Consider the following 72089-nt stretch of genomic DNA (forward strand, 5'->3'; position numbering starts at 1 on the left):
GCCCCCCAGCGCCTAGAGACCCTTACGGGTGATTGTGCGCTTTACAAATGTGGACTTTTTTAAAGCATTGACTCAAATGGAACTTATGGAGGGTTATTTGAACAATCCTGAATTTTATTACTTTAACAAAAAAACACCCTTGAATGCCTAGTATTTATACCCTCCCTAAAATACATAAAACACTTGAAAAACTGCCTTGCCGGCTCTTTGTGTCTGGGTGTGGATCTATTTTGGAGCCACTATGTAAATACACAGACCTGTTTTGGAAAATCTTGGTCAGTACTAAAAAAATCATACACCCACGACACAGTGATTGTAAGAAAATTGATTGTTAACTATCCTTTTATACCATCTGCACAGCTCCTGGTCACAATGGACATAAACTCAGTTTACACTAATATCCCTGCACAAGTTACACTGGAAGTAGTTAGACAAGTGCTTAATGTTAGAGAACAACCTACACAGGTCATCACGGAGTTCATAGTAGAAATACTTAACCTAGCTATGACTAAAATCTTTTTTGTATTCCAAGGAGAGTATTATTATCAAACCCCGGAAGTAGTGATGAGTGTTGGAGTCGACCGGACTTGTTAAATATCTTTATTGATAAGTATGAGTGAACTAATATTTACAGTGTTAATAATCAATTTGTGGAACACAATTTGTGGGGAAGGTATATTGATGGTGTTTTGATGATTTGGACCAGTGATATTGAATCAGTGCAACATTTCTTTCAGTGGTTTAACAAGAGGTCCACAGACATATAGATTACTATATCACACAGTATTCAAGAGATCAATTTTTTACCTATCACTATTGGAGAAGAAGATAGGAAATTATACCATATTACTCAGCAAGCCTGCGGAGTGCAACATGAAGTTGAGTTACACTAGTCACTACCCCAAAGGTTTGAGGGATAATCTTCCATACTGCCAGTTCCTAAGAATTAGAAGGCATACTTCACATGGGGCAGATTATTTCACTGAATCTGACATCCTCATTGACAGACTGATTGACAGAGGGTCCCCAAAGGACTATTTAAATGCTCCTTGATATTACTCACGGGAGACTGTTGGAACCCAGGGATAGAACAGGCATGAAAAGCAAAGGATGATATATGTGACCACCTTCTGCACCTGGAGCAATGATATTAGGAAAACCACCAATAAGCACTGGAGATTGGTTTGTAATGGACTTGGGTCCAGAAACAAACCATTATTTGCTTTCAAGAGAGCCAAACGTGTCAGGGAATATGTCGTAAGTGCTTTATTGAAAACATGCAGCCTACCTGATTTACTATCGCAGTGGTACCTTCCCCATATTTTGGTACATTTCAGATGCAGGAAACGTAAGTCATAAGACCGGACTGTTGAGACAAAAGAATGTGTGCATGATGATAAAAAGTACACTTTGAGGAACCATACTAATTGCAAAAGCACTGGTGTGACTTATGTAATTAAATGTCCTTGCAATTTAGCCTTTGTTGGTCAGATTAGGCAAAAACTAAAGGCCAGGATTTTGCAGCACTATAGCGGGATACGCTGAAAGACACAAAGGGCCCCTTTAGTAGGACATGTTATCAGGATTGCCCATTCAGCTAATAGCTTTGAAAGGTTGGTCCTGGAAAAAGTACTCAGTCATCCCAGAGGTAGAGATTTGTCCATGGTTTTGAATCTGAGGGAATATAAATGGATACACTTATTACACTGTGTGCAAGGGACTCAACGAGCTTGAGGAAATTACCAAACAGGTTGCTTTTTTCAACAGTGGCTGAGAACTGGTAATTGACAATATGGTTTCTCTATTATGCCCAGATGTAGTTTGTTTCACATGCTTTCCGGTGTATGCTGTAACCATTTTAGTATTGTGCCCGACCTCCCAACCATTGAATTCAACTGTCATTGTTACCAATGTGTATGCGAAGATTTACGTGTAAATATTGTAATGTGGATACTGAACTTAGGGGCTCATTATGATGGAGGATTTTCCGCATCCTCCGGGCCGGCGGAAGCCACCGCCGGCCCGGAGGATGCGGAAAATCCTCTGCGGACTCACCAAAGACCCACCGCCACATTAGGATGGCTGGTGGGTCCTGGTTTCCGTCCGCAGCTTTTCTGCCGCGGTTGGCTTACAACCGCGGCGGAGGGACCGCCGCAGCCCCTGCACTGGAGGGACCGCCGCAGCCCCTGCGGACAGTCCCTCCTCCTCTAGGGTGGCGGACGGACGCAAGTCCGTCCGCCATCCTAATGAGCCCCTAAGTTGGGTGATGACTTGTAAAGTATGCTGACATCAACATGATTTTTTAATCCATATGAACATTTTGTATTATGACGTAACCATAGGGTAATGGATCTCATACCACACTCAAACATTAGGAATAGTACAATGAACTCTATTTCGGGCAGCATATAATGGTAATGTGAGGTCACTATTTTGAACTGACCATTTCTGATGCAGTTCGGTTATGATGAGAAAGTTTTTCACACCCAGTGTGTCCTAACTTCTCTGTCTGGCCCACTACCCTCAGTACATCCATACTAATATTATAAAGAGAGAGCCCAAACCTTTGAGGCGGGTAATCTCAGTAACCACAGCACCAATCACAACACCCAATACAGCATTGGAAAGGGCAGTTGCAGCAGAAGGACATAGGCTATGCAGACGGCCACCATATACATTTAAAAGGTAAAAGAACAGTGCCAGCAAAGTAGTCACTTGTGGGCGTGTCTGTGTTGTGCTGTGGGCGTGGGCTGGGGCGTGACTAACGCTGGGGGCGTGTGGTACGGCCATCATATCGTAGGCTGTGGGCGTGTGCTGGGGGCGTGACAAACGCTGGGGGCGTGACAAACACTGGGTGAGTGTGTCCGCCCTTCATGCCATGTGAGTGGTACATACAAGCGCCAATTACGTTGCGGCGCAGCATCAAGGGGCACGCTGGGGGCGTGAGAAATGCTGGGGGCGTGTGCTACGGTCCTCCCTTCATGCCATGTGGGTCGTACATTAATCAGAAGATCGTCTGATGTGGCCGTGTGCTGGGGGCGTGACAAACGCGTTCAGCTGGAGGCGTGGTAAGTACCGTTACTGCAGCCTCTCCTGCGCACTGTTACTGAACTCTCTCATTCAACGAAATTACACGCGCCTGCTACCATCAACCTGGGCTCTACCCAGGCTCAGGCGGCGGATTAGTACATTAATTACACGCGCCTGATAACATCAACCAGGGCTGCAGCTGGGCCTCAAGCGGGGGAACACGCGCCTGCTAACATCAAAAAGGCCTGCATCTGGGCCTCAAGCGGGGGAACACGCAAATGAGCGTGTCTGCGGGGACAATTACTGCAACCTCTCCTACTCGCTGTCACTCAACTCTCTCATTAAACAGATTTACCCGAGGCGGATAACTCTCTCATTCAACGACATTACACGCGCCTGCTAACAGCAACCAAGGCTGTAGCCGGACTCAGGCGGCGGATCACTACACCAATTACACGCGCCTGCTAACATCAACCAGGGCTGCAGCTGGGCCTTCTCCGTCCCGATTCTAATGAAACAAAAAATGTTGTCTACCGCGAGATTTTAAAATAAATTGCCCTTGCCAAATACACACATTACACACATTCTATTTCATACCCGGACAACGTCGGGACGGGCTGTTAGTAACTGATAAAGAAAAAGATACAATTCAACCATCAAAACAGGCACATTTAGGGATACAGCAGGTGATTTTTCAAAGTTCTTTTTTGAAGGTTACTCTATGGGAGAGGAAAGACTCGAATGTATAAAATGTTCTCTCATTCAGAATATGGTGCTGCAAAGGTACCAGTGTTTCTTTTGAAGCCTAGGACACACACACAGATGTGGTCATCTGGGGGTACGCTTTTCTGCAAGCCATGAAGCATGCATGTACACGTTAAGGTGCCGCTGCTTCATTATGTTTTAGAGGATATTGCAAGATCGCTTTGAGCGGCTGCAGTTCTGTGGAACAAGGGTACTCATGGCTCCAATAACGTATATTCAGGCATATGCATCAAAGTAAATACCGGTCGCAAATGGGCAGATTCTCCGAATCTGCCCCTTTGCGACCGGTATTTCTGCATTTGGGATGCATCATCCCAAATGCAAAAATCGCAATTAACGGAATCTCTAATTTGTGATTCCTTAAATTGCGATTGCATTTAAGGAATCCCAAATTGAGATTCCTTAAATGCAATGCATGAAAGTCAAAAAAATAGCGAATTCGCTAATAGGAGTAGCAAATTACCATGAAGTTGAACTTCATGGTAATTTGCTAAAACACACACAAACCAACCAGAAGGATTGAGTTTTTTTTTTTAAATACTTTTCTACCCACCACATCACAGGGTTATATTCAATTTCTTTGACCAATTACATCACTTTATTATGCAAACAGAGGTTCTTTGATGGATATGATGGATGATCACTTTGTGCCGTCTGCAGTGACAGTTTGAGGAAATACCCCCTCATCGACACAGGTCAACTTTACTGAAATTAAGGTCAAATACAGACCTTCTCCGAATTGAGCTACTCTGTTTTCACAGTTTACTTTGGATTTTAGTAATCATTTATACATAGGGCCTAACATAACAAATTCAAACACACAGGTCGTTCAATGTACAGTCCTGACGAAAACCCGCTATGATGTAGAGAAAGCACATTCTTCCCAGAAGGGTTGAAACCACAACAGTTTTTACATTTAACCTGTACCAAACTATTTCTGGTCTTGGACAACTCGGCCCAGGCTTGAGAAGTTATAGATTGGAACAAGTTGGACAGGCTCATTGAAGTTATAAACTGTCTTTGTACAAATGTGTGAGCACCATTTTTTCTTGAGACACTGCACAAGTACTTTACTTCACCTATCACCTACCTGTGGAGCACCTTATTGCCAAATGTATGCAATTGATATTGCAAAAGCTATCAAAATATCTAATTTACAGTACTTTTGGTGTTTGAACTCCATGTTTTTTTCTATGTGAATTTTACATATGATTAATTGCAAATCTATCTGATAGAACCAATTGTTTGTCTGTACATTAACTTATCCTATCTCATTCATACATTTGGTGCTGTAATAATGTGTAAGAAATTGGAATATTATATGAGGTGGGCGACTGCCTACCTGAAAGCATATTCACAGCTCATGTCAGAGCGAACCCTTAAAGTCAATAAATTAACTTGACCTCAACCCTCTGGTAGCTATGGCACAGAGCAGGCAGGCTTAACTTAGGGCAATGTGTAAAGTATTTATGCAGTACTAAAACAGAAATAGAGTCAAAACTCCAAGCAATTAAAATTCCAAACTGAATTTGGAAAATAGATTAAATTGTAATAAACCAAACACCACCAAAATATTTTAAATCCAATAAGGGGAATAGGAGATATGAATTTTTTAAGTAGAAATAGTGGCGAAAAAGCATTAAGCACCAATGATAGTCTATGGTTGCAGTAGACCAGGCGCGATTTTAGGCTGACTGGAATGGAGCACAAGTCAGATACAGCAACCAGGTCCATCTGGGTCACAGATTTTACCTTGTGATTTTGGGGGCGAATTTAATACCTAGAGTATGGCCAGGCCAACAGAGCAAATTACTCAGTTGCCCTGGTGGAGGGACCGCCCGCCAAATCTATACCACCAAGCTGGCTGTTATTTATAAAGCATTGCCAGGAATCAACATGAAAGGGCCATGTACCAAACGGTTTTCTTCTTTTATTTTTAAAGAGAAAATCCTGAAATGGGATTTTCTTTTTGAATATGAAAAAGATAACGGTCCCCTAACCATAGAAGTCTTCTCCCATGGTGAGGGTAGAATGTAGCAGTTTTCAATGCCCCTTACAGCCAGTCTTTTCCTAGCAGTTATGGGCAGTAAAAACTTACTTCTAGTTTAACCCATTTAAATCAGGTGGGTGGAATTACAGGTCTGCCTCCGATGGTCCTTACTCCACAGGGGCGTCAGAAGGTTTTAATCACAGCATAGATGGACTAGTCTCCACCGTGATTGAACCCATGGCCCGCCAACATTTAAATGGAGTGGCCAGACCATTATCTTAGCAGTAAGCATACTTCATTTCCGTTGCGTTGGAGTATATGCATACCACCAAGATATAAATCAGGCCCTAAGTCTTTTCAATCCCAAATTTTCAGGATTTCCAGAGCAGATCATCTGGGTCACTACTAAAGTTGCCAGTACATCAGGAGCAGCACTTAGGCCCCAGGACTCTCTCCAGCAGAGGCCAGCATTAAGGTCCAGTCAATATCTAGTTCCCCCTGGTCAGCTGGGCACACCAGGCAAACATCCTCTTACAGTTATTTCTGTCCCCGTAGACACACAGGGGGACAGCCAACTGTTGATTGGAGTCCATTTCTTTGTCTTTGAGGGTGGCAGGTACAGCCTTTCAGATTTCCTCCTAGTTACCAGACAGCAGGTCCAGCCCTCTTTTTTTCCTTCACAGGTCCAGAAGGTCTTCTAATGGGGTGTCTTTATATGCACTAGCTAGAGGGTATACGTAACTCCTAGGATCTCCCTAACTAAGTGGGTAAATGTACCAAGGGGCACCCCTACCATGTTTCTGTTTGCCTTACTAAAGACAGACACAAAATACAATGGGGAATATTTACAAGGGCTTATCGCCACAGGAACGTCACTTTTTCTGATATTCCTCTCGCAATGTTAAGCCACTTTGTAAATAAGGCCCCCTTTCATGCTACACTAAACGTGAAAGGGGTGGACAATGGGTGTTGTGGTTGGCATTCCACGCAACACTAATTGATTTTGACGCTGTCCCTATTTACAAGGGTGGCATAAATATTTTGCTGTTTCTACATGTGCTGCATTGTGCACAAAGGTATACAGAGAGTTCTTCAATCTATAATCAGATGCTTAAAAAAACTTTGAATCCCTGGTAATGCCATGTGAATCTGTCTTGGTTCAGTACATTGACGACCTGCTAGTAGCACCAGATAACCAGAAAGCTTGTAAACAGTACACCATTGCATTGTTAAACTACTTGGCTGAGAATGGTCATAAACTGTCACTGAATAAGTTGCAGTATTGCCAAAGAGAAGTTCTGTATCTCAGACATCACTTGAGAAGGAGCGAGGAAGGTAGCAAACACAAGGAGTTGATGTACATCATTCTTTAGCTAACTTCACCACCCCAGTTCAGACCCAGTCATATACAAATCAGTCTTGTCCCTGTTCCTTATGTAAACAGTCCAACCCAAACTGCCAAGCCAGATCTTCCCTGGACCAGAAACAAGCATCCTGGGTAACACCCCTAATCAGCCTGGCTAGCTTGAATCCAGTGGCAAAGAGAGCAAGGGACCCTAGTCTGTGCATACTCTTCCAACTTAGGAGATCAAAGCAAACACAAGGAGATGATGGACGGAGCGCTGAAACTTTTCAGACACTCACCCCAATCACAGATCTGGGTGAAATCCATCATCGTTCTTCAGTTCACTTCGCCACCCCAGTTCAGACCCAGCCATATGCAAACCAGTCTTGTCAGCGAGGAAGGTGTCACAAAAAAGAATCTCAGTGATTCTGAAAATGAATCCGCCAACAACCCAAAGAGAAGTCAGGATTTTTCTGGAATGCGGACTATTCTTTAAATTGGATACCCAATGTTTCCCTAGTGGCCGAGTCCTTACAGAGGCTGACAAACAAGGAAGTGTTGCATCCGGTACCATGAGTTAACCATTGTTGTATTGCTTTCCTAGAGCTGATAGAAAGTCTCTGTGATGTCCCAGCACTAGAATGCCTGATTACTGATTATAATAAAGTTTTTACACTTTTCTGTAGTAAGAAGGAGGGCTTCCACAGATGCATGGGAATGCACTTAGACCTGTGGTTACATTTTCTGTTACCCTTGATTCCGAAGCCACAGGCCTGCCCCGATGCCTTAAAGCTGTAGCGGCAGTAGTTGTCAGCACTGAAAGATGTGAGAGTATTGTCATGGGACACCCTCTTACTGTAATGATGCCCCACTCAGTGGAGATCTTGTTGATACATATGTGCACTCAGCCCTTGACCAAGAGATGGTTGACTAATTATGAACAGATTATGCTTGCAGTGGAGAACATAACTCTGAAGTGATGTGCTTCCTTGAATCCTGCTGATTCTTCCTTGAATCCTGACCTGATTGCCCTTTCCTAAGAATGAGAATGATGATGGGGAAGTAGAGCATGACTGTCCCAAAGTCACAAAGCTATGCACCAATCCAAGACCAGATACAAAAGATGAGCTACTGTCGGAGTCCGCTTAAATACGGTATGAATGGGTCTTGCCTAAGAGATGATGAGGGAACCCTAAGAGCTGACTGAGCAGTTTGTACAGTCACATGGATAGTGGAAGCTTCCTAGGTCCGAGGCGTGTCTTCCGCACAAGTGGCTGAACTGATCGATCTTGAGAGTGAATATTTTTACTAACAGTCAGTATGACTTGGGTGCAGTTCATGATTTTGGACAGTAATTGTCACAGTGAGGATTCTTGATGTCATCATCATCCCCCATCCATAATGGGGAACATGTCATGAGATTGCTGGAGGCATTGCAGTTGCCTGCCAAAATTGCAGTAGTAAAACATGCCCACCACAGAAGCGGAGATGATTATGTAATGGTCGGCAACTGATATGCTGATGAGGTTGCAAGCTATTGTGCTCATGGGTCCCAAACATTTAATGGCGAATATGTAAATTAATCTGAAGTTGAGACCGATTGCAACCTTTTGTTAACAACAGCTGATACTTGAGAAGAAGCAAACAGGTTGCTGGAGGAAGTACCATAGGCAGAACAGCAGGGTTGGATCAGAGCAGGTTGTGTTAAAAGAGTGGACGACATCTGTGTTTCAGCGGATGGAAGACCGGTATTGCCGGATTGCTTGTTGTACCCAATGGCAGAGAGATATGTCTTGGTGATTCTGTGTATTTTCTTGTGTTGGGTTGAAACATACCCAACCAGGAGAAATGATAGCCCCACAGTAGCTAAGCTGTTGTTGAGGGAACTGATCCCCAAGTTCACTTTCTCAACTTTGCTGGAATCAGACCAAGGAACTCATTATAATAATGAGGTCCTGAAGATGTTGTGTGCAGAATTACAAGTGAATCAAATAGTAAATTGAAGTTATCGGCTGAAGACTTCAGGCATTGTGCAACACGTAAACTGCACATTGAAATCCAGGTTGGCTAAATTGCATGTATCAAAGCCTGTGAAGCGGCCTAATGCTTTGTCTCTTGTGTTAATGAGTCTTCGCAGCATTCCTGATCGAAGGACAAGACTGTCTCCATATGAAATCATTATAAGTCATCATTAGTCAAGCAATGAGACACCCTGCAGTGCTTGCAAATACACATGTAAAAATTGGAGATGACATGATTCTTGATTATTGCAAGGGACTAACTGATGTGGTGCATTCTGCATCCCACCAGGCTGGACCTGCTACAACCGCAACACATCAGACATATGACCTGAGCCCTGGTGACTGACTGGGTCTTGGTGAAGAAACACATTTGGATGATGTGTCTGGAACCTCAATTGAGGGATCCCTTCCAGGTGATCCTTACAACAAATACTACAATTAAAGGTGGGGGTCTCCCCAATTGGGTACATCCTGCTCCCTTGATGATGTGACAGTACTTCTCCGAAGTACTGGCAGCAACTGAAGGGCAAGCAGGAAGAGGTTGAATTAGCTACAGGAAATCGTAGAGCACCTTCGAGCTCGGTAGCAGTCTGAGACCATCCTTGGCCTGAGGGGAGTCTTGATGTGTCAATGTCTGGAGTCAAGACAGGAGGAGAGACTTGGCATATGGTGCTGATTGAGCCAGATTCAGACCCTGATGAAGGGCCTAGTGCTATGTCAAGCCAAGTGGAAGCTGGAGACGGCTGTCTGAAAAGGCAAGAGAAGGAGAGACAAAGGATGCCTTCAGAACATATACCATGTACTATCCCAGAAGATACTGAGGATTACAGCCTGAGTGGCAGTGAAGATGAACAATCTACGCTCATGAGATCCAAAAGAGACAGAGTGCCTTATCGTGGAGATACTCCAACCCTGAATGGACATGCTTTGTGGCAAATGAAAGCGACAGGGGATCTTCTGATTTGCAGGATAGTATTGAGATCCCAGGTCAACCTCCTTGAACCTAAGTTCAACACTGAGGGGCCGATTCCAATCTCGGTCGGAAGGGCACCAAATCGGGTTCGGCATTAGCGGATCCGATTCGGAGGCTGGATTTCCGTCCGAGTCGTACATGGGTCTGGACGTCGAAGTACGATGCCAACAAGCACAAAATCTCCATCCGAATCGTTTCCGGGCAGAACCGCTCTGAACGACTCAGTCACAAGCAAACCGTGGCGCGCAATGAAGACGTTTCGGGACCGAGCTAGTACGATGCTCTACTCGGACAGCCGGATTGAGTCGGAGCGTCCAACTCGCAATAGCTCTCGGAGTCGGACTTCGGGGGTCCGCGTCGGACCCCCGACTCAGACACAGGGGGAGACCCATGGGTCTCCCCAACACAGGCCAGTACGGTGCAGATGGCACCGACGCGTACCCACTGTAGGGGGCGCACTTGTCTGCGACATACCCGTCAGTCAATGGGAGCCCATGTATGTGTCGTACGACCGGCTCCCATTTACTTCTCTGGGAATCTGACCGAACCGAGTCCGACGGCATGCGGCCGCATCGTACTCACTCGGTCGGACTGCAGGAGTCCGGATCGGTCGGAAAACACCCTAGATCTGGCTCTGTCGGAGTGCTTTCCGACCCAGATCGGAAACGGCCCCTAAATGTTGCTTTGAACTTGCTTCTACCATTGAATGAACTGATTCAAGCGGCAATTGGGATGGTCTTTTGAACTGAAATCTGATCTTTTTCTTCATTGAAGACAATTAAATGTAATTTGTTAAAAAGAATTAAGAAGATTCCCTAGGCCAGAGGCTGCAGATGGAGCATAAGGGTGTCATTTAGAAGAAAACAGAGTAAAGTTAGGGAAGGCTCATGAAGACTTTGTAAATAACTTTATCATACAATTCATGGACTTGGTTTTGCCATATAAGTTTAAATGTACAGAGGAAATCCATTTGCTGCTACTTTCTACTTAAACGTCTGATTCTAGTGAGGTCATGGAAACTAGTAATTATAAAAGACATGGGTTTATATTAGCTGATATATTAGTAGCTGTTGTTGTAGAACTAATTGTTATGTTTTTAAGATTATATTTACCGTAACTTCCTAAAGGAACTAAACTTATATCTAAGACTACTCTTAGAACTCCAATTCCCACTGGCAGCCACATTAGGATCAACCGCCACTAAAGAATGACCGTGGCGGTAGCGGGCCACAACTGTTTGGTAGCCTGGTCCAACAGACACCATTAGCCACGAAGACACAAATGTGGGAAAGGATAGTCAAAAGGGTGAATGCAGTAGGGACCACCCCAAGATCCAGGAAGGAGATCATGAAGCGGTGGCATGATCTCAAGAGGGTTGTTAAGGAGAGGAGGTGTAAGAACTGGACGCTGGCGAACGTGACTGGCAGTGGCCCTCCCATCCCACCGAAAACATTCATACCATGGGAGAAGAAGGTGCTTGCCATACTGCTGCCTGAGAGTCTCACAGGAGTAGCCGGGGGAGCGGAGGCTGGTAAGTACAAACAAATGCCAAACAACACACTGCCAAGTACTTCCTTGCAATACCTTAACACCATTACACTGTCCACCCTCACCCAACAGGTAGCTAGCCTTCTTGCTCAGGAGGCCTGTATGGGGGAGGGAAGGAGGCCTGCACTACCACTCCCACCATGCCCCCTGGCCCACAGCTCAGCAGGATACAGGCCTCCCCCACCCAGGAGCAAGTGTCAGCCATTGCACTGTTAACAAACAAACTTACAGGTAGGTAGCCATCTTGTTTTAGAGTACTGTTTGGGGGAGGGAGGCCTGTATCACTACTCCCACCATGCCCCCTGGCACACAGCTCAGTAGGATACAGGCCTCCCCCACCCATGAGCAAGTGTCAGCCATTGCACTGTTAACAAACAAACTTACAGGTAGGTAGCCATCTTGTATTGGAGTACTGTTTGGGGGTGGGAGGCTTGTATCACTACTCCCAGCATGCCCCCTGGCCCACACTCTTGCAGTATGGAGGCCTCCCCCACCCAGGAGCAAGTGTCAGCCATTACACTGTTAACAAACAAACTTACAGGCAGGTAGCCATCTTGTATTGGAGGGTGTTTGGGGGAGGGAGGCCTGTATCACTACTCCCAGCATGCCTCCTGGCCCACACCCCTGCAGCATGGAGGCCTCCCCCACCCAGGAGCAAGTGTCAGCCATGGCACTGTTAACAAACAAACGTACAGGTAGGTAGCCATCTTGTATTGCAGGGTGTTTGGGGGAGGGAGGCCTGTATCACTACTCCCAGCATGCCCCCTGGCCCATACTCCTGAAGCAAGGAGGCCTCCCCCACCCAGGAGCAAGTGTCAGCCATTGCACTCCTCACCCTCACTTAACAGGTAGGTAGCTTTCTTAACTCTTTCTGATGTGTGTGTGAGAGACCTGCATCCCGAAACGCAGCAAAAATTGCATGCAATGCATTGACATCCAACATGTATCAGTAAATGATGTTCCTCTGCAATATGAAATTACACACACTGTTGCCATGAATTGTACTACTACTAGAATTCATATTTGTGTAGTGTACACACAGTCCACTACACCCAGCTGAGACAATACTTGCACAGTGGCCAACACTGACCATTCCCCATCTACTCCACAGGTGATGAAGAACTCACTGCTGAGGACCACACCAATGACCAGCAGAGCCAGTCTCCACCCTGGCACATGGACTCTCAGATGTGGAGACCCAGGACAGTTTGGACAATGAGCTCCAGGCCGGCCCATCTGGTGTGCCACAGACCCAGAGGTCCCAGGCCCCCATCCTCCCCACCACCACGTCTGCTGCAACAACAGCGCAGCAGACACCTGCTGTCACGGCCTCTGCCTCTACCGCAGCCACCACCACCACCACCACCGCCACTACCACTAGTACCACCAGTACCACCTGCAGCACCCTCCCTGTCCCAGGGGATGACCAGCCCACAGCAACGACTGTGGAGGGCTGGGAGAGAGTGGGTGGACCCGCAGTGGCGAAGCAAGAGGTCCGTGGCAGCAGAGCAGGTGGGAGGGCCAGGGTCACCACCAGACCTCGGGAGGAGTGGACACCAGCCGTGGACCACTTCACCAGAGTAGTGGAGGCATACCAAGAGGTCCAGGGACAAAGTGGCCGGTCGGATGTACTTTTAAGGGAGCTCATCCTGCTGATGAGGTCCATTGACAACCGCCTTGGACAGATGGTGGACCTCATGGGCCAGCAAGTGGCATTGCAGAGGGACAGGCCTGTGTCCCAACCACGACCTCAGCCCCCTCCTGTTGTGCCGCAGGATGACAGTGCACCATCCTCCCCTGCGCCAACAGAGAGGGACGAGTCCCCTCACGCCGCTGGCCATTCAGCAGGACCCCCACCACCAAAAAGATCTAGGGGGCATCCAAAGAAGAGCCTGGGAGTCTTCGGAGGCAAAGCACCTGCCACACGCCAGTCACGGAGCCAGCCGTGATGACAACCCTCTTCCCTACTGCATTGACGGTTTGGACTGTCTTTACTCACATTTCCTTGCCAATGGCACCTGTCTGTTGGACTGGGTCACCACATCCATGTGGACTCTACTCTTGCATCTCATTGAACAGGACTGTCAACTCACTGCTCATTCCCCACTGTCATGTAAATATTTCCGCACAAATCACATGTCCACTGTCAAAATAAAAAGCCTGATGCACCAGTTTGTGTGCTGTATCGTTTTTAGTGCAATATTTACAATATTGACAATGTCCATTATGTGTCCAAATGATGTACAGTATGTAGTGCAGGATTCGTCTGCAGCACCTAGGGAGACACAACAGAACAACAGGTACTGGTCTCATTGTGGTATCACAGGCAGAACAGTACACAAAACATACACAAGACACTACAGGCATACTAGACAATGGGCTGCAGGTGTGAACAAATAGGGTCCACCATACGTTCACATATGGAACGTCAATGTCACTTTTACCACACACAGTTGACGGAACGTGTTCCTGTCTGTTACATCCGCGCATAGCCCTTCACAACATCAGCAACCACACCAGACAATGTACACGTTGTACCTCGTCACCCACCTTCAAGTGAAGTAGCGTTCGATGAGCTGCTGGCGCAGGTCTACTCCTTCATCCTCTCCACTGTCCTCATCACTGGACTCAGGTCCATGAGCGGGTGGTGGCCTTGGTTCCTCACCATCATCCAGGAGCAGGGGGACCCTCTTGTGAATGGCCAGGTTGTGCAGCATACAGCATGCCACAACGATCTTGCACACCTTCCCAGGTGAGTATGCCAGTGCACTTCCGGTCCTGTCAAGGCAACGGAACCTTGACTTCAGCAGGCCAAAAGTGTGTTCGATTACCCGTCGGGTCCTGCCATCGGCGTCATTGTAGCGGATGTCAGCCGGTCTCCTGGGATTCCTGAGGGGGCTCAACAGCCATGGCCGACTGGGATATGCAGAGTCACCTGTGAATGACAAACACCCATTGCAATGTTGCACACTCAAGGTGCAGCAGGTAACACACAGCACACCATATCAGTAGGCATACTCACCCACAATCCAAGCATGCTCGGGATGCAGATTCTCCATCATCCGTGGCACCATGCTGTTCCTCATGATGAACGAATCATGCGCCGAGCCAGGATACTTTGCACACACATGAGAAATGGTCATGTCCACAAGGCACACCACCTGCACATTGATGGAATGGTAATGTTTGCGGTTCCTATATATGTGCTCCGTCGCCTGTGGTGCCACCAGACCTACATGGGTGCAATCGATGGCACCAACAACATGTGGGATGCGCCCAAGGGGATAGAAGTCACCCTTCACGGCAGCCAATTCTCCTCCCCGAGGGAAATGGATGTAGCGATTCCGATAGAGCATCATGGCTGCAAGAACATCCCTCAGCACCATGCTGAACATGGGCTGTGACATCCCTCCAGCGTTAGCCACCGTCTCCTGGAAGGAACCTGTTGCCAAAAAGTGGAGTGCTGCCATCACCTTGTATGTGGGTGTGAATACCGTTGGATAGTGACGGCGAGGCTGAAGTTCGGGCTCCAATAGATCACACAGGGTCTTCAGTGTTGGTCTATCCAGGCCGAATTCCCGTATTAATGCCTCATTCTCCATGTCCTCCAGCACTGTCAGGTGACGTAGGAGATTTGGCCTCCTCCTAGTACAGAAGTAAAATATAAAATGTCAGTGACAACCATCATGAGATGGCCACAGCACATACCATCAATGATGTAATGGGGAAAAAACGACTGCTTGAGAGATGCATGGCACAACAGGTGACATGGCTGGCCTTGTGATACACACAGAGGGCACACCTCTCCACTGTCAATACACAAGTGACTCAAACACATCGAAGAATGTGTATGCACACATACTGGAGAACACAATTCACATGTGCAGGCAAGGTGCAGCAACATCTGCGAAGGTTTTAGAAATTACCATGTCTGTATCATACCATTCTGCTGTACCTGTCACACCTCAATGCATCATGTAAACTCTGCACACATCCATCAACACAATGATCACAGTATCAGGAAAACGTTCAGTTGTGTGCATGAGCTGTTGTGAATGCACCAGTCTGATACGATACAATGCTGTGACACAAGCCTTGTGAAGGTCATCACTGACCCACAAATAACGGATTTGTACCACATCATAAACACAAGCTCAAGAGTGTCAAGCATCATCAGCCATTAAGTTCATAAGTAACATGGCAGGGAGCACAGACCAAAGTGTGTCACACATAACGTGCGTACAACTGTGGATGACATGGTAGTATGGCATTGTGTGTACAATGATGTGCCCTTTACCATGTTGCTGCTGTGTACTGATACACTCTTCAGGATTGACATAGCCATTAGTGGTAATGGAAATCGCCGGTACCTACCGCCTGTCCCCGGCGGTGTGACACCAGCACCACCCCCTTCACAAGTGTGGAAGCCATTTGCATATGGACAGTTGTACATGGCGGTGGGCAAGCTCCGCCGCATGAATCGCGGTACCTACCGCCTGTCCCCGGCGGTGTGACACCAGCACCACCCCCTTCACAAGTGCGGAAGCCATTGGCATATGGACAGTTGTACATGGCGGTGGGCAAGCTCCGCCGCATGAATCGCGGTACCTACCGCCTGTCCCCGGCGGTGTGACACCAGCACCACCCCCTTCACAAGTGCGGAAGCCATTGGCATATGGACTGTTGTACATGGGGTGGGCATGCTCCGCCAGCACGTAGGCGGTCATTGGATGATTTTGAATGATGCACCACCCTGGTAGCGCACCCCGGGCACCCGCGGACCATCATCGCCATGGAGCATTGCCTACAGCCAATGGGAGCGATGATCGCGGTGGCATGATGCACATTTGAAAGTCGCAGAAGGTGTGCTCCGCCAGCACGTAGGCGGTCATTGGATGATTTTGAAAGAGGCAGACCTGGACAACTAATTGGTGCTGCTTTGCAGCTTACAGACGACCCCAGGGGGCTATGAGTTTGTGGGAGTGAGCCTCACATTTCCCCAGCAAACAAAGCCTGCTGCCTGGGACCCTCTCCTGCTGCTGCCTCCTAAGCCTGCTGCCTGGGACCCTCTACTGCTCCTGCCTCCTGAGCCTGCTGCCTGGGACCCCTCACCACTCACTTCTGCCACAGGTGTTCCATGTCCACAGGGATGGCAAGGACAGAGAAGATCCGTGCCAGTCCATTCACCAGCGAGGAGCTGTGGTCGAGGTGCGGGCACAGTACCCAAGGCTGTTTGGTGGCCCCAATGTCGTGGTAAGTCACCATGAAGGTAGCTGTCAGGCAGGGGGGTGTCAGACGTGTAGTTGTGCTGCTGCAGTATATGCCTGAGGGTGTGGGGTTGTGTCAAACACTGACAGACAAGCTGTCTCCAGGGCAAGGGAGTGTGTGTGTCACAATGTCAGTCTTTTCCATGCTATACCTGTATGTGTGAGTGGGGAGAGTTACATTGTCAGTCATACAGAGCCAACAAATGTTTTGCCAAGTAGGTGCCAGGACATTACTTGATTGTGTGAGTATTTCTGTGTGCCCCTGTTGTCTGACTCATTGTGACCCAGGGAGTTGGAGCACTGGCTGCCCACACAAACGATAAACACCACCAGACTCACATGTTCCTTGGACCACTTCCTTCACAATGATTAATAGATATGCCACATCTGTGCCCTGTGTAATTGCAGACTTACACACTTCTGTCGATGCATAATATGTTGATGCATCTTGCATTTGTGAGATTATCCTGGACCCTATACGCCCCAATGTGTGCATGCAATCACATCTGTGTGGGCCATGCAAACTGCCCTTGTGAGGGGTCCCCCAGTTTTGGAGGGAGGGAGGTTACAATAGGTCCTGAGTCTGGGTCTTGCTACTGTACTGATAGATGTTGGTACGTGACAATGTGGAACTGGTCATTAACCCTTCTTTCCTCTCATACATGGAGCTCAAGGTGAACCAGGGTTACGCCATGTGGAGGGCCAATGCAGCAAAGGTGCGAGCCCTGGGGGTATCCAACCGCCGACACACACACTGCCACAAGAGGTGGGATGACATCAGTCGGCTTGCAAAAACCGTGGCTGAGATGACATTGGGGATGCTACCACGCACAGGGCGTTTGGCACGGCACAGCATGACTCCAGTGATGGCCCGCATCTTGGCAGTGACTCATCCAGACCTGGATGCACGTCTGAAGGAGCATGGCAAGCAGGGCAGGGCTGGTGAGTATCTGGGGATCGTGACTTTTGCTTGGAGTGGATGCATGTGTACAGGGCCTGTGGCAGTGGTGAGCCATGTGATGTGCGTGTGTTGCTGTGCTGTGCTGTGTCATGTGAGTGGCTGCTGTGATGTGTGCTTGTATCGGGTATTGTGCCACCCTGGCCTTACTGAGCAGATACTCCCTGCTGTACTTTCCCATTCCCAGATGTGTTGGGCTCCACATGGTCATTCAGCGTTGGGATGGTGTGGGTGATCTATTATGGGGTGAACAGCAGTGTCCACTTGCTGAGTGTGAATTAATGTATGCCGACTTTGCCTGTACCAAAATGTTCCCCAGATTACCACATGGTGCTTGCTATGGCCTACGTGGCATTGTGGACTGTGATGTCCTAATAGGTGTGTGGGTTGTACCCTCCTGTTCCCTGAAGGTCAGTTAGTGGTAAGGCGCAGCGTGAGCACACAGAAGTGCAAGGACGCACCTGCAGCCAGCGGGAGGACTCGGGAGGCGGCGGCCACACCCTCTTGCTACCGGGGGAGAACAAAACAGACCTCGCGTCTCCCGCTTCGCGGGAGGCGCAGCGTGAGCACACAGAAGTGCAAGGACGCACCTGCAGCCAGCGGGAGGACTCGGGAGGCGGCGGCCACACCCCCTTGCTACCGGGGGAGAACAAAACAGACCTCGCGTCTCCCGCTTCGCGGGAGGCGCAGCGTGAGCACACAGAAGTGCAAGGACGCACCTGCAGCCAGCGGGAGGACTCGGGAGGCGGCGGCCACACCCCCTTGCTACCGGGGGAGAACAAAACAGACCTCGCGTCTCCCGCTCCGCGGGAGGCGCAGCGTGAGCACACAGAAGTGCAAGGACGCACCTGCAGCCAGCGGGAGGACTCGGGAGGCGGCGGCCACACCCCCTTGCTACCGGGGGAGAACAAAACAGACCTCGCGTCTCCCGCTTCGCGGGAGGCGTAGCGTGAGCACACAGAAGTGCAAGGACGCACTTGCAGCCAGCGGGAGGACTCGGGAGGCGGCGGCCACACCCCCTTGTTACCGGAGCCTACTTAAGTCAGCCCTTATCTCCGGCCACGCGGGACGCGCGCGCGGGCGGGCGCCGGGCTAAGCCCGGGCAAAGGGCGGGCCGTCTGTGGCCGTCCGGGGCAGGAGGTGGCAAGGCTGGGCCACATCTCTGTCATCCATCCCCGTGTTCAGGCGGGTTGTGTGGCTCACTAGGGTTGTCTGCCCTTCAACATGTCTACCCGCTCAGGTAAATTACTCAGGAGTGAGTGCGACAGGGGAGCTGCCGGTGGGAGCCCAGTAATTGGAACTATGGACCGCTTCATAACTAGAGTGGCGGCAGTCATAGACAAGGAAATTGCTATCTCCGAACGCCGTCTCTCTGAGGTCTATCTTCCTTCTAGACGCTCATCCCTGGGGGCCATAGCACAAGCATTGACACCGGCTTGTGAGCGAGACCAATGCACCCTCTATGTTGCTGTCCAGGGTTGCCCCATTGACCCCCCTTCGCTGCTCGAATTAGGGCAAAACACAGACAGGTTGGAGCATTCGGGCACGCTTCCTCCAAGTGGCACTGAGGAGGAGGGTGGCTCATCTGTACCTCCTTTACCCGTACCATCTATGCCCACAAATAATGGTGCAACTCAGTCACCGTTATCCGTAGCCCCAGTCCCTACCACAGTAAATTTAGAAGGGGTGCCATCGATGCACAAGGCAAGTAAGCAAAAGAAAAGGGACAAATCTAAAAAGGCAGCCATTTCTAATAAGAAGAGGTAGGTGAGACAGGCCAAGTTCTTTAAACAAACAAAAAAGCCTTCTGGGCAGGGCGGGAATAATGCAATGGGGCTAGTGCAAGAGGATAAGGCAGAGGTGGATGGGGATACTGTAGCCTCTCAAATGGGTTCAAATAACTGCATGCCCCCTAGTAATAGTACTGATAAGGCCCCTGCAGATATTGTCTCCACGACTATTGATTCCATTCTGGAGAGGGTAAATAGTCTCTTGTTGCCCTTGCTGACTCAGGTTAAGGGCTTGGGGGCTAGAATAGACAAACTGGAGCAATCAACCCTAGATGGTCTTTACTCACTTAAAACCACTTTCAAACACCTAAATAGAGTAAGTAATAGCCAGGATATTGGCCTAGAGGGGAGTGCGCCCCAGGTAGTTCCTCTAGCTTCCTCGTCACCACAGGTAGACTCTAATTCCCTTATCGGGTCAAATAAGTCTGAACCTAGCAGAGTGCGAGTCAAGGTCCCTAAAAATTCTACCCCACCCGTAGCAGGGCCTCACCCTAAGGGAAAGACAACAACGCCTATAGAGGTTGCGAAATCTACATCTAAGCAAACTCCACAAAGGCAGCCCTTGGCAAGTAAGGGTAAACCTCAAGAAAGTCAAATACCGGGTAAACAAGATAAACCTAAGGGATCAGTGTTAGGAATGGCTCTCAAAACTGCCCCCTTAACTACATCCCCAGCTGTTACCACAGTGGTCCGCCCTAACTCACGACGACAGATCCCCCCCATAAACCTCCCCCCAGATTGCCAACCTTTTGTTGCAATACTGGTAAATGTTCCCCCACTGAAGGAAGGTCAACTGGAAAACCACCAGTCACTTAAAAATAAGTGCATCCACTGGCTAAAGTTAAACAAGCCTATTTCGACTGGTGTGGATGGACTTATTTTAAGTGTTCGCAGAGTAGGGTGGATAGGGCAAGGGAAAAAAACACAGGAGGGGGACTGTGTAATAATAAACTTCCAGGAACCAAGAGTAGTGAGCTCGATTTGTGGCCCTATAAAAAGTATGGATTCTCAAGGGGTTAAAGTAGTGGACTTAACTTTTTTCTACCCTAGGCAAATTGCCACGCCGCCTTGGGAGGGTCCTAGTACTTTGGGTTCTTGCCAAAATTTGGACCCACAAAGGGCTGGGGGTCCTGGAGCTAACGGGTTGAACCCGCAGGGCCCTGGAAGCTGTTGACTGCAGGAGGGCGAAATGAGGGTAATTGTAGATACAGATGTGGCATCAGTTAACAGAATAGGCCCTAGGGTAAGGTCACCACTACGAACAGCCTTTCCCTCATTAGTATGCGACAGTGGGGCGGTAGTCCCTCTGCCAACCCCTCCTGAGTGTAATTTGCACGTTCCTTCTGTGAGGACCCCGGCCAGTAGTGTTCTTGCGACCGGCGATACACCAACTGTGACGGACCAGGTCTTTAAGGTTCTCATCTGGAATATCGCAGGGATCGCAAGAAAGTTGGCCCTTCCAGATTGGAATGCCCTGGTGGATGAACATACCTTATGCATTTTTCAAGAGACCTGGAGCTTGGAGCCAGTACATAGGGTGGGATTCTCTTCCCATTGTGTGCCTGCCCTATCCTCTGAATCAGGGAGAGGACGCCCTTCGGGTGGTCTGCTCATATGGGTAGCAGCTTCCCTAGACTGCAAAATAGAGGAAATACAGACAGGTTCCCCGGACATTCAAAATATTAGTTTAAGAGACCGTAGGGGACGAATTATACTGAATGTCTACAATGTCTACGCTAGAGGAACCAAGGGTGGGAGGAAGTCCTCTGTATTATCTCTCCTGGAGTCACTATTGAACATAACCCCACACAAGTCATGTATCCTAGTCGCGGGAGACATGAACTGCACGTTCGAGCCTCTAGGCTCGGATGTCGCCCTAGACCAGGACGAGGAGGATGCTAGACTAGGGATCCCAGTTTTAGAGATTCCACCCATCAGGAGATGGACAGAAGTGGCGTTACAATTATACTCCTTGACCCTAGAATCAAATCTAAGAGCAGTGAACGGAAGGACAGCCTCAGACAGGGTGGGGGCTCATACATACAATAGACCAGGTCACACCTCTAGAATATTTTATATCTTACTAGAGGTGTGTCTCTGGAGCCAAGCGAGGGACATGGTGGTGGTCCCAACGATTGATAGTGACCACAACCCACTTTCCTTGACTTTGGCCCAGTGGTGGTGCTGTCCTAAAAAGGGTCCCTTTAATGCTGCAGTAGCTCCCCCTGACGAGTCCGTGGTCTCTCTCTGTGGTAGGCCCCTAAAATGGGCTAAACTGGTCCTCTCCGAGGAAAGAGTTGGAGAAATCCTAACCCTTTTAAATCAAGCTGAGTCAAATCTGGGGTCCTTCCCGACAGGGGTGGGTATGGCTAGCGGGGTCTTTGTCTCCTTAGTAGAGGCCTTGACCAATGTGTTTACTATCCCCTCTGCTAAGTTAGGAAATAAACGAGGAAAAAAGCAGGGTAATGGTTGGTACACGCAAACATGTAGGGTACATAAAACATTGCTCGTAGAGGCACTGAAACATAAATCCCACAGTGCTATACTGGAAGCAAGGAAGGCTTATAATAGTTCCCTTAAAAGTGCTAGGATGGAGTGGGAAGAGAAATTTTGGGAGGACCTACTCCTTGCTAGCAAAAGCAAAGACTCTAGGGGCTTTTGGAACCTTGTAGGCTCCCGGAACAGGCCAGAGGAAACTATGAGACCATGTAGTATTCCCCCTCAAAGCTGGGTAAACCATTTTGGGGCTTTATACCTCCCGGCGGATGGGGACCTAAGTGAAAGGGCAACCTTCCCAGTTGTATCTGGACCCCATACCTATAACCTCTTTACATCTTTAGAGATTGAAAAGGTAATAGGGTCGGTCGCCGCCCTCAAGGCAGCAGGCCCAGATGGTTTACCGGGGGATCTTATGCGGGCAAATCCAGTGGTATGGGGAAGGGTCATTGCAGCACTCCTCAATGACATTATAATGGGAGGGCCAGTGCCCGATTCCTGGAAGGGGGCGGTGGTGGTCCCGATTTATAAAAAAGGATGCAGAGAAATCCCGGGAAACTACCGCCCCATAAGCCTTATAGACTCCACCCAAAAGATAGCAGGAAAAGCAATACTTGGGAGGATCCTTCATTGGGTGGAAGAAAATAAAACATTATCAGATTTTCAGGCAGGCTTTAGGGCAGGAATGGGGACGATTGAGCAGGCGTTTAGGTTGGCACTCCTTGGGTGGAAGGTGGTGGAACTAGGCAAGGGCAGCCTATATCTGGCTTTTATAGACCTGAGGACTGCCTTTGACCTAGTTCCCCGGGAGGAGCTATGGAGGGTGCTATATGGGCTGGGATTGCCTCCTTACATCTTGTCCCTCCTCATAAGCCTTCATACTCATACCTTTGCCCAGGTTCGCTGGGGAAGAAATGGAGAGCTGACAGAGAAAATCCCAGTGTCTAGGGGTGTGAGACAGGGATGTGTTTTGGCCCCCACCCTTTTCTCCCTATATGTGAATGGGGTGGTGGAATATCTCCAGCAAGAACCAGCCGACGCCCCCTGTCTCGGAGGAGTGAGGATCCCCACCCTGCTCTTTGCGGATGACACGCTTTTGATATCAAAGACTCCGCAAGGCCTGCAGAAACTGTTAAATCGTTTCCAGGACTTCTGCAGTGCAAAAGGCTTAGTAATCAACGTGGACAAAACTAAGTTTCTAGTTCTAAATCCTCCAAGGAAATTGGGCCGCCCCCCCACTCTTAATTCTGTTGCCTTGGAAAAAGTATCCGAATTTGACTACCTTGGAATTCGGATCACGGACAGCATGAACTGGACGCCCCACATTGCTAAGATGGTATTGAACCATAAGAGAGTTGGAGGTGCCCTCCTGAGGGAATTCTGGGCATCACCCAGGAGGTCGCTTGCCCCAGTAATCGACATCTACAAGGCTAAGGTAGTAACATCAGCCTTGTATGGGGCTGAATTGTGGGGGCATTGCTGTCTGGATTCCTTGGCATCAGCAGAGAGTAAGCTCCTGAAATCCCTAATCGCCATTCCATCAAGTACGCCAACAGTGCCTGTGCTGCTGGACACAGGATGTAAGAACATAAAAGATCAAGCCCGCCTTCGCCCACTACTCCTATGGGCACGCATTTGGAGGGGCGAAGAGTTAAAATCGTATGCTGAAGGGTTGGCTGAGATAATGAGCTTGGGTGGTTGGGCAAAAATCAAGTGGCTGAGAGACATTAAAAAACTTCTGGAGGATCTGGGACTGGGGAATTGTTGGTTATCTAGATCGGCTCCACCAAAAGAGGTCCTGAAAAGTCTGTACTGGAGTTGGGTTAAGGACCAGTTAGTTACAAACTCTGGGCATTGTAAATCCACAGTTGCCTTTTTAACAGTAAAAGATACCGTGGTTTACGAGCCCTATCTGGACCTTATTACCATTCCATTTGATCGGGCATTGTATTTTAAATTTAGAGTGGGTTCCCTCCCAGTCGGTGCACTGTTGTCTAAGTGGAAATCATGTGCTCACATGTCTCCTTTTTGTGCATGCTGTCCCACCAGGATAGAATCCATTACGCATATCCTGTACGAGTGCCCCGACTATGCTAAATCTAGGAGTTTCTGGCTAAAACCCCTTTGTCGCAATATGGGCACGAGTAGCTATCTCGTAGCCCTGCGCATCCTAATGACGGATACCTCCCCCCCTATCGTTTGTGGTATAGCTAAATTTTTAAAGCAGTCTTGGCTAATCCGATGCAAGAGATTGTCAATTGCGGTTTAATTCATTTTTACCTAATTTATCTTGACATTATATGTCTTTTTATCCATTTTAAAGGTACATCTAAATACTGTTTTTTTTAATATAATGTTCTTTTATCTTTGTATTCACTGTATTTTGTGTACGCTTATAAGATATCTTGCATATCGAATAAAAGCTTCTTGACTGACTGACTGACTGGTAACACGTGTTGTACCCTCATCATGTCCCAAGGTGTGGGCAGGCCAAGTTGTGTGTGGGGCACACTTCATGTAGGGGCAGGGTGTAGTGGTGTGTGGCATCAACATGGCTCACTCATGGCAGATTTTCAGCGTTGCAGGCAGTGGTGTGGTCTATGTTGTGTGTAGCTGCACAGTGATTGCTGGGTGTGGTGGTTACCATGTACATTTGAACCTCTCCTGTACTGCATTGCTTTGAATTCGTTTGACCAGATGATGACACTTACACAACCCTGTTTCTCTCTCTCATGCAGATTCACAAGAGACCACGGAGGGACATGAGCCCGAACCCAGTGGTGGCGAGAGTAGCACTACAGCTGCAGCGGAGGCCAGTGATACAGAGCCCACCAGCGCATCTGAGGGGGACAGAAGTATGCAGGAGGAATCCGTGGCTGAGACACAGAGTAGCACATCATCTGCTGCCAGCGGGGATGCATCCATGTTGGCAGGCACAGGGGATGGGGAGTCTGCATCATCATCTACAACCAAGCGGCCATGTCCCACCCTCCCATCCACTTCCTCTGGAGCTGCCGGTATCCGTGTCACTAAGAGGGGCCGAGTGACATTCACACCTGGCACCGCTGCCCCTGCACCTGTCCCCCCTGCTGCCCTCAGTGCAGAGTGTGTAGAGCTCCTGCGCCAGCTCTGTGTGGGCCAGACCACCCTGCTTAATGCCTTCAGTGACCATGACAAGAAATTAGGCCAGGTGGTTGCATACATGGAGGGCATACACTCTGACGTGGGTGGGCTACACCGTACAGTCCAGGCGTTGTCATCCACAGTGACGTCAGCCATTCAACAGGCACATGCTCCCATTGCAGCTCAGGTGCCTTTGTCCACCCCCCAGTCAGTGGTCACATCAGGTGACAGTGACCACGGTTCGCCTGTGTCACCAAAAAGATACAGCACAAGGAGCACACAACAAACACAACCCAGGCACTCCCGCCCACAGACACCATCCCCACTGAAGAGCAGGGCCACCCCACAATGCACAGACAAGAGCCAGTCAGGGAAGACCAAGGCCAGGCGATCAATGAGGCTGACATCAGGCTCACATGCCGCATAGGCATCACCAGCAAATGACTCTCCTGTCTCTGCAACTTCACACAGACCTACCCATGCAGAGTCTGTGTCCACTGAGGAGGTGTTGCATATCAGGGGCACACCTAGGAAGAGCACAGGGACACATCCACCCACCACATCTACCCCAATTCCGAGTCCATTGAAGCAGGTGGAGGAGGGCACTGTAGACACCACCCCTGGCACAAAAGCAAAGCAGGGCACTGTAGACACCACTCCTGTCACAAAGGTAAAGCAGGGCACTGTATACACCACTCCTGGCACAAAGGCAAAGCAGGGCACTGTAGACACCACCCCTGTGAAAAAGGCAAAGCAGGGTACTGTAAACACCACTCCTGGCACAAAGGCAAAGCAGGGCACTGTAGACACCACTCCTGGCACAAAGGCAAAGCAGGGCACTGTGGAGACCACCCCTGTGAAAAAGGTAAAGCAGGGTACTGTAGGGGGTACACTAGGAAAAGAGGGGAAGGAGGACCTGAGGTGTCGCCAGACTAAGCGTTCCGCAGGATCCAGCACATTACCAGAGGTAGTGCCAGTGTCTGCACCTGATGTGGGACAGTTGGTGTGTGTGCCTGTTGGGTCATCAACACTTCCCATCAACCCCAAGACAGGGAAGCCAATTCATATTCCCAAAAATTGGAAGGGCACCCCTCCAACCTCTCCCATCCACACTGTGTCAGGAGTCTGTATGACTCCACCTCCACGTGCCACTATGCCACCTTGTCCACACAGCCCTCCAGCTTGCCAAGCCACTGTTAGCCCCACAGCACCTGGGGCTCTGTCACCCCAGTGGAGTGGGCCTGCTGTCACCGACACACAGCCAGGCCCAAGTCTGCATGACTTCCAGGAGTGAGTTGACATCCCCCTAAGGAGCCTGTGCCTCATACAGGTGTGCTAGTCCTGACCATTGTTTACAACCATGGACACTAGGCCTGTTGCTCTGCTGTTTTGGCCTCTCCCCTGCCTTGGACACTGGGCCTGTTGCTCTGCTGTGTTGGCCTCTCTCCTGCCTTGGACACTGGGCCTGTTGCTCTGCTGTTTTGGCCTCTCCCCTGCCTTGGACACTGGGCCTGTTGCTCTGCTGTGTTGGCCTCTCCCCTGCCTTGGACACTGGGCCTGTTGCTCTGCTGTGTTGGCCTCTCCCCTGCCTTGGACACTGGGCCTGTTGCTCTGCTGTGTCGTGCTCTCACCTGTGCCTTGGACACTGGCCCTGTAGCTCTGCTGTGTTGGCCTCTCCCCTGCCTTGGACACTGGGCCTGTTGCTCTGCTGTGTTGGCCTCTCCCCTGCCTTGGACACTGGGCCTGTTGCTCTGCTGTGTTGGCCTCTCCCCTGCCTTGGACACTGGGCCTGTTGCTCTGCTGTGTTGGCCTCTCCCCTGCCTTGGACACTGGGCCTGTTGCTCTGCTGTGTCGTGCTCTCACCTGTGCCTTGGACACTGGCCCTGTAGCTCTGCTGTGTTGGCCTCTCCCCTGCCTTGGACACTGGGCCTGTTGCTCTGCTGTGTTGGCCTCTCCCCTGCCTTGGACACAGGCCCTGTAGCTCTGCTGTGTCGTGCTCTCACCTGTGCCTTGGACACTGGGCCTGTTGCTCTGCTGTGTTGGCCTCTCCCCTGCCTTGGACACTGGGCCTGTTGCTCTGCTGTGTTGGCCTCTCCCCTGCCTTGGACACTGGGCCTGTTGCTCTGCTGTGTCGTGCTCTCACCTGTGCCTTGGACACTGGCCCTGTAGCTCTGCTGTGTTGGCCTCTCCCCTGCCTTGGACACTGGGCCTGTTGCTCTGCTGTGTTGGCCTCTCCCCTGCCTTGGACACTGGGCCTGTTGCTCTGCTGTGTTGGCCTCTCCCCTGCCTTGGACACTGGGCCTGTTGCTCTGCTGTGTTGGCCTCTCCCCTGCCTTGGACACTGGGCCTGTTGCTCTGCTGTGTCGTGCTCTCACCTGTGCCTTGGACACCGGGCATGTTGCTCTGCTGTGTTGGCCTTTCCCCTGCCTTGGACACTGGGCCTGTTGCTCTGCTGTGTTGGCCTCTCCCCTGCCTTGGACACTGGGCCTGTTGCTCTGCTGTGTCGTGCTCTCACCTGTGCCTTGGACACTGGCCCTGTAGCTCTGCTGTGTCGTGCTCTCACCTGTGCCTTGGATACTGGGCCTGTTGCTCCGCTGTGTCGTGCTCTCTCCTGCCTTGGACACTGGGCCTGTTGCTCTGCTGTGTTGGCCTCTCCCCTGCCTTGGACACTGGGCCTGTTGCTCTGCTGTGTTGGCCTCTCCCCTGCCTTGGACACTGGGCCTGTTGCTCTGCTGTGTTGGCCTCTCCCCTGCCTTGGACACTGGGCCTGTTGCTCTGCTGTGTTGTGCTCCCACCTGTGCCTTGGACACTGGCCCTGTAGCTCTGCTGTGTTGGCCTCTCCCCTACCTTGGACACTGGGCCTGTTGCTCTGCTGTGTTGGCCTCTCCCCTGCCTTGGACACTGGGCCTGTTGCTCTGCTGTGTTGGCCTCTCCCCTGCCTTGGACACTGGGCCTGTTGCTCTGCTGTATTGGCCTCTCCCCTGCCTTGGACACTGGCCCTGTTGCTCTGCTGTACTCTCCCCTGCTTTGGACACTGGCTTTCCTGTTTGTGTTTCACCTTTGCATGGTATATGGCATTTTTGCATCAATTTGAGCCTTGCTGTTGTCTACTATTGTTGTACCGCTGCATCTGTGCAATATGTGAATAAATAAAGTTACTTCTGGTGTGTGTTTTGTCGGTGTCCTTGCTGATTAAAGTTCTGTTCGTGTTCCCATTTGATTGCCTGTGCACTATGCTCCATGTATCACTTCAATATTGCAAGGCTCTTTGCAGCCATCATCATTTTGGGCAGGGGTGACAGGGTCTTAAGTCCATTCTGAGCCTGCAAATTGTGTGATCTGTGATGGCTATTTTACCTGGCATGCAGTCATCTTGTTAGTGATTTGCTGTTGTTGCCTACACTGTTCACATGTATGGTGGGGGACACTGCCAGCACAGGGTGTGATGCTGTGCAGATGTTTCGAAGCTGGCTGGGATATGTAATGTAGTATGTGTGTGGATTGCTTTCAGTGTGCCTATCCTTGTATGTGTATGGTCATCTTGTGTTGGGCCTTGGTCCTGGTGCCATGGCCTACATGAGATGCGTGGTGTTGGGTGTAGCAGAGGTGTGCAGTGTGAAGGGTGTCAGTTTGTAGTGGATCTGTGTGTTACCCTGTATTGTGTGAGACACACATGTGTCACCCAGGAGTTATATGCCTGTTGTTTGTTTTGTTTTGCCCTGGGTAGAGGATTGTATGCCCTTGTGTGAGCTGTTTGTAGTGTACTGTGCTGTGTGTAGGTGTATCCATGGTGTTGTGTGAGACTCCTCCTTGTTGTGTTTGTCACTTTGGAGTGTACAAAATGTGTGAGTTGCACGTCAGTGTTTTGTTTGATTGGTCCTCAATGTGTCTTGGGTGTTCTTGTGTGAACTGTGTGGCCCTGCTGCTCCACACTGGCATTGTGTTTGTGTTTGTCATGCATTGCAGGCATATGTTGGTTTTTCAACTCCTGTATGGCATGGTGTGAGTGGTTTTAGGCCATCCCCTATGTGTGCCACTTGTGCTTAGCCATTGTGGGTGTTCCGTCCCTCTATTTGTGTGTGGTACACCCCTTACATGTCTGCTACTGACATGCAGGCTGTTTAACTTAGATGTCAGCTTTCCCCTTGGTTTCAATGTGTGTGTGCCTCCCCATCACTCCATATGTGGGCTTGTGCTTTGTGGTGCCATATGTGTTGTTCCACTCTGGACATTGCCCCAAAGGTTTATATGTGCTGTCCTTGTGCTAATGGTCATTCTGTAGTGGTCATGTGCACTTCAGCTGTGTGTGCTGGCCAGTGCTGTGGTGGAGGTGGCTTTGCTCTTGTATCCCAGAGTGGTGCATGTGTAGTTGTTGTTTTGGGTGTGTGGATGTAGGGTGTGGTATAGCTTCAGTTCCTGGGTGTGGTGTTGTATTTGTGAGGTGCTGATTTGTGGTGTGTGATGCGGTTGTGTCAGTCATGCCTGTTATGTAGACAATACTTGTCGTGCAGGCGGTGCTGTGTGATGTGTGTATGTGGCCTTGGCATTGCCTGATGTACAACCCCTGTTGTCTTGTGGTGTTTGTTGATTGAGGTTTCATGTGCATCTGTGATGGGTTTGATGTGGCTGTGTGTTGGTCCAGATGCACTTCTTGTGTGTTTACTGTTATGGTGTGTGTGTTTATTTCCTGGGTGATGTTGTTGTGTACTCCTGTTGTGTCTGTGCTCCCATTGATTTTCCCCAGTTTGGATGACAGGGTATGTGTGTTTGTGTTTGAGTTCAGTATGTGTTCCTGTATTGTTTGTGTGTTGTTCTTGTGCAGGCATCGGTTGAGGCATCCCTGTTTGTGTGTGGTGTTTGTTGCTACACCCAGTGTGTTGTGTGTTCCTTGTCAGCCACTCCTGCAGTGGCTGTCTCCCTGGTTGTGTGTTGTGTGGTGCAGGGTGTGTATTGTGCTTGTTGTTGCAGTGCTTGTTGGTGTGCATGGGGGTGCACGGGATGGGCACCTGGCCTGTGGGTTGGTGGGGTGTGTTGCTGTGTGGTTGGGGGCTGTGTGTCCCTGTGGTGTTTGTGGCCTGCCCATGCCTTGAAGTGGCCCTGCCTTCTGCATAGTGCGCATGTGTTGACCGCGGCGGTGACGTGACCGGGACGTTGCTGCTGTTTGGTGGTCGCTGTGTGTCCCGGATGCTGAGGGGTGCCTTGTTGTGAGGTGGGTGATGTGTGGGTGCCCCTGTGGATGTGTTGTGTCCCCCAGCAGGGTGTCTGTGTGGTGATTGGACCCTGTGTCGGACTGTGTTTTGCATTTGTGTATTTGCGTACCTGCGGCGGCGTCAGCGGCGACCCATCTGACGATAGTGTTGTAAATATTAATTAATCAAAATAATGTATTAACTCATTATAATTAAATTACTTTCCACCCTATTCCCCTATAAACCCACAACCCGTTCTTAAAAAATAACACAATTAAATGAACTAATTAATTATTCAATTAATAAAATGTAATAACCAATTAATATTTAATTTTAAATATTATCAATAAAAATTATTGATTATTTTATTACAATTAAATTACTTGCCACCCTATTCCCCTATTAACCCACAACCCGCTACAGAACTAAAATACAAACCCTGGGCAAAGCACTAAGACAAGACTCCGACAAGGCTGTTGTGAAGGTGCCGAGCAGCTGAGAAGGGGGTGGGGCAGCTTTGGGTCTTACCGCTCCTCATGGGACGAGATGAAAACCAGAGCAGAATAGGCAAACAGCGGCCCAAGGTGTTTCCTGAATTAGAAAAAAAACCTCAATCCACATCAAATGACGCACTTGCTTGGGGGTACTGTAAGCCAGCTCAGTGGTTTAACAGCGGGCTCATCCACTGTATTGTCGTGTTTTGCAGGCTGTTTCAGGATCGCTTATTTTTAGCATTATTGTTTTTATTCCTCTGCTATAATAACTCACATTTAGCTTAGTTGCTGCAGTTTTATAAAGCGTTTCATTCCAAAGACACAAATGGCGGGAAGACGGTTCACACCGCAAGTGTGTGGACGGGGCCAAACGGGCGGGGATTCCATGCGAGCACACATGCCTCTGGTGTGTATAAAAAGTCAGAGACTGATCAGAGCAGCAAATGAAGAGAAAGAAGCTCCTGGTCACAGGAACAGCCAGGGGATTGCGCTCGTGAAAGTCAAGGATGCAAAGGCCTCTATCCAGCATCACAGCTGATTTTCGACCATAGATTTGGGAAGAAAGCACACCTGCCCAGCCTCGACAATGCTCACGATTGTTTTTGGGCTGATGAATGCATCACTGAATTTGAGCTTCAACTAGGGCACATGCTTTATTGATATCTGTAAGTGCTTCCTGTTGAGGTTTAATTTTTGTGACAGGACCATCGTGCCAGAATGAACCCTGCCCTTCATATCCTTTAACTATTTTAGGATGGCGCCGGCAAGCTGCCAGCGCCACCCTGAAATAGTAAGTTAGCTTCAACATGAAGCACTAATAGATAAGCACCTGCTTTATTTGATCTATTAGAGCTTCCTGTTGAAGCTAACTTAGTAACTATTTCAGGATGGCGCTGGCAGCTTGCCGGCGCCATCCTAAAATAGTTACAAACAACAGGCCAGGCTTCAACTTTTGCCCCCGGATCCGCCGCTCGCGGATTTGCGAATTCTCGGTAAATTCGCGGGAGTTCGTGGATCGCGAATTTACCGAAAATTCGCAAAATCCGCGAGCGGAACGGATTTTGCGCTCACCCTTAATTATGAGCAAGGGGAGAAGGATGGCAGGCTTAGCCTTGCAATTCAGGCAACAGGAAGCTCAGCACACCATACAAAAGATTCAAGATACATCAAGCATGATAGTCTCTCACTTGCTAGAAATCCTTTACAGGGAGTATTATGACAAACTGTACACAGCGGAATGTCCAAATTCTGAATCCCTTCCAGCTGCCTTACTGTCTAATATCTCCTGGCCTGCCCTCCGTTCAGAGCAAATTGACTCACTTAATAAAGATAATACTTAGGATGAAATAGCACTGTTTTTTAATGAACTCCTGTTTAACAAGACTCCAGGCATAAATGGATACACAACTAAATAATAAAGAATTAACAAACATGAACTTGTCCCCCTTCTCTGTGCTTTATTTAATGATGTACACAATGATATCCCCCATCATAGAAATAAATTAAGCTAAAATTGCCCTCATGTTTAAACCAGGGAAAGATCCTCTGGACTGTGCCAGTTACTATCCAATATCCCTGCTGAATTTGGACACCAAAATGCTGGCAAAAGTAAAGTTAATCACCTCAAACAAGTAATCATCTTATTAATATATAAGGATCAAGCAGGCTTTGTACACTACTGCTCCTCTAACTCCCACCTTAGATCTTATGATGGTAAGGATGACAAAGTGGTGCTTCGTTTCGACTCAAAGAAATCATTTCACACAGTGGAATGGCCGTGCTGAACACTCTAGCCTGGGAGACAGGTTCATAACTTTGGTCCACTGACTATATGCCATTAGCAGTAATAGAATGTAACAGACATACATCTGCAGAATTCCCAGCGTTTTTGTTCTAGTGCTTGGACCAATGGGCCAAGCCATCAGACAAAATCCAAACATTGAAGGAATTCAGACACCAGCAGGACAACAAAAGTCTTTATTTTATGCTGACAACACTTTCGTTACACTTTCCAATCCACAATACTCCATTCCTCATCTGATACAGATGATGTCTCGTTTTGCCCAATTTTCTGGCTACAATATTAACTGGGGCAAAGGCGAGGTGCTCCTTCTCACATGAGCAGAAAATACTACAGGGTGTGGCTCTAATCAGTAAGGCTGAGCCTACTTCAAAGTAATAACAAGAAAGAATGCCAATACTGATGTACTGATCAATAACCAAATCTATCCGTAATACATAGACGACTGTGCAATGTATCCCATGCTATTAAATAGCTTCTTTTATTTGAAAAATTAATTTTTTGATCATTTGAAAATTCAACACATTTAAAACACAAAATATTACACAGAAAAATGAAAATGGACACAAGAAAAAGTGCACAGAATTCACAAATATACTTTCAAACATACAACTTCAATCATGTCACAAACATACCTCACACATTCATCCTGTACAGTGCTCAATCAAACGGGAATTAAATACACCAATTGAAGAAGCACTTGGTCTGCCAAGATACAGTAATTTAAACCATTAGTTGTTGTAAATACACCTTCTCAAAAAATCATAGAGATACTTACATTTCTTCACAAGGAAAATAGTACGGTGTACAATAGCCACAATTATTGCGAAATTAATAAGCAAAAAAAGGCAACCAGGCAGACTAATTGTTATTACATTAACTTCTCACATGAAACACAACTATAACTACCACTGATGCTCATCTTACTAAGTGGCAATGTTAGAGATGGGGGTCTCTAGTTGGCATGGGCTTGTACCTTTGTCCAAGTAGGGACCCTTCCTTTTAGTCAGGATAAGGAAGATACACTCCTAAAATAACACCTGTTCACCCCCTTGCCCTTGGTAGCTTGGCACGAGCAGTCAGGCTTATCTTAGAGCCAGTGTGTAAAGCATTTACTCATAACCAACAGTAACGCAGTGTTAGCCCTACATAAGGACACAACACCAGTTTAGAAAAATATCCAATATTTTTATATGCTTAAGACAAGACCAAAAACGATAAAAATTCACAATAAAGTACTTATAAATCTTCAGTTATCAAAATAAACTTGAAATAAAGTTCCATGAAGTCGATAGTTCGGTCTGGGGCTATCATGGCGTCGTGAACAACAAATTTCAAACAGTTTTGGCTGACCGCAGGGTCGTGGGCTAGCTATGGTGTCGGGAAGACCCGTAAAACAGTACCTTTAGAAATGCAGGGTGTCGGTGACCTCTCGTTGAGCTCCAAAAGCACGGCGTCTGCAGGCGTCGGTTCCGAAGGTCGGTGCAGGAGCCGTCAAGTCCTTGAAGTCACACACCTTGCAGATCGAACTCCTCACGGTTGAAGTCAGGGGCTCCGGCTTCGGCAGGCATCGGTTGCTGCGGTGCGAAGTGAGCGGTGTGGCGTGCGGTGCTTGTCCCGGTGCTGACAGGTCATGGTGCAAGCAGCTGCAGCATCGTTGCTGAAGCACTGTGGTCGGCTGATGAACTGGGGTCGATGGCGTCGGAGTCCGTATGCCGAGGCTGCGGTGCAGGATGAGGAAGGTGCGTCGTGTAACTTTACGAGCGGTGCCCTTGAACCATGGTGCAACAGCGGTGTTGATGTAGGCGTAAAATGGCATCACTGGGGATACCAAGGTGACGATGTGAGGCAAAGCGGTGCAGAGTACGGTGCCCACAGGTGGCGGTGCAAGCAGTGGCTCTGTGGTGGAATCAGCAAGCATTGTCGGTGAGACAAGGGTTGTGGTGCAGCGGTGCCCTCTGCAGTGCCTTCCAGCTATGGAGTCAGCAGCGGCGTCGTAAATGGCGTCGGGTTGCTTTTTTTTGTTGCAGCACAAAACACACAGGCCCCAGTGCTGAGGGAAGAATAACTTGAAGTCTTTGCTGTTCCTGAGACTTCTTGAACAAGGGGCAAGCTCCACCTCAAGCCCTTGGAGACACACACAAAAGAGTATGCAGAAAATTCAAGTCCAGTCCTTTCACTGCCCAAGACAGAAGCAGCCAATGAAGGCCAACACAGCAAAGCACAAAGCAAAGTGGTAGTTCCTCCTAACAGCTTCTCCAGCTCTTCTTCTTGGCAGTCTTCTTGGTCAAAAGAGTTCTAACGTTCTGCGGTCTGGTCCCCAATATTTATACCACCAAATCCTTTGTTTTCTGAAAACAGAGTGTGTCTGTACCCAGCCCAAACCAGTTCTGTCTTCATTGGTGCAGGTTCCTGGCAGGGGGTGGAGACGGAATTGTGCAAGGCAGACCAGGCCCATTCAGGTGCAAGGAAATCTTCTCCCACTACTCTAAATGCAGCCCAGGTTTATTCAGCCCAGCCCTGACCCATCAGGCTCTCTGAGCCATTACCCCCTCCCCAGCCCCTGTCATCCCAAAGCCAGACAGTCAATCCACAACCCCAACAGAGACACACAGGATGGCTAAGCAAGAAAATACCTATATTCTAAAAGTGGTATTTTCAAACACAACATGTAAAAATCATCTTCAGTAAAAGATGCATTTTAACATTCTGAGTCCAGACATACTAAACTTTATTTTTTTCCCTGTTCCCAGGGGTAGTTATGTTTATAAGATGGTACAGATAGCCTTGCAATGGTGAAAAATGTAAATACACTGTAATTAACCACCAGAACATGTCACACACATCAGTACAGGTCCTACTTCTAACATACACAGGACCCTGTCCAAAGGGGTACCTTGGGCCTATCTTAGGGGTAACTGACATGTAGAAAAAGCTATGGTTGGGGCCTGGCAAGTGGGTGCACTTGCAGGTTGACATGGCAGTTACAAACTGGGCACAGACTCTATCGTGGCAGGTCTGAGTTACCTTTTCAGGGCTACTTCTGTGGGTGGCACAACCAGTTCTGCAAGCCCACTATTTGCATTTGATTTACCAGCCCTGGCACTCCTAGTGCACTTTACTAGGGCCTCACCAGTAGATCAAATATGCCAATCATAGAAACACCAATACATGACATAATTTACAACAGGAGCACTTGAACTTTAACACTGAACAGCTGTGGGATAGTGCGCAAAGACACTAAACCAGCAAAAACAGAGTCAAAACCGGGAGGTCAGAAAGCAGAAAGAGAGGGGAAACACCCCAAAAGATGCCAAGTCTAACACATGTCTTCTCCAGCTGAAAGGAGAGAGAACTACCCACCCCCTGGGAGTTCTCTTCACTAAGGCAGAATAACCTTACGGACCATCTGCTTTGGCGTCTTCTGTGTCATGGCGTGGTTTCACCATAAAGTCCATTCCCTATAGGGAGATGGATCACCTCAACAGCTTTAGATTCTCACGCCTCATTTGCATCAACTATCTGAGGGGCCTGCCGTCTGTCTGAACTCAGAAGTGAGTCCCAAATAGGTAGGGTCGTAGCTTTTTCAGTGCCCAGACCACAGTGAAATCTTCTCTTTGTATGGCACTCCACCTCTGTTCCCTGGGGAGTAGTCTCTTGCTAAGGAAGACTACAGGCTGGTCTAGGACCTCTTCATTCAGTTGTGAGAGCTCCGCTCCCACACCATGCTCTGAAGCATCAGTCTGCACGACAAATTCCTTGGAGAAGTTGGCTGCCTTGAGTACAGGGACCGTGCACATGGCTGCCTTCAGGGCATCAAATCTTTCTGGCAGGACTCAGTCCAGATCACCTTCTTGGGCTGCTTCCTGGAAGTCAAATCTCTTGTAGTAGCCGGTGAGACCTAAAAAAGCTCTCACCTCTGTCTGGGTCTTGGGGGACTCTCAAGCCAGAATGGTGTTAATCTTGCGTTGTAGGGGTGCCACTCGCCCGCTTCCTACCTGGTGTCCCAAGTACTCCACACAGCCTTGCCCGATCTGGCACTTACTGGCCTTGCCCATGAGGACTGCCTGCTGCAGAGCCTTCAGCACTTCCCAGAGGTGCTGCAAGTGTTTTTCCCAGCTGGAACTGAACACTGCACTGTCATCCAGGTAGGCGGCACTGAAATCCTCCAGTCCAGACAACACCTTGTTGACCAACCTCTGAAAGCTGACAGGGGCATTCTTCAACACAAAGGGCATCACCCAGAACTGGTAATGTCATTCTGGGTTTGAGAATGCTAACCTCTCCTTGGCCCCATAAGTTAAGGCAATCTGCCAGTACCCAGACGTCAAATCAAACGTGCTGAGGAACTTGGCAGTTCCCAACCGATCAATGAGCTCATCAGCTCTGGGGATGGGGTGTGGTTAGTCCTGGTGATGGCATTGAGCCCATGGTAGTCTACACAAAACCACAATACTGGAGTGGCACCGGGTGCAGCAGCTTTTGGGACCAAGACTACTGGGCTGGCCCAAGGACTGCTAGAGGGCTCTATCACCCCTAATGCCAACACCTTAGAGCCTTCCTCTTTGATGCTGGTCCTGACCCGATCAGTCAACCTGTAAATCGTGTGCTTTACAGGAGTGCTGTCACTAGTGATACACCAGTGAGTAACACCGAGGGTCAGATGGAACAGTGGGGCTACTGTCCCAACAACTGGTGACAGTCCCCCTATTGCTCTGGGGTCAGTATAGGGGAGAGGAACACACCTTCCACTGATCCATCATGCTCCTTGGTAGACAGGAGGTCAGGGAGAGGTTCACTCTCCTCTTCCATCCCATCATTTGTCATCAAGAGCATGCTCACTTCGGACCTCTGAAAGTGAAGCTTGAGGCGGTTCACGTGGAGGACCCTCAAAAAGTTCCTGGGAGCCAGCAAATTCACCAGGTAGGTGATGTCACTTTTGCGCTCCACCACCTCAAACAGCCCAGTCCACTTGTCCTGCAAGGCACAAGGTTCCACTAGGCCATTACCCATACTTTTTGCCCAGGTTGAAATTTGACCAGAGTGGCATTCTGGTCATACCATTTTCATGTATTCCTGGCTTGCTTCCAGATTCACCTGAGTGAGTTTCCTGGAGCAGGCAGTTTGGTTTCTGAAGCCCAGCATTTAGCTAAATACATCCTGGGGAGTTTTCCTGTGAGCTGTGTCCCAGCCTTCCTTCACCAAACTCAGAGGTCCTCTCACAGGGTGACCGTACACAAGCTCAAAGGGACTGAACCCTAGAGACCTCTGGAAAACCTCCCTGTAAGCAAAGAGAAGGCATGGCAAGAGGACATCCCACTGACACCTCATGGGTTCTGTCAGACCCTTGATCATGTCCTTCAAGGTTTGGTTGAATCGCTCCACCAAACCATTACCTTGTGGGTGGTAAGGATTGATGAAATTGTAGGTTACACCACACTCCTTCCACTGAGAGGTCATTCACTTCGATATGAAATTGGTCTTACGGTCAGAAACTACCTCTCTGGGGAAACCCACATGGGAAAAGATCCCCATTAATGCACGGCCCACCACATGTGCCATCGTTGTCCAGAGAGGGATTGCCTCAGTGTACCGGGTGGCATGGTCCACCAAGACCAGGATGTACCTGTTTTCCATGGCTGTCTTGGGATCCAGTGGCCCCACAATGTCCATCCCTACCTTTTCAAAAGGGGTTCCAAAAACTGGAAAAGGTTGGAGATGAGCTTTGACCTTCCTCCCACTCTTACCAATTGCCTGGCAAGTTTGGCAAGACCTGCAATGTCCATCTGACTGCCTTCACATTTGTGGGCAGAAGAAGTGGGTGACAAGCCTGTCAAAATTCTTGTCCCACCCCAAATCCCCTGCCAAAGGCACGTCATGATCCAGATCCAGTAGGAAGGTCCTGAAGCACTGGGGTACCACCAGCACACAGGCTGACCCAGGCTCAGCGACCTTAGGTTTGCTATACAGGAGACCATTCTTCCAGTAGATCTAATGTGATCCAGACTGTTCACCAGCTGCCTGGTCTGCAGCCTGCCATCGCAGACCCTCCAGAGAAGGGCACTCCTTCTGCTCCCTGCAGAAGTCTTCCTTGATGGGACCATCTTCCTGCTGCCAATGGGTCAGTTTGGAGATGTCCCGCAGTTCAGCTATCTGCTCCCCTGTAGGTACTGGGGCATCCCCCTCTAGGTCAGCCTCCTACCCACCGTGAGAACCTCGAGGCCGGTATTCCACAGCCCCTGCCCTTTCTCTTGGCCACTGTTTCAGGCTCCAGGCCCGTCTGATCACCCTTCCCGGCTGCCATTGACCAAGTGGTCACGCCAGCCCACTCTGGCAACTCAAGTATCTCCAAGTGAAACCTGAGCTCAACATCCTTCCACAAGGACTGCTCCAGGTCGTTAGCTAGCAGACAATCTAGGGACATGGTAGGGCTCACAACCACCCTCAAGGGACCTGAGACCCCCCCACTCAAAGGAAACCTGCACCACCACACACTGGCACTCTGAATTGTCCACAGCAACTACTTGGTGGAATGCCCCAGGGACTACCTGCTTCTCAGAGACCTGGTGACACCAGACTGGCTCCAGTATCTCTGAGAGCCTCTAACCTTTTCCCATTGATGATCACCTAGGTGCTGTACTTCTTTGTGTTAGGGGGACCTCGTTTCCTGGGACCATCTTAATGTCCCCTGGTGAGACAAGGGTCATTTCTGTGGGATCCCCACCCTCCTGTGGTCACCCCTCACCCCATGTGCTACACTAGCCAACACCTTGGTATGTCCACCAGTGGATGGCTGTGTCCTTTTGGAACACTTGGGATCCCCTTTCAAGTGAGCCACCTGCTCACAGGCAAGCACTTGCGGGAGCCAGTCTCTTCAGGCTTTCCTGAACAGACCATGGCGTTCTTGTTTCCAAGGGGATGGGAACCTTTACCCTGTGTATTAGTTTGGGGCCCTTTAGAGAACTCCTGTGTTTTACCCTTGCCCCCACTCTTCTGCTGGGGACCCCGCCCACCTTTGACTGAGTTTTCCCCAAACGCTTTCTTATAGACCCTGGTACTCACCTAGCTTTCCGCCTCCATAGTAAGCTTCCTGGGATCATTCAGCTTACTATCGACCAGGTGCTGGTGCAGATCTGCAAAACATAGACTAGACGACAAGTGCTCCCATGCAATCAAATTGTAGAGCCCCTGATAATCTATCACATTACTGCCCTTCACCCAGCCATCCAGTGACCTGCAAAACAAATCTACACATTCCAACCAAGTATTGACATCAGTTTTCTAACTGGACCTAAACTGATCCCTGTACTTTTCAGGAGTGAAACTATACCTAGTGAGGAGAGCGTCATTCATGTCAGCGTAGGTGAGGTTCTGCCCCTTACCCAAAGCTATCAGAGTATCCCTTGCTTCTTCTGGAAAGAGATGCCACAGCCCGCCCTCAATTCCTTTCAGGGACCCCATTCATGTGAATAGATGACTCGCACCTTCGGAACCCTTTTTGTATGTCATCTCCCTTCTTGAATTCCTTGCCTAAATTCTTGGGGATGTACACATTTCTGTCTGCCTGCACTGATGAATTGCTGCCCCCATCTGAGCTGGGCCTACTCCTTAGTTCCAGCTCCTTAAGACTTCTCTCATGATCTAAGAACATCTTCTTTTCTTCCATGGCTATTCTTTTCTCTTCCCTCTCATTCTGCGTCCTGAGTTTCTCCAATTCAAACTTCCTTGCTTCCCGCCTGTTCTCCAGCTACTCTGGGGACAGGCCACTGCTGGCTGGTCTAGAGGCGTCCCCCCACCCAAAAGCACATCCACCATAGGAGTAGGCTCCTCCGCCTCTCCACTGAGATCTCCAGATTGCCCACTGGCATGTCTGGCTGCTACACAGGTCCTCAGCGACTTTTGTAGCTCCTACTTCCTAGTGAGGCCTCTGACTTGGACTTTTAGGTTTTTGCAAATCGCTTTCAATTCTTTCACATTGTAGGATTCCAACATATCTTCCTCAAAGGCAACTTCCAGGAATGCAACAGATGATGCTCTTGATTCAGGCATGATGAAGTAGCAAGTTCAAACTGGCAAGATCAAAAATAGGCCAAAAGAAAAAGAACCAGTATGTGGCACGTAATGGTCTGCGATATGGTAGCAGTGCACACCAATCACTGTAAGTCAAGTGCAAACACAAGTCCTATCCTCACCGCTGACATCCAATGTGAAAGATGGGGGTCTCTAGGTGGCAAGGGCTTGTACCTTTCTCCAAGTAGGGACCCTTCCTTCTAACCAGGATCAGGGACTTACACTCCTAAAATAACCCCTGCTCACCCCATGGTAGCTTGGCACAAGTAGTCAGGCTTATCTTAGAGGGAGTCTGTAAAGCATTTGCACATAACCTACAGTAATGCTGTGTAAGCACTACAAAAGGACACCACACCAGTTTAGAAAAATATCCAATAATTTTATATACTTAAGGCAAGACCAAAAATGATAAAAATCCACAATACAGTACTTAGAAATCTTCAGTTATCAAAATAAACTTGAAATAAAGTTCCATGAAGTCGATAGCTTAGTCTGGGGCTATCACGGCGTTGTGAATAACAAATTCCACAGAGTTCTGTCTGACCGTGGCGTCGCGGGCCATTTACAATGCTGGGAAGTCCCACAAAACAGTACCTTCAGAAATACAGGGAGTTGGTGACCTCTCATTGGCTCTAAAAGGACATGTCCGCAGGCGTCGGTTCCGGAGGTCGGTGCAGGATTCGTTGTGCCCTTGAAGTCACAAGCGCTGGAGATCGAACTCCTCGTGGTTGAAGTCGGGTGCGCTGGCATCAGCAGGCGTCAGGTACTGCGGCGCAAACTGCAGCAGTGCGGCATGCAGAGCTCGTCGTGGTGTTGGCATGCCACGGTGCAAGCAGCTGCATTGTCGTTGCTAGAGCGCTGTTGTCGGCTGACAAACTGGAGTGGATCATCGGCATCGGTAGGCCGAGGCTGCGGTACGGGACCAAGATGGTATGTTGTGTAACTTTACGAGTCGTGCCCTCGAACCACGGTGCAAGCAGCGGTTTTAATGTTGGCGTGAAGCGGCGTCATCGGGGATACTAAGGTGACGATGTGAAGCGAGGCAGTACGGAGTGCGGTGCCCACACGTCGCGGTGCAAGCAGCGGCTCGGTGGCGGCATCAGCAGGTGTCATCGGTGAGACCAGGGTTACGGTGCGGTGTTGCGGCAGTGCCCTCTGCAGTGTCTTTAGGACACGGACTCGGCAGTGGCGTCGTAGACGGCATCGGGTTGCTTTTCCTTCTGTTGCAGCACAAAACATACAGTCCCCAATGCTGGGGGCAGAAGAAAATGAAGTCTTTGTTATTACTGAGACTTCTTGAACAGCGGGAAAGCTCTACCTCAAGCACTTGGAGAAACTCGCAAAAAGAGATTGCAGAAAGTTCAAGTCCAGTCCATTCACTGCCGAAGACAGAAGCAGCCACTGCAGGTCAACACAGCAAAACACACAGCAAAGTGGTAGTTCCTCCTCACAGCTTCTCCAGCTCTTCTTGGCAGTCTTCCTGGTCCAAAAGGGATCTAATGTTTTGTGGTCTGTGCCCCAATATTTATACCACAAAATCGTTTGTTGTCTTAAGGCAGAGAGTGTCTGCACCCAGCCCAAACCAGATCTGTCCTCACTGGTGCAGCTTCCTGGCAGGGGGTGGAGACAGCATTGTGAAAGCAAGAATAGGCCCATTCAGGTGCAAGGAAATCTCCTCCCACTACTCTAAATGCAGCCCAGGTCTATTAAGCCCATCCCTGACCCATCAGGCTCTCTAGAACCGCTGCTCCACTTCAGCCCCTGGCATCCGAAAGCCAGACAGTCGATCCACAACCTCAGCAGAGGAACACAGGATGGCTATGCAAGAAAATACCTACTTTTCTAAAAGTGGTATTTTCAAACACAACAAAAAAGGATCTCCACAGCGGACCAAGCGATTAGCACCTCAACTTCAACAGTCCCATAAAATGTTCAATGTCATGTGCTGATAACCTCCAAGACCTGCTGTGGTTCGGTCTTACTGGGTTCCCAGATAAAAGCTTGCAAATATGTAGAGGCAGCACCATGTGTCAAGTAATTCGCAGAGGCAAAGTTTTCTGAAAATATATTCTTCTTTTTATTGATCTTTTTTTTAAAGGGTGCACAAGACAGCCAACGCTTTTCGCTCCCCACCTTGGGAGCTCAGTCAGGGCAAGGTCAAAAGAAAATGCACAGACAGTAATATACTGGTCCAGGTCAGGCAGGCAATATGCAGCTCAGTCAGAGTCCAGGTAAACAGAAGATAAGTTTCCAGCAATATTCTAGAAAACTACACAGTAGTTTATGCACAACTGAGCGCCGTGGGGACCAAGTTGGTGTAGGGTAAAAATTCCAAGGCACTTGAAATGTGTTAAGACAATATAAATGTACGAATCTCTGGAGATTTGTAGAGATAAGGTCTTTCTTAGGAGGTTGGCAGGCCTTAAAAAGCTGCCGAACCGGCTCGTTCTCAAGGAAATGTATCGTACACACAGAGTCCCCCGTGCAGAACGCCAGCATGTAAAAATCATCTTCACTAAAAGATGCATTTTAACTTTAACATTTTGAGCCCAGACATACTAAACTTTATTTTTCTACCTTGTTCCCGGGGCTAGATATGTTTATAAGATGGTATTAACAAACTCCCCATTCTGTTCTATGGGAACAGGCAGCCTTGCAATATTGAAAAATGAAATACACTGTAATTCACGACCAGGACATGCCACTCATCAGTCCATGTCCTACCTCTAACATACCCAGCACCCTGCCCACAGGGGCCTACCTTAGGGGTGACTGACATGTAGAAAAAGGGAAGGTTTGGGCCTAGCAAGTGGGTGCACTTACCAGGTCGACATGGTAGTTACAAACTGCGCACAGACTCTGCGGTGGCAGGTCTGAGTTACCTTTTCAGGGCTACTTCTGTGGGTGGCACAACCAGTGCTGCAAGCCCACTAGTGCTACGCAAACAAATGATGGACGGAATGAAGAATACATTTTACATTCATTCCCAGTCAAGAGATCTGGGTTAAATCAATCATTCTTTTGCTCACCATGCCACTCCTGACCCTGTGCCTCATTGGAACAGTCCAGACCGAGCTGCCAAGCCAGGTCCTATCTGGGCCGAAAAGAAGCATCCTGAGACCAGTTTCTGGGTATTACCCTTCATCAGCCTGGCTAGCTTGAATCCAGTGGCTCAGTAAGCAAGGGACCCACGTCTGGGCATACCTATCCCACTTAGGGTGAAAAGTGCTATGCAAGCAAATGATGGACGGATTGCTGAATAAATCATACAAGGGTTAAATCCATCATTCTTTTGCTCACCTTGCCACCCCACTGTAGACCCACCTATGTGCAAATCAGTCTTGACCCTGTGACTCATAGGAACAGTCCAGACCAAACTGCCAAGCCAGGTCCTCCCTGGACTGGAAACAAGCATCCTGGGACTGGTTTCTGGGTATTACCCTTCATCAACCAGGCTAGCTTGAATCCAGTAGTATATGATTTACCCGCCCCGGCACTCTTAGTGCACTTTACTAGGGCCTCACCAGTAGATCAAATATGCCAATCATGGAAACACCAATCCATGGAATAGTTTACAACAGGAGCACTTGCACTGTAACACTGAACAGCTGTGAGAAAGTGCGCAGAGACACTAAACCAGCATAAACAGAGTCCAAACTGGGAAGTCAGAAAGCAAAAAACAGGGGAAACAGGCCACAAGATGCCAAGTCTAACAGGCAAGTATCCTGCCTCAATTGTCTGGGAACATACATTAACACCGGGCTCACAAGAATGGTGAAAGATAATGTCAACCAACTTGTGGCCAAACTTAAGATTGACTTTGCAAGATGGTCCTCACGCCATCTCTCTATGTGGGGAAGGGTGCAGGTATACAACATGGACGTTATGCCTCCCCTTAATTATGTCTTCTCAATGTTCCCCCAGGCATCCCAACGCAAACACTACATGATCTTACCAAGTGGATGGAAGTCTTCATATAGGCTGGAAGGAAACAGGGGTTAAAACTGGACAAAGTGTACACTGCCCCGGAAAGTGGAGGACCTAATGAATTAGAGGAATATTATTGGTTGACGTTCAAGATGGCACAGATAAGATATATGACACACAGGACTCTAGAACGCCACAGTGGGTCTCCATAGAGAGAGCAATATGGAAAAAAGCTGAATCACTATACCCAATTTACACACCTGATAGGAACAAATTATTATCACTTAACCCCATAGTTAAAGAGATCATCCAAGCCTGGTAGAAAGGTCACGCTATCGTGAGAGAGCACCATGCCATACATTAAGGGGGCCCCATATGGGACAATGGCTGAATACTCATAGAAGGAGGTGAGCCATTTTAGAAACATTTTAGAGATAAAGGCATCACTTCCTGTTAGACAACCACTTAAAAACTGTTGAGGAACCAAAGAGGGAATTCCTTTTTGCGTTCACCTTATTTTATGATGTCAACCGTTACACCCGGTTTCAAAACGTTATTCCCAAATCCATCTGGAGCTTACCTCACTAATCCACCTTCTACTATTTACGAACATGGGGAACATTCAAAGGATCATTGTAAGGGATATATCAGACAGTCATTAGTCACACGTTTTCCTCCTTTAGATAAGAGGCACCCCAATAGCAAAATGTCGCACATATTGTAGGAATTCTCCACATTACCACAAAACTAGACAGAAATATGGACAGTCATGGGCAGAATCCTCAGGACCCGTGACCTGTTAACATGCCAGGCATCTCTATTATATGAAAATATGGACAGCTCCGAAGTCACACACCAAAAAGCTAGGTGGTTCACAATAGTATTAACAATACCAAAAAGATGTTTACTCTGCTTATAGAATATTATGCCACACTCACCACAACTACAGACGTGCCAACAAGAAATGCATAAGCTAGCCACATAAAAACAAGTGATCTGCCAGGTAAATGACCAGATGGAGAAATGTGATTACATTTTGGTTACCGTTCCAAAACTTTATGTGTCAGATCGTTGTGACACTTACTATTCATTTACTACTGCCTACCAGACACAGGTGATATCAATGACACTCAGGGATAAGGCACTCCAAATGCACTCCATAAATGCAGCTGGAGAAGGCTTAAAGGGTAAAGAAATGCCCTACGTACCAGAACGCTGTCGAAAGGGCAGGAAACGTCTGACGCCATTGCATCATCGGTCGACCCCTTTAGGGGCAAGCACACACTTATGTCCCTAAACAGAACTTAGTTCTACTAGAGACCAAGACAAACATTTACAGTTTTCCCTCATGACAGATGAAGTAATGTAAATAATAAGTCCACCAATCTTTCTATTTGTGACCACTACTTTGTCCCCCCCCTGATTTCGACATTGTATGAATTTTTATGCAGTAATAATCTTTGGTAACCTGCTATATCGCCACTGTTTAAATTACTATGCATTCTGATTTATGTGCTGCAGAAGGCTTAGAGGAAACAGTTATACTGAGCCAACTTGAACTTATATATTTGGAGAGACAAACGTTATTCATGGTAATAGGAGCGGTAAAAGTATACTACTATTGTTATATAGGACAATTCTTTTCTCCTTTGGGTATCAGGATAATATTTTACGTTAAGACTTGAACACTCAATAAAACACTTTAGACACAAAGAAATTTGCACTTTAGAGTTAGGATCGCAGTCTGTAACTCAGACAAAAGCCATGCAAAACATAAGTCACATGAAAACTGAAATGCTTATGACCTCACCCTTAATAAAACAGATGTAATTACAAAAGTTGTAGATCAGTATTCAATTCAGTTTATTAAAGTATTGGAACTCCAATGAGGTCCACTTAAAAAGATACATATCAAATAATACATAAAGTGCAATAAAACCATATTACGGCACAGTAATGACAAGGCAGTCCGAATAATTTTTTTTCCACCATATAGCAATTTCAAGGAGTACAATTTGGAATTTAGCAGACAACAATGAGGAAACAGGGCATATCCTAAATTGTACAAATAACAATTAGAAAGCAACCGGGACAACATATGGCAATTTCAAGGAGTAAAGTTTGGAATTAGCAACCAACAATGAGGGAACAGGGCATATCCTGACTTGTGCAAATAACAATTAGAAAGCAACCGGATCATGTGCAAATTTACAATTAAAGTTAAAAATGAAATGTGCAAAAGCCTTTAAAATGGCAGACAGAACAATGCGAAATACATTCATAATTAAGATTGGATATTATGACTACATAGTGGGGCAAATGCTCAGAAATTATGTCCCATTTGCAAAATATACAATTAAAATATGTACATAAATTCCTTGAAAAGTTGAGCAATTTCACACACACTGCTTCTTTTTTGGGACTAAAAAGAAAGTTGTGAGCCGAAGTTACATCCTTAACACTATTTTGTAAAAACATCGGCCTAAGCCAGCAACGACGATTAAAGGCTAGTGCAGGGCAAACAAGCAAAACATGATCCAGGTTCTGAATGCTCAGTTCACAAAAATTAAAAATGTTTCCATTTTTCGAATTCTGGGACCAGTGTGCTGTTAAATCATTTAGAGGTAGGAGATTTAATCTAAATAAGGAGAACCATTGTCTTGTTCCATGATCTAAGTTCCAAGTTAAATATTTCTGGGGAAGTCACGGGGAAGATGTCCTTACTATTATCTTTAATCTCTCTTCAGTATTACAGAAATCAATATCTCTATTAAAACTGATCTTACCACTTAAGTTGTTTACAAAGGATTTAAATTCTAATAGCGGGAGGGAAACCACAGATTCTTCCAGAACACAAACAAAAAATTGTGCCCGAGAGAAGTCTCGAGATAAGGAGTATTTCCCCCCCATAACACCGAAGATTTCCTTACACGTCTCTTGGGGGCATATTATCAAGAACGGAGATAAGATTATTGCTGCTTTAGCTGCAGGAAACTGCCGCTAAAGTGGCGATAATGAGCTTGATAATATGCCGTAGAGAATTCCAATAGAAGCCCATGTTCACACCAGAACATGGGCTTCTATGGGAATTCACAAGGGCATAATATTAAGCTCATTATTGCCGCTTTATTTAATTTATTTAGGCGTTTTATATAGCGGTAGTTGGACCTGAGGGTATCAGAGCGCTTTACAACATGTACAGTTAAGTGCAGTTATGCAGTACAGATAGTATGATAGTGCATGGAGGATCAAGCGGCAATAATTTTCACTCCGTTTCTTGATAATATGACCCTCAGTGAATAAAATTCACAATTTTTTTAACTGGTATCCCCAACGTAAAACTCTGGAAATGCCTTGAATATAGGTGCTTATCAATTCAAATTCCGATCTAAGAGCAGCTGAAGGAACTAGCGTATTAAAATTACACAATTTACGTAAAATCTGGCCTTCTATCCTCTCTAAAAAACTCCAATCCTTTACAGAGAGTGATTCAATATCACAGAGTAATGTCAATGGAATGTTTTCTTCAAAAACCATCAGTAGATGTAAAAAATGCCTTCTACCCATTGTACTATAAAAAATGCGCAAACCATTAGCGTGGGGCATAGCTTTACAGGAGCTGTGTTCGATATGAAGTTTATTCTTCATATTGCTCGCTATTATTTTTCCTAGATATAAATATGAAACTACCACCTCCAACTTTTCCAGACTAATATGCCAATTAAATGTACTTAATTTTCTACTTCTGTCACCTTCCATGATTCAAATTTTACTTTTGGAAACATTGATCTTCAAAAAATGATCCGTCGTATAATTCTGTAATGATGACAACTTTTTGTTTAGCCCTTAGGAGTAAGATCCATCACTACTATATCACTGAGAAAGACAGTTGGGTAAATCTGCTAAATATAAGGAACATAGTAGCGGGGCTAATAAAAAACCTTGTTTCAAACCATTTTCTATGGGAATTACAGATGTTAAACCTTGGTTTCCTCCCATTAATACCTGACACCAGGTTTGAGAATGTAATGTGATAACTAAGGACAACAAGGGAGGGGGCAATCCCTTATTATGTAGTTTCCTCCATAGAAGTGGCCAATCTACCTTATCAAAGGCCGTTGAAAATCTATGAAGGCCATGTAAACATTTCACCTATGAGATAACGTATATTTCTCCTCTATTAATTTAAACATGGTGATATTATCCAGGGTAGAATGATTTTGTCTCAAACCTGCTTGTTCTATAGGGAGGACCTTATTCTCCATGACCCATTCCGTGAGATGATCGAGAACACTGCATGCATATATTTTCCCCACGGCATCTAATAAAGCTATTTGCCTGTAATTACCCATATAGGTTCTAGGGCCCTTTTTGTGTAGGGGGATTAAAATACTTCCAGACCTCAACGGCAATGCCTTCCCCTGAGAATAATACAAGTTAAACAGAGGGACTAAAAACGTGGCCCACAAGTGTGGTTCCTTTTTAATTACCATCATCAGAATTTCATCCAGACCCATTGCGCCTGAGGATCTCATTTTTTTTATAAATCCAACTACTTCACTCACTGAGTGTACATAGTTGGATATATGAGTTTCCAAGGGGTCAGGGTCAGCGGGGATGAAACTGGTAGAGTTAGAATTTGCTGCGTAGAGTTCTACCAAGTGGATTTTCTGATCCTCTTCTTTAACAGGAATGGGGAGAGATTTTACTCTTGTGCGCCAGCAGTTAGCAATTACTTCCCAAAATTTTTTGGAGTTGTTTTTGGAGGCTTCCTCTTTAAACTGCACTCATGCACCATCTTCCTTTATTAGCTTCAAAGAGTATTTTTCCCTCTTTAATAAGTTGATGAAATTACTGCGTTCATTAGAAAAGTTCAGGAACTGGGCCCTCACCAATTTATTGATTTCCCTATTTTAAATAGGAATTGGATTAAAATGAGATCTCTGGTCTCTTGTCCCGCAGCAGTTAGCAATTACTTCCCAAATTTTTTTGGAGTTGTTTTTGGAGGCTTCCTCTTTATACTGCACTCATGCACCATCTTCCTTTATTAGCTTCAAAGAGTATTTTTCCCTCTTTAATAAGTTGAGGAAATTACTACGTTCATTAGAAAAGTTCAGGAACTGGGCCCTCACCAATTTATTGATTTCCCTATTTTAAATAGGAATTGGATTAAAATGAGATCTCTGGTCTCTTGTGCCGCAGCAGTTAGCAATTACTTCCCAAAATTTTTTGGAGTTGTTTTTGGAGGCTTCCTCTTTAAACTGCACTCATGCACCATCTTCCTATATTAGCTTCAAAGAGTATTTTTCCCTCTTTAATAAGTTGGTGAAATTACTACGTTCATTAGAAAAGTTCAGGAACTGGGCCCTCACCAATTTATTGATTTCCCTATTTAAAATAGGAATTGGATTAAAATGAGATCTCTGTTTAGTTGGAACACGCGATGATTTACTTAATGCAGCCAAAGTACCTATTTTAATGGTAAAAAACTTCCAAAATATCAAATTGAAGCAAATCATGTTTGAACATAACTAGATGGTGCTGATATTTTATCAGAGCTGTTAAATTCGCTTTTACTTTAACTGTTGCTTGAGCGTTCCAGTGAATTCTACCATATATTACATTAAACCCTACAGTAGTGCCTTTAAAGTTCCTACCTTAGCACAGGTATAATTGAATTTAAAACAGATCAACATATGATCTCTAAAATCGGTTCCCAAAACTTCCATACTTATGAGATAAAAAAAAAATCAGAGGAGACAATTAGATAATCTATGATAGAATTCCCTGTTGGGGCCTTATGAGTATAGTTTGCAGGAATATCATTTTCTAACCTCCCGTTAGCAATGATAAGATCTAAGCTTCTCAGACCTTCAAGTAATATAGCACCCCTTTTATCTGTCCTGTTTTTCTTCGGAAATTGGGCCATGGGGATTTTTAGGGCTTCATTTTTTTCAGTGTTGGAGAATACCCTAATGCTATGTGAGGAAACGTTAGCATTTATATCACCAACTAGCATTAAAGACTTACAATCTTCTCTTTCCAGAATAGAGGAAATAAAAACAAAGAGGTATTTTAATAGGCGAGCATAGGATGCATCAGGAGGAAGATAAACATTTACAATTAACAGAGTATTTAAATGATCCTATGAATCCTTAAGATTTAACCTATTCTCCTGAATCAAGTTAGAATCATGAAACAATTCTTTGTAAGACCAACTAAAATTTGTACTAAGCATAACAGCGATACCGCCTTTAGCATGTCCTCTATTCCCCTGGCGTGCAGGCCGGCTCAGCACTATATAATCTTCAGTGGACCAATCCATTGTGATCCATGTCTCTTGTAGGCAAATTATATCTGTGCTCTGATCCTTCAAAAATAAGATTTTTTTTTATTGGAGCTTAGGCCGGCTGCATTCCAAGATATTACAGAGATATCCCTGCTAGGAGGAATTCCCACATTTTAAATCTAGGGATTTGTTTTTATTCAGAGCGTCTGCCAACCAACTCCATTTCTTATCTTCCTCATCTATAGGAGGATCATACTGAGTATTTTCCTCTGCGATAAGCGAGACCCTCCTGCCTTCTTTTCCTAGGGAAACCTGCAATATGCTTTCTCTCTTCGTATGGGGAAGGCCCCTGTTAGCGATTTCAGAATAGGTATTAGACTGCAGATTTTGAACTACCTTTTTTAAAGCTAACTCTACTTGATTGATTGATTGATTGATTGAATAGAGATTTGTCAAGTGCAACTTTGCCCGAAGGCGTCAAGGCGCAAATGATGGAATAAAGCCAGGTACAGAAGTAAAGATACAGGGTATAGAGGCCTAGGAGTAGGCTTCAGTAAAGAGCAGAGTTTTAAGGCCCTTTCGGAAGAGAAGAAGAGATTCTTGGTACCTGAGTTCCAGAGGGAGCTCGTTCCAGAGTCTAGGGGCGAGAGAGGAGAAAGCCTTACCTCCCCATCTCGCTTTAGCGACTCGGGGGACAGTCAACAAATTCTGACCGGCAGAGCGCAAGGCTCTACCGGGGACATAGGTCGACACTAGGGTCCTGATGCCCTCCGCACCAGCACCATGAAGGGCCATGTGAGTGATGGTAAGGATTTTGAATTTTATCCTGGCATGAGAGGAATGAGAACATCAATGCCACAACAACGTAATGTATCGCTATGTAACATTATCAAATGAGAGATAGCTTTAGATGTAAACGTTACTCTAGCTCCTCTATTATACTTTTAAACTTAAACCAGAGCAAGGTCATTGCTTTGGATCATTTGAAGGCCAGGGATTTCGGCGAAACAACCTAACATATAAGAGCTATTCATAAATGGTTCATGGTCAAAAACAAATGAAAAATCCAGGGAGTAAGGTGCAGAAGGTAGATGATTGATTTGACAAGATACCTCCAAGTTATTCTCAGTAGCACTGTAAATGACATTATTACCTACAGAGGAAGCAAATAAAGACGCATTATTGTTTAGGATACTCTGAGCAATAGGAGGAACACTTAAATCAGATACAGGTGGCTCTTGAAAGAGATGAGTTGGAGTACTTAGGTTCAAAAGAGGTTTACAAGGTCTCATTGCATTGGATTAAACTAGTCCCTTCTTCGAGACATTAGGTCATGGACTATTGGTAAATTATAGATTACGTTAGGATCGAAGCGAAGCCTTTTTGCCCTTTTTTTATGAATCCTTCGTCTTTTTTCCCTTCTTTCCTTCTTCTTACTGACAATATTAGTTTTGTTCTTAGTATCTTTTTCTTTTAGAGAGAGAGAGAGAGAGCGTTTAGACCCTCCACCAAAGGACACTTAGGACGTTTTACGCCTGTTTTTAGAAAAATAGGAATAACTCTATGGATTGTACATAGGTTACCCTTTTTTCCTTGTGCGAGTGATGTAGATACTCCCCCTGGAACCAAACTCACAGGATCAAAAAGTTCTTGAAGAATGGAGGAGTGTAGATTATCAAATATATCTTCGCTTTCATTCAATTTCAATGTGTTTTTCCTACTAAAAAAAGGCTTACCAGCCTAAAGACCAAAGTCCCATCCTTTAGCAAGATGAGAAGAGGTTCTATAAGATGGTGTGGCTGGTTAAAATTATCCTCTAGAATTAAAGGGGGAGAAGGCCAGACCTTATATAGGCATACCAGGGGGGAGTGGGTAAGCTTTACCCAACGACCGACTTTGCCCAAAAATTATAGACAGGGCCAACAGAGAATCTAGAATAGAGTCGGAATTATTTACTGATTTCTCCATTAGTGCTAATATAGAAGACAGCACTCTTTCCAAACTGAGTAATGAGTCCGACATCAACATTTTTGACTCTGGATTTTGAATTAAGGGGTAGAAATGCAGGGATACATCAGGTGTAATCGAACCCCCTGTAGCTAATATGCTTGTTCTACTAGGTGTACTACTGAACAGTTGCATTTATACCAGATGACCCTGAGAAGGAACGCAAGTATTGAAGGACAGGGGATTAACTGGATTAAGATGCCTGGACGACTCTAGATTAAGTGCAAAAAGCATCATTGAGGGGTGATTTAAATTAGTATTGAAGTCAGGAAGATCAGGGAGTGTAAAGTCTTCCAGTATAGGATCTCCAACTTTTGGGGCTAAATAAGATGCCCCTTCAGATTGAGGGACTTCATTTGCCAGAGAATGGGTTGCCAGAGAATGGGTGGTTAAATTTGCCAGCAAAGAGTCAGTTTCCCTGAAATCCAAATGTTGGTTATCTCTAGACCGAGATCCTCCAATTTTGGGAAATAGATTGATGGATACTTCTGCCGATGATTTTCCAGGAACTGCTTTAGCCTCAACAAGTGCTTCTGGAGTAGACTCCACCATCCCTGCTGAATTTAAGCTTATATTCTTTTTTGGAAAAAAGGAAGTGATAGAATTAAAACTTTTCAAAATATTTATTTGTAGTGAACTGTTTCTTAAAGGGTTAGCTTCAGTTTTTTACACGCTCTTGTATAACGCACTCTACCAGAGTGCAGTTTTTTTGCAGTTATCACTTGAACCTCACAGCAACGGATCTTTGGCCAGGCTACTAATGCAACCAGAAAGATGTAGCTCCTATTTGCCAATAAACCTATGCGCCGCTCATGCAACACCAGACACCAACTCAGGACACTACTGGGATAATGATACTCGCTATCCTGGCAATGCTGTACAAACACGAGCTGGCCAGATGAGGCTCCCAGGGATCCCAAAGGCTGTATTACCAGGCATCTCCAAGTGGCCCCAGAGGCTCACAACCAGCACCCAACCAGCAACCTCCATCACCTCCGGGGCTCCGGGGCTCCAACCAGTCTTTTTTACCTGCAGTCGGCAATCAGGAAAACAACTCCTGCCGCGTTGTAAATGACTCATGGCTTCTACTGTGTAAGACAATTACATTTTCAGCTCCGGCCACGTTAGTAAGCAATTCGCGACTTTCTGCCGCGTTCAACAATAATTTTGCGGCTCCTGCCACGTCAAACAAATGAATTAAATGTAAATGTAAATGTATTTCGATTTATATAGCGCACGAATCACCCAGGGGTCTCAAGGCGCTTGCTTAGGGAACCCGTCCTGGTATTCCCCTGTGAGATACCCCGGCAGGGTATCCACAAGGTGAAAGCCAGGCATCCCGCCGCGAGGGGCCGTAGTGGAGATTAAGCAAGCTATTGCCCAGAGTCGCAGAGTGTGACCCCGTGAGTCGAGTAGGCACCGGAGCGAGAATTGTCGAGTCCGTGGAATTTTGAGCCCGAGACCCGCCGAGGCGGGGAAACGAACCCTGGTCCACGGCCGATCTCAGCTTCCGGGTCTGCCGCCTCTAACCACTGAGCCACGCTTCTGCGCAGGTAGACAAGTCGCGGCTTTCGGCAAAGGTTTTGTGGCCCCCTGCCGCATGGCCCTCACGGCTTCTGCCGCGCCAGGCAAGCGGTCCGCGGCTCACAGGGAGGCACAGGCAGGCAACTCACGGCTCCCGCCACACAAGAGAGCAACTCGACAGACTTATTCTGTATCCTGTATACCTGTATCCTCTATATTGCTGCTCTCTATTAAATACCTTTCGCTCCAGCTGTGCAGTTTCTGGTCATTAATTTGGATACATCTTCCACAATTTTCTAATTATTTGGACTCTAAAATGCCACCCCTAAATATCACAGTGTATTTAGGAATCATAAAACTTTAGAAAGACTTGCAGAAGTACCCTAGATGTGGATGGAAATGCCCCCCACCCCCTAGGTGGTTCAAGCGTTTTAGATACAAACAGTACAGCTTTGCAAGAGAGTTAGGATCCTTCGTTGAAGTAAATACATTGTTGCAAATATAGTAGCTTTGCCGACATAGAGTACTACAGGACTGATACTCTAAGGAAAATGGCAGTTCTATTAGTTAGAAGTGGAAAACAGGTCTGCACAAGAGCCGGATCAATGCCAGATATTACAGAATATTCATAAAAGACAAATGTAAATACAATGAATGTAAAAAACGCTTATTTACATGGTCACAGAAAATCCTGAAAATATGTCATGGATCTGGTCCCTCCTAAATCTACGGTGAGTGCCCCAATTCTTTTTTCACCAGTAGGTCGTGTCAGTTGAGACTTTCTGAACTTTATGATGTGATTAAATCAGACATTGTGGTTTTAATTGGATTGAGGATCGTAGAGCACCAGGGCACTGGAGTAGCACAATAATAGATCTCCAGTGTGTGTCCTCTATAGATCAATGCTAATCCTTGGACCCACTGTATGCGTTCTTCTATCAATCTTCTCTTTAGGCGCTTCAACCTATCCCTTCCATTTATTTCTGCGAAATGATGTATGTCTAATGGTCATTACTGTTTTCTCTGAGTTTAAAATCCAAATTCTGTATTTTCCATAGCTATTTTACCTAATGTGATTTATAAGACCAATGTATATACAATAAGAGCTTTTGTACTTCCCACCTAAGGATAGCGCCTTACTCCTTCTTTAAAGAGATTTTATATGATATCTTTTCTAAGGATGGATTTTGTAGCGAGTGTTATTGTATACCGTCAAATGAAGCTACTGTGTACAGTTAACGAAGGAATCTGCCGCATAGCAATGCCGTCAGAGCTCAGATTGTGATAATTCATTTTTATCAGAACAAGTGTACCTTTTTTTCTGAATGGCTTGTGCCTGCACTGCCAGTACTGTGACCTCTCGAGGCTGAAACTAATAGGAGACAGCTTTCACAGTAAGACATGTAGAACATGCGAAGAAATGGTGTGCCCCTGAATGCAATTCCATCCTATTTCTTCATATTTATCAACATCAGATGACAAAAATGTGTCATCTTGTTATTGTATGCACCCAGTGGACAGCAGGGGCTAGGAAAAGAACGCAGCATGACCTCACACCCACAGTCTTAGGTCAAAACCAACATTTCAAGAAACAACATTTCATTTCTCATTAGAGGCACAGCACACTGCACTTCGGAAACCTGCAGTGGAGAAGCAGAGTCAATTATTCTACATGTCTAACTGCTTCCTACTAATGTAAAGGAAAAGGGGTCTTATTAAATTTGCAGGCGCAAAAGGTCAACTTCAAGGAGGTCGCAAAACAAAGTCAAGGAAATCTGCCGGCACCAGAATAAAACTGGTCAATAATGACTGCTCGCAGTGTATACTTACTTATTCTCAAAGAAATAAACCAAAATGTAGAATACTCCTTGCAATTCAGCACCAAAAAACTAGCACGACATGACGAGGGAAATCATATCACCGTATTTAAAATACAGTACATAAATCTGCCAAAATATCCTAAGGGAGAACCACTTGCCTAGGCATTTTCACTGAGCACTCAACTTCAAGCAGAGGAGGCCTTGCAACCAAAGCAGTCCCTTGTGCGGTCACAACATCTGGCGCTGTTTGTTTCACTTAGCATGAGTGGAGCTCACGAAACGGCAGCAGTCCTTGTCTGGAAAAGAGTCAGTGGCCTTTCCAGCGGAAGTGTCCTCGCCCTGTTCTTTCTTAGAATTTGAGCTGTGAATTGTCTCTCCTCCTCTAAATCCCTTTTAGAGGAAATCCTCGACAGTTAAGAGACTCTAGTCTGCAGGCAGCTCTCTTTGTGATTCTTTAGGGATGTGTGCAAGGGCAGACAACCACTGAAAACCAGGAAGCCATAATAGCCACATTCCAGAAATTCAAAGTGCAGTGATGCATTTTCAATCGAAATAAGTCCCCACTCTCTGCAATAAAATGAGGATTGCAGGTTGTCCAGCTGGCTTGATACAGACTGAGGCCACTTAATTTTGAGTGAGAGATGAAATCATGAGACACAATCAGGCTTCGCACATGTAAAACAAATACTCAAGTAGCCATGAGGGGGGGTGCCCTCATACTCGGTGGCGACAATAAGGCATGATTTAGGAACTGTTAACTAGTTTGTAACCAGTCGCAAATTGGTCAAAGACCATTGAAAAGGCTGTTCGCGATGTACGATGTACGAAGTATCTCTAAATTATTGTTTCTTAAAATTGCACACCCCAATGATAAATAGCAGTTTCTTATTTCAGCTTTAGAAATTCCAAAAAGAAATTTCCAAAGTATTCACAATTGAGAAATCCATAAAAAGACTGTGTTTTGCATGTGCAAAATACCATGGATTTGAAACAGATGGTAACCAGGTGCAAATAATCAAAGGGGTCCCAAAATGCCTTGCAATCTTTCACAATAGCTGCACTCTATGTTGACGTCAAGAGAATGTGAATTGTGCAAGTTCAACCGAGCAGGAGGATGAGGAGAGAAAGGATATTCAGGCAGAGAGTGAGTTGGCACAAACTGATGAGGAGACTTATGCCAGTAACATGTTAACCAAACAGGCTATTTTGAACATAATTAATTATGAACCCTGTATTAAGCAGGCTTACTCAACACAGTAAAGCACTTCAAACACATATTCAGGTATTGTGTAGTTTACGCCTGCTAGGTTTTGTTAGCTTCCAACGCACTGTGGCTGTTACCGGTGAAATTTCACAAAGCACTTTATGTAGGGTTTCCAGACATTTTTTATAGCTGCTAGGTTGTCCCAGCTTACGCCCCACAATTCTACCCCTAGCACCCCTGCAGAGTTAGAAAGTACCAACATCCAATTTTGTGCAGTGCACTATTCCCACAAGGTCTTGGTTGTGTAGATGGTTAAACATATTTTAATTTGTGCAACCTCTGTCATGGAGTATGTGTACTGAAACCAGAAAAGTTACCAATCACTATATATACAGAAGTAGTATGTAATGCAAAATGTCTGATCACATATCTAGTTGAACGATGCACATGAGCACTCTAGACTCCTATATATTGTGCCACTCTAGACTGTATGACCAGCTATTCAGTGAAGAGTTTGGAGGTAGCTGGTTGTCAGGCAATTTTTATTAGCATGTCTAGGTTTGTTTTAATTTATTAGGGAATAAGCACTAAACTAGTTGTCTTATTTTTTAGGTGACAGTGCATACTCTTTAAATTCTCGGTTTATGACTGCTTAGAATCCCTAGACAACGGAGATACAATTCTGCCAACAGAGAAACAATGAGCAGTATAGTGAGAACATGTGGGCTAATTAAAGGCAGATTTTAGGAGTATGACCCTACAATGTGCTCTATGATGATAGTCAAATGTGCTATGGTACACAACTTAGATATGCGTAGGAGTCTATCTATGGAGGCAGCAATTGATGAATCCGAAATTATTTAATGCCCCCTAGCTTGCCATCTCCAGGGCCGGATGCTGCAAGAGCTGCAGAGGGCCGTGCTCGTCGAGATGATGTTACAATAACTATTATCAAGGTAAATAAATGTAAACAAATGTATAAAAAAACATAACTCAAGATGTGACGCATACTAAACAAAAGATATTCTGTTTATTCACAGATTCTGATGGATATGGTTAAAGTATACAATACAATACAATGTTCATTTTTCTTGACACATATTTGCTTTAATTTTCCAGAAGTAAAATAAAACAGTTCTGCATAATTTGATATGAATCTCGTTTAAGCTTTTGTTTTGATTAGTGCCTTCGACATCCAGTACTTGGCCTTTGTTGAGAATGCTGGTTGGCCCTTCCTTGCCTTGCACACTTCTTGTGTTCTTCGCTTCTTGCGTTCCTAGATGTGGCAGGCTCACCAACAGACAAACTGATGTTTCTTCACCAATGGACATACTACTAACAATTGAGCCCTCCTCTATTTTTCCTACACACCTTGGTGGTCAATTTCCTTCATTGGTAGTTTACATTTCTTCATGGGTGTTAGTTATTTATGCAAGGGTCTTTGCAGCATCACCACTGTGGTGTACTAACTCAATCTGCATTTTTGCTATTCTCTTACACATTGTGGATCTCACTTTAGCCTGTGGGGCTGATTCACAAAGGTAATCTGAGACAAAAATCTAACTTTATCACACGTTCCTAATGTTTCCTTTTGTAAAAATTGCATTCTGGCACATTGATTACACTTCATCCGGCTCAAGCCAGAGAGTACGACTTGAGCCGGAGAGTACGGCCCGGGTGCAGAGATTCCAGCCTGACAGCGGACGTAAATATACGACTCATAAATGATCTCTGTGAATACCAAAAGTCATAAAGTTAGACTTTTGTCTCAGATTACCTTCGTGAATCGGCCACAACGTTTCCACAGAATGTCCAACTATATGTAGACAACCATTTGTGTACCTCTTCTGATGCCTGTGAGAACAATTTGAGTTGCCAGATCATGTATAGCCATTGTTAAGTCCTCAACTCCTGATTTTATAACATCATTGTTTTCTATAATGTCTCTCTCTAATCTTCGTACCCTTCTACTTAATTCAGATGCTGCTCTGTGCTGCTTATGTTGCATTTTCAGCAGGAATTCCTCAAGTACATTAACTTGAGTAGGAGTAGGTGATGACTTGCAGATATCTTGCCTCCTAGACCGTCCCATCCGTTGCACAGGCCTTCCTCTATGTACTACAGATACTGATGGCATACTTTGCTTTTCATTACCAGCTGAAGGGGCATTAGTTGTAGTGTGCTCTACAAAAGTAGTTGTGTAGAGCAGGGTGTTACTCCACTTTCTGTGTCAGAAATTGCTAATTAAAAGTTCTGCCTCTTGAGGTTCAGTGGGACATTATTTTTCACCCATATCCTCAGTTTCAAGTTCTGTATTATTTGTTGGGTGATATGTAGTAAAAGTAAAAAAAAAAAAAAGAAAGTAATTGTTTAAAAGTGATGTTATTGCTTTTTAAAAAGAGGCAATGCAAAAAATATTTCTTTAGGGAATAATACTTTTCAACATCACCAATGGTGATCCTTATTTGTAAGGTCGAGCCTAGCGGCAGGGCACATGCACTGCTCGGTCTGCGAGACTGCTGTAGGAGAGTATGAGAGAGAAGCCGCGCCCACTCTCCTCCCATATTTTTCATTAGCTTGTGTGATTGTCTTTCGTAAATCCTGCCTTCGGATTCGTAAATAGGCTTGTTAGTCCCTCCTTAGTACTGCCTTGTCTTCATTTGTACCCTCCGATGGCGATTGGCCCCTTTTCTTTGGTTGTTACACGGGACCTGTTATTTAGTCTGTAAGCACTATTTACTTTATTGAGTTTCTCTTACTGCAGCCTGGACATGCGCTCCTTCAGCTGTAACCGTTTGTGTTTTTTTAAGCAGAACGGCAACCCACGGTAACACAGACGCCTATTTTCAATCACTTTAACCCAGCATTATCTTGTGTCTGTATCAACCACCCCAAGTGAAACGGATTTAGAAATGATTAGCGAATTAAGTCATAAGAATTCCTGGTAGCACATAGTCCTGCGATAATGGGCTGAAGCTGACAACAGCACATCTGTGTTACATGTCATCTGTACTAAAGCCACCTGACGGGTTGTTTTCAAAAGCCTGTTTTATTAACAACACTCCCAATACCACCCCCACCAATACCACCACCAATACTACCACCAATACCACCACCAACACTACCACTACCACCACCACAACCAATACCACCAATACCAACACCACCAATAGCACCACCAATACCAACATGACCACCAACAATACCACCACCACCAATGCCACTACCAACAATACCACCACCAATACCATCACCACCATCAATACCCCACCCGCCAATACCACTATCACCTCACCAATACCGCCACCAATATCAATACCAATACCACCACCACCAGTACTAGCACCAATACCACCACCAATACCACTACCACCACCAATACCACCACCAATACCACCACCACCAATACCAATAACACCAGTACCACCACCAATACCACCACCAACACCACCCCCACCACCAATACCACCACCACCTCACCAATACCGCCACCAATATCAATACCAATACCACCACCACCAGCTCTAGCACCAATACCACCACCAATACCACTACCACCACCAATACCACCACCACCAATACCAATTACACCAGTACCACCACCAATACCACCACGAATACTACCACCACCACCAATACCACCACCAATACCCCACCATAAATACCCCCCACCAATACCACCACCACCAATGCCACCACCTCAGCACCTCCTACTCACTATTAATAACAGGGGCACTGTACGAGGCCGGAGCAGCAGCCCAGGCCATCCCTTCCTCCCTCCATGTCTTCCATAAAGCACAGCCCGCGCTGCACCAGGAGTGAAGCCAGGGCCCTACTATAGCTGGAGTGTTTATTAGGCCAATGATAGCAATGACATTACGCAATGCCACACTGCACACTCAAATCACGGAGAGGGTAGGAAATAGCCACCCCTCCCGCTCTTCCTGTGTCTGCGTAATTTACAACACTTACATATCTTCTTCACTGCACTATTTATCACTACTTTGAAGACGCCGCAGGCGGGCCTCTTCCTCTGATATTTACAATCTAACAAGCGGTCAAGAAGCCCTTTATTGCAATGCAATAGGTCTCGCATTAGCGAGACTTTAAGCTATTAGTATTGTAAATGGCCATGCCTTTTATTTATGTTTTAAAACCCAAAACATAAATAAAAGGCATTGTCATTTACAATGCCAATTGCTCAAACTCTCATGAATGTGAGACCTATTGCATTGCAAGTGCTTGGTATGCCATGTAAATGTTTTTAATACAAGCATCAAGACAACATCACCTTCAAAGCAATGCATAGAACCCCACTGAAAGCTGATATATACTTTACAATTTTTTTTTGTGTTATTTTGATTTGTTTTATGTAGTATTGTTAATGTATTAACCGCATCCATGCGGTGCATTTTCCCGCTGTGCGCTGGAAAATTCAAAAAACCGCAGTTCATGACGAGCTCAGCTCGTCATGAGTGTACAAGAGGTGTACTTCATGACGAGCTGAGCTCGTCATGAGCGTGGAAGGGGTATAACATATATCATGCTACCATTTGGTATATCTATTTTGTAATGTTTAGGCATAAGTTATCAATAAGAGTAAATAACTCAGTACTACAATATTAAACAACTAATCTTTATTATCTGATGCAGGGACATAAATATCAGTAATAGATACGCAAGACCGCTTCTGGCTGCAAGGTTGATTCTACCATCTCTTCAATAGGAGTGGGTGCTCGTTGTTCAGCCTGGCTACCACCAGTAGCTGCTGCCTCCTTTGTTCTGATTGCTAGCTTCCCTTTAGGATGGGAGTAGAGGTCATACAACTTCTTACATATTTCTTTGACAGATCATCTGATCACTCTAGCAGCATTTATTCTGCCCTGGGTCCTGCTCTACATTTATTTTTCATACACTCAGGAACAGAGAGGGCAGCCTTCCCAAAAGCCAGGCACGCTTTCACAAACACTCTTCCACGAGTACCTCCAGCTCTGTCTCATTAAAATTGTGATTTTCTCTGACGCCCCTCATCCTCCTGTGGATCCTGGTACAAGATCTTTAGTGTTGTAAGTTCTAGGCTGGGAGCCAAACATTATCTGTGCTCTTCCGCTCCCCGGAAATACACTTCCTAGACCAGCTGTCCTTCTCCTTCCCTCCAGGTGCAACATTTGCACATTGTTATTCATACCTAATCACATTTACCAATTCGGTGTTTTAAAGCACCGTATTGAAATGAATCGCTATTTGCATAAAGAAAACCTCCATAAATAATCTTTAGAATTTACTATTTTACGAAACAGTACGGCTTGCAAATGAGGAATCAACGTAAATTTGATTTTCTTAAATCAGCCTCTAAGTGACATTTGGCTGTTTCTTAGAAGACCCAATTAACAGTATATGGAGTGTCTTTTTTTTAAATAAAATCTTACGTAGATATGAGTGCTGCCATGCAGAAGATTTCTCACATTGTCAAGGAATATGTTGCAGGTTTGAGGAGAAGCACACACTGGTCTTCATGGGCTTCTAAATTGTTGATTTCCAGGTCGCAATGTTTAAATGTGACACCAAAACAGGAGTTTGCATGTCACTATATAGAAGTCACTGATAGCTGCCTACAATAATATAGCATCACTACATTGTCTACCACTGCGCCGAAAATAAGTACATGATGACTATTCTTACCTTGCAATGTAGAGGTTAGTTTGATGTAGTAGATGGAATATTATCACCATGCAATATAATTGTGTGAACTATAGTAATGACCCACCACAAACAGGATCCAAAAACAATATTAAAAGTAAGAAATAAAAGTAACTCTTACATAAAAGTGCAGACCATAAGCACTAGCTGAAAAATAATTAAATGAAGCATAGAGGGCAAATAGTAGGGCGATACACTCCCTACAGTAATTCCACTAAGTGAATGATCAAATTCAAGCATCAGTGTATGGCTTCTAGATTGTGTGAACCCCTGCTTTTGCCATTTGAGTGGTGTTTTATCAGCAGAGTTTTTGGCTAGTAAATGGTCATTGTTGTTTCTGCATGTTTTCCTCTAGGTGCTGGGAGAGATATTTTTCCCTGGACAAATGTATAAACAGCATCAGCCTATATATGTTACCTGTTACAATACAGGATGATTTTATCTTGTGAAGGAACAATTCTGGATTTAGAACGTTGGTAACAGGGGCGTAACACAGGCCCCTGCAGCCCACGCGGTGCGGGGGGCCCCTAGCTCCAAGGGGCCCCCTCGGCACTGAACTCTGGCCGGGAGAGCTCCTGATTGAGCCCAGAGGGGGCCCCTCTAAGTACCGTGCAGGGAGGCCCCCTCACTTTTCGTTACGCCAGTGGTTGGTAAGGCAGTGACAATTTGGTTGCAATTTGTTCTCTTGAGTGTGACTTGGCTTTCTAATAATTTAGGGTTTATTGAAAAAAAGCTTTGCATTGTATTTATAACACCAAGAATTCTAGACCTGCTGCATGGCACCTCTTTTGGAGTTTATAAATGATTTTAGGTAATCTTCCTCTGGTGTTTTTTGCTGATTTCTTGAGATGCCTATGGCTTGGAACGGCTAACATAAGAGTGTGCTTCGTTGAAGGTTGGTATGGCTCATTGGATTTCTCTTGGATGTGTATCAACACCAGCCTTTGTACGTTCCATCTGTGTTATCAAATAGACCTCATACTATATGATGTTGAAAGCAAGGGCCCTCAAATCATGCTCATCAGACCTCCTCCTTGTTAACGAATTGTTTTTGTTGGAATGATTGTATGATAGAATATTGAGAGACAGAAAATCGACATGCAGAAATATCGACGCAAAAATATCGAAGACAAGAATATCGACATCCTAACTACTTCATGGTATATTATATTGATGTCAAAAATATCGTGGTTAAAAAGATCTTTTTTCTTTGTTACAAAAAAAAATGTAAAAAAAATAAATAATACATATAATTAAAAGAAACATAGTTAAAAATATTTAGACATGTTTAAAAATTATAACTAATATATTTAATGTAAAAATAAATTAAGCATATACATATAACATAATATATATACTTACTTAATGATAATTCTTAATAATTATTTTCATTAACTTATACAATGTTAAACAATATCTTATAAATTATAAATACATCTCTACACATAAAACAATAATATAAATAAAAATTACATAAATATATATAACAAATAAAAAACTTACAATTATTTTCAATATTTTTCAAATTAATTATATACTACATTAACTAAAATATTACAAAAAATATTAGATAGCGGAGGGAAGAAAATTACTATTCCAACTCCAAACAGTGCAACAGTAGTGAAAATTTTGGCTAACGTAGGGGTAAAAATTACTATGACCACTACTATGAGTGCAACAGTGGGAAAAGTGTTGGATAGCGTAGGGGTAAAATTACTATTCCCACTCCAGTGAGTGCAACAGTAGGGAAAGTGTTGGACAGCATAGGGGTTGAAATTACTATTCCCACTTCAGTGAGTGCAACAATAGGGAAAGTGTTGGATAGCGTAGGGGTAAAAATTACTATTCCCACTCCAGTGAGCGCAACAGTAGGGAAAGTGTTGGATAGCGCAGGGGTTGAAATTACTATTCCAACTCCAGTGAGTGTAACAGTGTTGAAAATGTAGGATAGCATAGGGGTTCAATAAACACATTTTCTAGTTAAATATTTTTTATAACAAAATAACATATTAATAATTAATTTACAAAAATATTAATAATAAATACCAATACAAATAAATAAATATTTACTTAAATATATATAAACTCACAACCCACTACACATAAAAAATAAATTAAATTAATCAATCAATAAAAATAAATTGCCAATTAATAATTAATTACTATAAATTAATCAACAATAACAATAAATACAAAAAATAATAATACAGTAAATATAATTAATATGATTATCAATTAATCAATTAGTAAAAAAATAATTACCAAATAATAATGAATTAATTATAGATTAATTAACAATAACAATAATGACAAAATAATAATAATACATTCATTATAATTATTATAATTATAAAGTAATCAATTAATAAACATTAATTACCAATTAATAATTAACAACGGAATAATCAATTAAAATTAAATAAAAAATGTTAATTAATTCATTATAAATAAATTACTTCCCACACTATTCCCCTATAAACCCACAACCCACTCTGATACTAAAAAGCAAAATATACTTTAAAAAAAAAATCTAAACATTTATTACATATATTTAAAATTAATTAAAAACATTACAAAAAATGTTAAATACATGCATATAAAATACACACTAAAATACATAACACTAATATAAATATCAATATTCTTAACAACAATATTTTTGCTAACAATATTAATTACTTCGATATTACTTATTTCGATATAAAAAAACTGAAATTACTTACCTTAAAGTTGATATTCTGGTCAATGATATTCTTGACTTCGATAGTCTGTCCCTACGATATTTAAAACTCAATATTACTGTAGGTCGATAAAAAAAATCGATATTATGACTGCATACCTTTTGGAACACTTGTTCCTTATTCTTCATGTATTGCTTCTACAGTACCAGAAATGTAACCTTTCATACCTGAAATTAATAAGATGTGACATTTTCAGTAAATCATTTCTGGCATCTGTAGAAACAATGTGATAATGAATGCCATTCCTTTGTAGTTCTTGATATTTACCAACTTAAAATACTACCTGATAAAAATATATTGTCTTATGCACAGTGAACTAATGATGATGAAAAAAGTAGCATGACCTCGCACCACCACACGCACAGTAGTGTGTGGTATGCAAGGTACCAGTAAAAAATATAATTTCATATTGACATTACAGGTACTGCATCCTGTTCTTCGGTAACCTGAAGAGGAGAAGCAGACTCTATTACTCTACTTGTCCAACCCTTCTTACTAACCTATAGGAAAGTGTTCTTATTTCCAAGTGCAAAAGGTCAGGCCAGAAGGGAATGAACATGTCAAGAAAACCTGTAAGCTTGTGAAAATTGATCTACATTTAGCTGCATGTTTCCTCACTGTTACTGATTCTCAAGAAACAATTCAAAATGTACTATCCTATATTTGAATTATTTCATAAGCTACTATAGTATGGTGTGTGAAATCGCACCAACTTACGAAAAGCAAGATATATATGTAAATATATTCAATAAAAAAAACAAAGTTTACAGAGACGTCATAGTAGGCTTAAATTTCACTCTTACAAAACCATAGACATTCAGCAGTTATAGTTACCTGAGATAACTATAACTTACACCCCACAATGATCTGCTTATGACCTCACTTATCACATCACTCATAGGCCTGAGGTGGCTGCAGTCAGCAATGCTCTCTGTCTCTATATAGGGTGGTAATTGTGGCTGTACCGGTATTCAGGCCTGTGGTGGCTGTGCCGATGTATGGTGCTGCCTGACCACAGGCCTGGGCCCAAGAACCATTCCCACGAATATTCCCAGAAATGGGGGTGATATGTCGTGCAGTGTTGGCGAATTGCTGCTCAGGCTTACTATTTTAGGTGGTGGCAAGGTCTTACCTTGGCCTCTCTTACCATCCAAGGCCAACATTTTGTGAACTCTGTTTAATGGATTATCTATATATTTTTTCAAAACAATTCATGAAGTAGCAGAATGGGGAGGCCTTTGGAAAGGAAGGCAACAAAGAGAGCAGGAAGTGCTTATTACGTTGGAGTGCAGGGCACACAACCTCCATCAGAAGTTGTCGTGAACCAGCGCTTTGTTGACATGGACATCATCGTATGACATCAGAGAGTGTCCATATACCGCCTCCTCTTTTCCAGCACTCCCACCTTCACAGACTGGAAGCGTTCATGTCATAACTCTTCTGAAATTATAATTTTTTTACGTAGCCAACACATTGAGGCCTATTCTAATCCGGTAAAATTCTTGTCGCATCCGGAGCCGTTTCCATACACACCTTATGACTCGACGAGTACGATCCGGACCGGGGTATCAGGACGCGATTCGTACGGTCCACGTCAGGTAAGGGCGATTCATACGGAAAAGCGCACCTTCACATACACACCGTACGGTGCGTACGCCCCCATGATCGCAGGGGGACGCACCGTACCCCTGCGATCATGGGGGGTACGCACCTTACACCCAGTGGACATGGGGTATGCACCGTACACCCAGGTACATGGGGTACGGTGCGTACACCCCAAGATCGCGGGGTACGGTGCGTACACCCCGTGATTGCAGGGGTACGCACCGTACCCCTGCGATCATGGGGCGTACGCACCGTACCGGGGGGGGCATTACATACCTGTTTCGGGGCGAACTCTGCTTTTCCGGCTGTTTTCAGCTCCTGTAGAAAAAGGCTCGTACGGTGCGTACCCAACATGAATCGTACTTGCCGGGTCGGAAAAAGCATCCGCGAACCGTACAGATTTCGCGTACAGCGGGTTCCGAGGGAGATTCGTACAGGGATTTCATTCGTACGGTCCCTGTATGACTCGTACGGAGTCCAGCTCCTGGTACGGATCGTACTTCGTCGTACGTACGGGGGACGTTGCAGGGTACGTATGGGAAAAATGCTCCGAACAGCAATTCGGAGCGCTTTTTACCGGATCGGAATTCACCCCTTTGTGTTCTACAATGCTATAGGGTGTGTTTTTTCCTTCCACAAGCACTACACTCAGTAACTGGCTGCCCTCCCCCCCCTTGATTTAAAGCTTCAGTGCTGTGTTTTACACTCTTCCTTGCAGAGATAAACAGTTTCAAAGTAAGCCAACCAGAGAAGACAGGGTGTGCTGGAGGCAAATACACTCTAAAAGGCAGTCTCCCTCTCATAATAATATTCCATCACAGTGCCTCGTGAAACTGCTAGGAAAAAAAAACCTTTCACATTTTGCCTGAGGTACCGCACAACAACACGTGTGCAGCTGGACAAGTTTGACTCCTGTGTAGAGCTCTTTTCACATGTTTCGATTAAACAATTTACTAAATGTTAATCCGTTAGAACATGTCTCCTTCTTGCCCTGTACATTTTCCTCCTGTGCCATTAGTAACAGGGGATACACAGGCATGTATCGTCCCTTTCATGTCATTGGGGAGAAAAGCATGAAGATCAGTACAAAAGGGGGAAGGAGGGGTGCAAACTGTGACCAACTAGTAGTACCCAGTTGCCCATGGTGGGCACCGGCAAAGGGCCACCTGGCCGAGCAATAGGGTGCGGAAACTGCAGGCTACCCTTTGTTTTGGATGAGTGAGCAGGCCAGGGGTTGGGGCCCTTATCTCTGTTACTATGTGCTTGTATGTGTGTATCCATGCAAGTGCTGATTAGCGACAAAGGAAGGAAGCGAGGCAAGGAGTCGGCCAGAGTTATGGGCGCAGAGGCAGGGTTCTCCCCACATCAATTTCTGGACCTCTCCCAAACGCCAGGCTCGGGATGCAGAGGCACAGCAACCCTTAACACTCAGCCAAAAACCTGGCTGGGGTGCATCGATGGTGCTCTAAACACCTGGCCACTGAAACACTACCCCAAGTCTCCCCTTAACCACCCCCTGATGCAGTCCTTAAGACTTCACCAGAGAGGTAGCTCTCACCACAAAGAGCCTTGATGCAGGCCCAAACACTTACTCACCATCACTTTTGGATAAACAGGCCTGTGTGCTACCTGCAATCATTAATTTATTCATGCATGGGCAGATACGCAAGATATATGCTGTCAGACTCATCATCGAGACAGCTTCCGACTCTGGAACTGGAGAGCCAGGCTCGAGTCCCGGTGTCGGCCCAACACCCTGAGAGTATGAGCAAACCCACCAATCTCCCCCGCCTACAAAAATGAATATGTCCCTGGGCAATGTAAGTGGTGCTCCCACAAAGCACCCCAATCCCTTCAAGTCGAGTTTAAAATAAAAACTAATATTCATCCATTCATGCATTCTTTCATATTTGTGTGCAGAGAATCAATTTAAAGCACAATGCTGCGGTCTATACAGCAGTACCATCTGCACAAACCTCCCACTGACCCCACTGCACAGGAACATAACACACACACCTGCCATATCCCATGCTACCTGCCTGCTGCCCTCCAAGCCTGGGAAACAAAAGCTACAGAGATGTGCCCTCCCCACCTCTGCGGGCACGGCAGCGCAGACACTTGCCAGCTACTGCAGGTGCTGTTGTTCACTGTGGCACTGTTCTTCCTCCTGAGCATCAGGCTCTTCTCAGAAGGCCTGGCAGCTCAAGCAGCTTGTGCTTCAGCTTCACTTGCTGGCCCTGAGCGTTGCAGCTCTGGGGCCCACCTTGCCTCCGCTGATACCTTTGGCCATGTTAGTTAGAATGGTGGTACCTCTTAAGTATATAGAGATCTTGAGCTGACTAGGTATTATGGCAGTGGATTAGATTTTCAATATAGCTGGCTAGTAGAGACTCCCAACAGTGTGAAAGCAGAGACTCTCACCTCTGGAGCTTAGGCTGTCACCAGTTGGTTAAACAGAGACTCTTAGCAAAACCTTTTCTTTTATATGCCCCGGGACTTGATCCACCCGGGGGCTATACAGTAAACAAGCCCACACCTGTTTTTTTTTTTTTAAATGTTCGCCGGAGTCACAGATCCGCAGCAATTTTCAGGGATAAGTTTAAAACAAATGCATTTTAGCCCTGGCGGGGTCTCTCTGGGACCCGAGCACTAGAGCTAAGAGGTCAGAGTATTCATACCCTGCTCCCTTTTTATTTATTTTTTAGGCTTTTTTCAGGGACTCAGCTGAAACTGAGTTTTAAGATGGCTGCCAACACTTCCTGGTTGAAGTTTTCCCAGCCAATCTGGGGCCGTATTACAATAAGTGCCCCGTGGGTGCAATGGGCATTTGCGCCCCCCGGGGTACTTTGGTAATACAGAAGGGGGTGCAGATGCTTGTGCATCCCCTTGAGCAATACCAATAGAGCTGGTGCACTTTACGTGCAAGAGCTACAACCAGGGGGCATTCCCTCATTTGCATAAGGGCATGCCCTCTGCAAATGAGGGAATTCTTTTGCCTCTGCGCCCGCGCCATATTACAGACGCGGGCACAGAGGCAAAGAAGCTCTCTGGGGAGCACTCACGGTGTGCCACATTCTATGTGGCGCACTGTGAGCGTGCCCCCTGAGAGCAGCCCTCTCTAATCCCCTTTAAAAGTGCAAGCAGCCGCTCCATGTTTTCACATGAATGCACTACCCCCCAGGGGCATGACAATGCGTGATATAACCCCACATCTCAAAACAAGATCGGAAGGGTTCGCAGAGCCTTGCATCCAAATTACTTTTTTCTTAATATCTCCCAAACAACTGAATAGATTTGTACCAATTTACAAAAAGGTCGCTTTCTGGACCAACATTTACCTTTCTGCCAAATAGAATTTCCTGAGTTTTATAGCAGCATTTATAAAGCTAAGTGTTGCATGGCAAATTTCTGTGAAGACAAGGGATTGTAAAAACCTTAAAACCTCTTTTTATGAAGTAAAGTGACTGTGCAAAAGTGCTGGATGTAACAATAGAGATCTTATCGGGCCTGTGCAAAATAGCATAAAATGCGCAGTGGACTGCATCACATGGACACTTCGTGCCCAAGGCGACCCTAGAGCCGGCCAAAGGAAAGGCAACTAAATAATGAATCAAATTGAATCGTAACCTTGTCAGGTAAAATCTGTGCTGCTGATCTCCTATCCAAGCTAAATAGTAATCAATTCATGGACCATTCAAAATGTGCAATACATTTATGATAGCACTTGAGGTGAGAGACTTTTCAATGCTACTTTCTTCTCTATATGAGGCAAAAGCCTCTTTTACCCTTCCTTTTGTCTGAGAGCCTATGCCTTCTGGGGAGTCAAAAAGGGCTCTCAGCTCCACAGTGTAGAAACCCTTTTTTACGTATACCATCCATGGAATGGCATTCATGTGATCTAACAACTTCCCTAGAAAAAACTGGCCTGATCAGTGCTCCATAATTTTACCCATAATAATAAAGGGGCTTTACCAGTATGGTCTTCCAAAATTCCCATCCCTACTTTAGCATGTGTAATAAAACTTAGGTGGATTTTGATAATGCTCAAAGTCTACATAATAACTTATTTTCTGCTATATGCAACTTTCTTGGGACTGTAAAATCCCACACTCATGCCCCATTTGAGCCAAGAGATAGGCACTTACTTTTGTAAAGTTGAAGCATCTCCCTAATCGGATTATGTGCCAGTCTTTTAGCTAACTTCACAATTGCATCAACAGCTAGCTCCATCTTCTGCGATGTTTGACTAATTTGACTTTCCCAGGACCCATTGGTATCAATAAGTTAATTAAAAGTAGATACCTTTTCTATTGGGGTCCTTCCTAAGATAAAACGCTTGGTCTTCGTGCTTTTGGGACCACAGGTCATTATAAAAGATTTCTGATGATTTACCTTAAGATTTAGGTTATTCA

Source organism: Lissotriton helveticus, chromosome 6, assembly GCF_964261635.1.
Source record: "Lissotriton helveticus chromosome 6, aLisHel1.1, whole genome shotgun sequence".
NCBI lineage: Eukaryota > Metazoa > Chordata > Amphibia > Caudata > Salamandridae > Lissotriton > Lissotriton helveticus.